The sequence below is a fragment of the Panulirus ornatus genome, chromosome 57, assembly GCF_036320965.1.
Source record: "Panulirus ornatus isolate Po-2019 chromosome 57, ASM3632096v1, whole genome shotgun sequence".
Classification (NCBI taxonomy): Eukaryota; Metazoa; Arthropoda; class Malacostraca; order Decapoda; family Palinuridae; genus Panulirus; species Panulirus ornatus.
Genome location: NC_092280.1, coordinates 30,099,985 through 30,172,073, shown reverse-complemented (window position 1 = coordinate 30,172,073; position 72,089 = coordinate 30,099,985). Strand labels below are relative to the sequence as shown.

Here is a 72,089-nt window from a genome sequence, read left to right as displayed (position 1 = left end):
CCTCCTCGCAAAGACTGGCCGTGGACTGGCTTCGCCTGCAGCTGATGCCTCACCCGGATCCCTCTACTACATGAAGATGATACGTCTTGCCGCTCACTTCCTTACTCTCCATCATAGGAATGCTGAGCGGGCTCAGAGTGTGACCATACAGCATTACAACTTTATGGTTGGCAAGCAAAACGTGATGTCTGCCCGTCTAATGTTAGGACACAGTCGTATGTGGCAGGTGGCTGAGGGAGATGTGCCTCAATACTCATGTAAACTGCAACACACCCAGTGCCAACAGTCTTCATTATTGCCTTGAACGTCCCACTGTTACAGACCTGTTACCATAAGGACTGTCCTTCCTTAATAGACATATGAGTACATACTAAGGGACAATCACTTAATTCTTATGAGACCCTCACTTTGGTGGGTGTTATGATGTACTGCATCTGTGTAATAGCGTGTTCGAGTCACGAATCACTTGTATACAACTATTCATATACTGTGCGTGGCCCTCATTGAGCGTAATAAATTGATAAAAAAAACCTTTCCCCTCCCTCTATCCCTTCTCTACGCCTCCAGCGTTATCAAGATAGTGTTGTGTGGTACTACCGATACGACCCACTCTCTAACCTAACCGGCCATTTATTGACGTTAGTCTTTTGTTAGTTTCGAAAACTGTCGTTAACCCTTTGTTGACGAGAGTTAACTTTAAAGGTCGATGATGTTAAACATCACAGCAGGGCTGCCATGTATCTATCGAATTGCTTCAGTTCCCATGCTTTTGTAATAAAACCACGAACACTACTTATCACCTGCATAATAACCTTTAGAAACGCTTTTGGACGGTCGGGTGCTGTTCATCATTTGAATTCGTTTAGAATTTTTACCCCATACTCGAAAGTAGCTATGTATGTGTGTATCTATTGAGGTACTTAATGATCCCAGGTTGTCATCCATATATCAGGACACATATGTCAGTTACTATTATTTTAGCTTTTATTTTGTATCTTTTTTCGTATGCCAGTAATAGTAAAATATGAAGAGTACAGGGATCTCATTGCATTTGCTGTAAATTTTCATTTAAGATCCTCAATAAGTGTCAACAACATGTGGAGGATCTCAGAATGTCGGTATTTTTAACGTTTCATTGATTGATGATCAGTCAGCTTATGTCTGGAAGATATTTCCCACTTTTCTCACTCAAAATAATTACAATCATCCTGTTATGAATATTTGTTTGGTCATTTAGTCACTGAGGACTAAACAGATTGATTACACAGTGTTTTTCAAACGTTTTTCTGTGAGAAAAGTATGCCATGAAAATGTCTTGAGACATTAAAGAGAGCGGATCATTGCCCGTCTAGGCTGCAGGAGATGTCACAAGGACATTAGAAGTATAAGATACGTGATAGGTAAGTAGAGCAAACTAACAATTTGATTCATATATTCAAGAATATACAACAATATGTTTCAGTACTCTTAAAGAGAATGTAATCCTCTTTTTGTTAGTCTTTTGTTTCATTACACCTGTCCGACAGTCCTCAGCCGGTAAAGTTTTCGTACTCTATACTGTAAACACCGAATGGAAGTAGCTTCTTCCGCCTTTTTCTAATATTCCAAAGGTAAGAAGTGACCTCCAGAGGTGGTGTTGAATCCTACACGGCTGTAAGAGCTTATGTGGATGCAGGTGGTCGGGATAGCAACCTAGTAAGGCCAAGAAAGTAAGGCAAGTCCCCGGGAGAATACGTATGTACGCACACACCGTCAGCCAGTGTTGCCGCGGGTGGGAATTGCAGATGTTGGCGATTGAATTGATTAAAGCTTCCAGGCCACTTGTATATCGTTTTACTCAGTATTCTGACGTAACTTTACTCCTTTTAGGCTTGTACATGCGAAGACTTAGGCTGATTGGTCCCTGTTGAACGTTTTGTTATCCAGGTGTAAATGATTTACAGTCCAGACATGATTGTAAATAGCGAGAGGTTGGACTTCGGGTACCAACTATTATATAACTATGATGATGACATGGGGTCACGGTGTAGCCTGACCTCTGACCCTGGGTTGACAAATAAGGCCACATTAAGTTGTAAGTGATGTTTAGATGTATACACTTGTACAAGTAATATTAATCCATTCTTCAGGTGGCATGAGCATTTTGATTTGATGGGTTGTTGATTTTATTTGTTTTCTATAATTTTTTTAAGTTCCTTCTGTGAAAATTACACGTGCTGTAACCTCTTATGGTTGATTTGGAGATTATGTACAGCATGCAGGACAGGAAGTACAAGGTGGTGAAAATATATTTGGATGATTCTGAATTAAGAGTTCATATGTATGGCAGTCTTAAAGAACAGAAAGTATATCGATTAAATGGCTAATGTTTCAGTACAGAGAAAATGTAAGTGTCTTCTCATAAGAAAAGTGAAATGATTATTTAACGACTTTTTACATGGTTACAAAGGTTAGGTTAACTTTTAAAACTAAATTTTTTACCATTTACCATCATATATATATATATATATATATATATATATATATATATATATATATATATATATATATATATATACCTGGCTACTTGGATCCTGATGGTTGTTTAACAACTTTAATTGAAGTGAAGAAATGTAATGAATATTTCAAAGATCTAGAGTACATCACTATGGTGACTGATTCCTAGCACTAATGCAGATGGTCTTTGGAATTTTTGCTTATTAGGGTTACAGCAGCAATCATGATGGTGGTTGATACAGAGTTAGTAGTTACATTAAACAACCTGTTATCAAATCTTCAGGTTCTGGTAAGCAACTCATTCAGTTACCTGAAATTTCTAATGTAGGTCAAGATCAGCTCATTTTTGGGTATTTGACCTTTGTAGTTCATGTGTTTGTCACCAGAGGACTAACTGTTGGTTACATTTGTTACTTATGGTTGATGATATATCAACCTGTAAAACCTTTTGTGGATACTATACTCATTAAATTCTTTTATGCTATATAGTGAGCCTTTGGTTCAGGCTCAAAGTGTGTTTATTGTAAATCAGCTCTCTTTGTAGTTAATTACTGATGGTAAATTTTAAGCCTATGTAAGATTAAGGTAATTATTTAATTATGGATGGAACTGTCATAGAGTGCATGATATAACTAAAAATGATTAGACATCTCTTGTGATACAAAACTTGCATTTTATTTGGTATGTCCTTGAAATATATGAATGATTTACATGATGTATCCACATTAACTGGCACAGATTCAGCAGAGTACAAGCCAACATAATTAACTTTTATAGTTGTGGTAGAACCATCTAGTGTACTGCACAAAACAGATGTCAGCTGTACCATATACCTTGAAGATTTCCTTTCAGAATATATTGGTGCATTTTTTTCCCCCAGTCAATATCATTTTGGGGTGCCATACTACTAAGATTTCTAGTTTGACAATGGGAGTAGCTGCAAGCATTTCAGAAGGAACAATAACATGCTAACACTGTTTGGTTATGTCATCAGATGTAACTTAGAATGTTCATAGAGGTAATCTTTTAGCTCATTTTGTTCACGGTGCTCAAGACATTATTTTATTAACCTGGTAATTCATTTTTACCCAATACAGTATACCCCACAGAGCCTTTGGCCCCTACCAAACATTTTTCAGATAGTTAGTGCTTGATGTTATTGAATTGCCTTCTGACCTTTCTGCAGTACTAACATAGTTGAAAGCAGGATCATCCACTAAATAGTGTTGATATGCAGGCTTAGGTTAGCTATGAATTTAAACATATAACTGTAAAGAAGGTTCTGCTTCCTGAAGTTTGCTTCTGCAGTTCATATGTAAAAAATTGCCTCTTTTCAAATCTTTCATTTTAATTCATGAAATGGTTTAGCTAACCTATGACTTCCTGTGATTTCTAGAAATGGAAATAACTGAAATTTTGCATTCTGGTGATGAAAGGTTAGAGTGAGGGGGTGGGGTAGCTTTGGGGTATCAGTGTTTGAACATTGTTAGCATTTGGAAAATAATTCATGTAGATACTCTTACTACTGTTCTTTCATGATATGTAATGATAAGCTTACTGTTGTTCTGTTATTATATGCATTGAAAACTGCTTTTTTGTTTTTCAGTGACATGTAATGATACTCTTATTGTTGTTCTTTCATAACATGTAATGATAACCTTACTGTTCTGTCATAATAAGTAGTGATAACCATACTGTTGCTCTTTCACAACATTTAGTGATAACCTTTCTCTTTTCTGTCATAATATGTGGTGGTAACCTTACTGTTGTTTTTTCATAACTTGTAATGATACTGTTGTTCATTCATAACATGTAATGATAACCTTACTTATGTTATGTCATAACATGTGAAACTAGTTTTATCATAACATGTAGTGATACTGTTGTTCTGTCATGTCATGTTGTAATACTTTTTTCCTGTCATAATATAGAGTATTACTCTTACTGGTCTGTCATATGGATATTTCATAAGTATATTTCATATATGGGTTTTTGATACAGTTGAATGTAAAATTTATTGAACTAATCACTCCTGGTTTAATATCATTTAGAATGTCCCTCTATGTCAAGTTTATTGAAGGAACTACTTTTCATATAAACTAAATTATTATACTTGATTTTACAACAGATAGCTAACTTTGTCATTTGTTTGTAAATGATGCATGTATTAGATCATTAGATTAGCAGTTCTTGTGGAATATGTTAAAAGATAAGACTTTTTTGTTTTAGCAAGGATTTTATGTCGCATCCTTACCAGATCAAATGTGAAAATGTGTCAGTCACATAGTAAGTGAATATGGCTCAGAAAAAGATTTACAGGAAATTCGTGATGTGGGACTTTTTGAAATTTTTATTGGTCTACAGACTACTGAAGTCATTTTCCTTATATTTTTCCATTCGTCTTTAGTTACAGAATTTTGTAGGGTTATAGAATCCCTGAGTAATATGAATACAAAGTTCAAGGTGATTAGAAGTAAAAGGTAAAGTGGATTAATTGCTAGAGTAAATAGCACTAATGATAATGATTTAGAAATTTATTTCTGATTAATCATGGTCAAAGTTATATCAGCATATGGTTTACTTTTAGGAACTTTAGTCTTGTAATGCAAAAAGTAAGTCATTATGGATTACCCTCATCTTCACTTTGAGGACAACCCATTTCTCTACTTTTCCTGCTTTTCCTTTTCTAATTGTATAGCTTCTTCCATTCAGGCTTTTTCCTTACCTTTCAATTTGTCCCTTAGAGCAAATTTTCTTACCTATAACTAACAACAACTTCCAAAGTAGTAACAGACACATAAACCACATAATCATGACACATAAAAAATCTTTGTGGTAAGCACTGTGTATTCAGAATCGATATGGATCAGTTACAGAAATACAGATCACTTGGCTTGCAATGAATTACTTATAGTCAGTGAGCTTGTTGCAGATATATTATACCTAATACAGTTTTAAGCATGAACATAATATGTGTTTTGGCAGAGCAGAAACTTAAACTGGTATTAATATCATGTGTTTTGATGGGACCTTTTTTTTTCTTTGAGCTTTGATTTGGATTTGTGTTATGAGAATTGGTCTTTCTACTCCCTCAACCTAATAGTGACATTATGACATCACTACAATAGATAGGACCCCATGCTTGTAAAACTCCATCCTTATACAGTACCAGTAGGTGATTACAATAGCCAGTGTAAAAGACTTTTTACAGAAGAAAAAATAATGAATGAATAAAAGAAAATTATATTGTTTATGAGGCCTGGAGAAAAATAATGGTAATCAAATAAAAGACTGACAAAATTTAGCCCGACTTGTGCTTACCTGGTTATAAGTTTTGAATTTTGAGTAGTATGAAGCTTGGACCTTGGCTATTCAGCCATATATGAGTAAACCATCCACCATTCAGAGGAAATTTTGCCATGAAATAAAACACTCAAGATCAAATCCATGCATTTTGAACCCATGAAAAACATTTGATCATCGAAATATTCATGATAAGATAAGGAACTTCATTATTGGTTAGTGAAAGTGTATGGGTATTTACAATTTACAGTAGTTGCGTTATGGCATTATTTTGTTTTTAGCATATGAAAACCCAGATCTAGACTTCTTGTTATAGTGCAAGCCATAGGGTACTTACACTTGCATAGATATCATCTCTTTTTAGATATGCTTAATATAACCCCTCCCCCGACTTTTATGTGTGTGTGTGTGTGTTTTAGATGTTTTATGAATTGCTTCGTAAGCAGTGATACAAAATACAAAACCATGGTATGAAAGAAACTGAAATTAGTCACAGAGCTCAAGAGTTCAGGCTATGGAAATATCCTGTTTGAGAGGAGCATGTGGTATGACTAGATGGAATGAAGAAAGAAATTGGCGGTGTATGAAAGATGTGATATTGCAGGGAATGCAAAGGGTTGAGTGGTTGAGTTGGTGAAAGGTAATGCTTTGAGGTGGTTTGGGTATGTGGTAAGTATGCAAGATGGGGTTTAGAAGGAGAATGGAGTGTATGATGGTACAACTAAAGGGGTTGATGTGAGTGGAAGACCACCTTGTGACATGGGGAAATTGAGTGGAAGAATACTGGAGGGAGAGAAGTGGTGGAAGAATGTGTGGAATGGTGTAATGAGGGAGGCATGTAAGGACAGTGATAAGAGGAGACTCCTATGCTATGGCCTCCCCCTTGATGGGAGTTCTTGGAGGGAAGAGGCATCAGAGATATAGATAGATAGATTGAAAGAAACTGACTGTTAAAAGGAAAGTAACATGATTTTGTAAGAGGGGATTTTCTTAATCAGAATTGTTACTTTATTGATAGATAGAAATTTGATTTTATAAGTTTCACTTACGAACTTTCTGTATCGATTTATATCAGCACTACATGTAGATTTAACTAAAACTATTTCTTTACTCTTTCAGGAGAGATGAGTTTGATTGTTAACTGAAGATGTATACAGGAGCAGAGACCAGTAAAGAAACACAGCACATTACCCCACACATTGCAGCTCACAAATCTTCATTGGCATCTACTTCATCTGTGTCTACATTATCATCTGTAGCACTTTCTGTGTCAGGTGGAGCCCAAGACCTGGCCCAGCCACACTTGTCTCACAAGAGTGGGCTAAGTGCTCACATCCCAACATATAGAGTGGGTTTACATGCACCACACCACTCTGTGGTGAAAGGCTTGGACCATGATGTACCATCACTGGCAGCTCGTCATCATATCCATGCTAGCCATTCCACCCAATTGTCCAAAAGTGCCCCGCAAGATTTATCTGCCCATGCCACTGCAGCTGCAGGAAAGACATTACCTCAAGAATTGACTCCCCATACCTCCACTCACCACAAACCACTGCCCCACATTCATACTGTTGTGAGTCAGGGTATGAATCATAGTCCAATTGGGACGCTCATACCAGCACATCAGGCTGACAGAGGCTCTCCCTATTTCCGTGTACCAGATTCAGTTATAAGTGTGCAAGGCCCCTCAGCTGTATTAGTATCCACTGTAGGGGAGGGGATAGCATCAACTCATCCCACCTCCCAGACCACTACCTTGGTGCATGCACAGTCCACATTGCCAGTGCAAAGCACTGCCACTAACTTGACTACAATGCCGACCACTTCTCTGGCAGCAAATGTATCTTTGCCAGGAGGTGTGAACCCAGCTGTTGCTACCACATTGTCACAAACTAACATGTTAACAGGTGAGTGCATTGCCACTCCTCATAATGTTTCATCAAACTGTGCAGTAGCTCAAACAAATCTCAGAAATGTTAAGAAAGAGAAAGCTGAACAGCTAGAAGGAATGGGTATGACTGCTGGGCAAGGAGGTAATGGAATCCAGCAAACAGAAGGGCCCCACCGCGACCTCGTGCGTCAAGCACTGCAAGCAGTTGTTACACATCCTCAACAGAAAACTGGTAATGACCAAGAAGTAATTGAATACAATTACACTGCTGGTGATATTGCAGGTAATTTTGGCATCACAGCTATGTTTTATGTTTTCATTTGGAACAAGTCACCTGTTTGCAGTTTGCCCTTCAGCTAATTTGCTATCCTGCATCTCCATAAACAAGCTGAAACCTACCCGTTTTTCACACAGACTTTTCATTGCCTGCTTTCTCAAACTTAAGTCTAAGTATATATCTCTATATCATTTAAGCTTTATTTCCTATCATATAAAGCAGTATGATATGTAAAGTTTTTGTTTAGTTTTCATACACATTTTCTGGCCTGAGGCTTTTATCTTAGAATTGCTTGTTGCTGACTATTGCATACCTTCAGCCATCAGACCCAGCAGCTATTCTTCGAAAACTTTACATTATTCTTCATGTTAGACAATATTATATAAGTAAAGTAAGCACCATAGGCTAGAATAGACAGATAGTAAGTTTAAAGATGATTATATGCATTCAGCCATGAGTTGTAGGTTTATTTTTGACTTGATGGGGTAGTACAAGCAGTTTATCAGCAGATTATGGTAGTATTTCAAAAGACATTGGTTAATCTAACTACTCCCACTCTGAAGATTGCTGCCTATGAAAGTAATGTATATATGCAATAGAAGGTAGTCATATAGAGCTGAAAAGAATTCACGTTGCCTCAGCGTTACAACATGGGAATATAATAGAATTGGTTAAGTATGAAATGACAGAGAAGCATTTAAATATAACTCTCAGGAAATGATAAAGACAGAAAAATGACAAAATTATAAACTTTGGAGGATAGTTAGAGGTTATAAATTGTGTGATGAGCATCCAGGTACTGTTGCAGTGTAAGGAAAGAAGGCAATCTCTAATTTTTATAATTTCATGATGAAGTGAAGCAAGTCTTATGTAATTACACTTGTTTGCATCCAACTAGTAAAGTAAGGTGAGAGGCAGTGTCTTTGACATTCTTCAGGTACTATTAATTTCCACCCATTGTTTGAGAACCAAATGTAGCTCAAGCCATTTGATGTTACTGCCTTCCATGACTTTTTTAGCTGGAATACAGTTGACACAGCTGTCTCCTGATGAAGAATAATGACTAAATCAGTTAGATTTAATAAGAAAGTTGAGGGTGGCTTCCCTCCACATGTGAGGTGAAATTGAGGTTGAAAGGAAATTGTGAAACAGAAAGACCTGATAAACAGCTGCACTTGTGTAGTGATGATCTTGATTTAATTGTTTGAGACCATGAAATGGGACTACAGTAATGATGGAAGTAATGAAAGGCACCCATTTATCTGTTGGCATATCAGAACCATAATCGTAGAATGATGAACTGATTTGTATATTACCATGATCAGTTTTCCAATTTGTCAAAATAGGACATCTGCTCATAATCAATTTCGGTTATTCAGTACCTGCAGTTTTTATTTTATGTTGCCTTCTCTAACAGGTGTATTTAGAAAGAGATATGTAGCAGCTTCCAGTGTACAGCTTATGTGCTAAGCTACATTTTTTCATGCTTGTGTATAACTGTTCCAGGATATTTGCATGATGACATCAACACTGCTTTTCTGAGCACACTAGTAGTCTCTTGCACTAATCACATTTTGCCAGTCATGTGTTTTTGTATTCATGTAGGCTTTTCTTCAGTTTTGATTTTAGTCTTTATGTAGAAAATCATGAAACAAATTTGGATTATTGTTCACTGGAATTATATAAAATTATTTGCTGCAATAGTTATTTACTATTTTTATTAATATGCTGTCATGACTAATTGCTCTTTTGTAAGATTCTTCTACCCAAGGAAGTGTTAGTGGCAAGAAAACTTGGAATTGGTAATATATGTTCCAAAAGAGCAATTATTCAGCTCACCAGCTCACACAGTCCTGCCCTATTTATACCATCAAGGCTTCCCAGAACAGGTCCCCCCTCACCTTAGCTTCGTGTTCCCTTTGCACTAGTTGGATAGTGTGAGTGATGGCTTTCTCATATTTGAGGTCAAATGAAACCCTTACTATAGAATGTAGACTAGATCATCAGCTTCAGGCTCTCAAGAGGGTCTTTCTCCATTTCATGTGGATTTCCCTGCAATCAAGGATAGTACTCATCTTCCTCCGATTATGTTTCTATTTTCAGATCTGTCAGCAGAGGCAGTGGATGTTTTGTTTCTAGACTGCAGTCAGCGGACATCAGATGGTCATACATCCATTTCCTATCTTGTCAGTAGTTACCTTAAAGATTCTTAACAGGAGAGGCAAAGAGATTCTGTAGTGTCATGCTTACTAGTTGGAGAGTGGTTTTTATTTGTTGTAAAGGGTCCAGCAGATTATTCAGAGTTTTCCCAGAGAATCTTTAGTCAGGTTGTATTGAACAATAAAAAGGCATAATTCTTATTAATGAGGTTTGCAGATTAACTAGACAGTGGAGTGTATCTTTTGAGATTTATAGGTTGTATGGTGAGTGCTTTCAGTATAATATAAATCCTCAGTGTGACTTAAGTGTGTTAAAGAATATCTAGTTGTTTGTGAAACAATTTGGAATTTTCACGTTTCTCTAGAATTTTGGTTAAACAGATTCCATTGCTGTACTGTGTAATTTCTGTCTTTCCTGCTGTCAGTTTTTTCAAGAGTAACTCACACCAGTGAATTACACGTTGGCTTTATGATACATTTTGAAATTAATCCTTGATTTGGAAACAACTATAAATCTTTTGGATTTATCTGTGAAGAGAAGTTGAATCAAAATGATTTGTGGGATAGCTTCATTTAATTCTCTGACCTTTCATTGCTATAGATAGAAAATTTCTCACCCAGAATTATCTTGTATCTAGAAATGCTCTACATCAAAAAGGCCGTTATAATGTCTTTTTATTTGGAGACAGTCAAAGGATGATGCTGAATATTTGTCCTAATGTAGTATGAAGTTATATACTCACATACTTGGTAAGTTATTGCTTTTTACGTAAGGGTATTTCAAGTGTATCTTTGCTTATGGAGTGTTGGAGAAAATTCCCATGAAATACTCTTTTCCATTAATATTATTTGCTGTGTGGTCTTGTCACTGAAAAGCTTTTGGAGACAAGATATGCTGTTGATCTATGTAGACTGGTATTAATCAGTTATATGATTAATTATATAGCTCCAGGGCTCTTACTAAATTCTGCCTGCTTGTGGTTATACAGCAAGTGAAACAACTTTTGTGAGGATTTATCACAAAGGAGAGTAGTCCCATCAAAGAACTTGCCTAAAAGCCATCCTATCCTAGCTGCTGAGTGTATGCCAGTCCTGGAACTGTAGGAGCCCCTGGATAGGGTGTCCTAGGGTTGTATGATAATAATAAGGTAACCCCAGGATCACTTTTATGTGGTTCCTGCGACTTCAAGGCTACAGTCAGTAGCAGGGAAATGATGGACTTAGTCAAAATCCTTCATTATCATCAGTTATAGATCAAATCCAAACTCAAAACAACATCATTACTAACATAGTCACTGGGAAACAAACAGTCCTATTTTAGACCTGATAAGCACAAAACTCTCAGCAATCAATGCTGGTGAAGAAGAAAGAAAATCCATACCTTCCACACTCCAGTCCCCAAACATGATTTACTTGTAACCCAAATATAAACATCCTTTTGCCTAAAGAATGTTTAAACATGGTCATAAAACATTTCTTAAAAGATGGCCACAAGCCAATCACACCTGAATGGAGAGCTATAAAAAACGAGCACAAAATCCAATTAGACACACCTGCTGATCCACCTTTCACTCTCAGTTATACTCGCATTGCAGTTTAGATCTTAATGAACTCCTCTGCAACAGGCCCTGACAGCACTGCAAACTTCCACTTAAAACACTTCAGCCTTATTGTGTTACAAGCTCCTACAGGTACAGACAAACCTCTGATTGCACTGGGGATGTGATCCTGGTAAAATCTTTCGTGAGTGCAAAAAGCCCTAAAGGAGTGTGTTATATTATGGCTCTAATGGAGATGTGTGCCAACAGCACCAATTCTCACTGCCTACCTGTAAGGGCTTCACTTGAGTATTGGTAATAGCATAAATGATGATTGTGTACTTTTGACAACTGTTTTGAATCAGTATGTTAAAAATTCCACTGATTTTTAGTGAGATATCAGTGAGAAAATATCATGAAACAGTTGGCATTGTTACAGTACTCACCAATGCAGTTGGTTGGAGCAGCTTGAGCATATGGTAGGGGCTGTTTAGGTAGGAGGAGCTACTGTGAAGATAGGCCAGGCTGTCTCATCCTCAAAATCTGCACTCTTCTTTTAAAAGAAGGTCTGTGATAGGCTGCCTTGCCTATAGTTTCATAGGCATAGCCAAACTCAAGCTGTGGCTGTCTGACATTAACCGGATACTCACCAGCCTTAGTGCACCTCATCGCTTACATTTTCATATCCAGACTGCTTGGTCTTCCTTGATTACTTGACAATATCATAATCAGTATCCCTTGCATACTTTTTTCCAGACATTATGGGTGTCTTGTGCTTATAAAAGTAGGCATAAAGACAGAAGATAAATCCACCATGCTGTGGTATATCAGACTTATGGGTGTTACAGTACTACCTGGAAGCCTCTTACACTCTTTATGTCAGGTTAGCTGTCATATTTTCATTGTTATCAAAACTAAGCTAGTGGGTTAGTTTTAACATTTCCCATTAGGCACCATATGCTTAATCTTTTTTCACCCCTTGATTTCAGTGTATTTCTTCCACCTTTCCCTTCTCAGTTTAGATCACTTTAAATATGGGCATGTTAGCCCAATCTTCTTGTTGCCCCAAAGTTCCCATGTGTTCAGGAGCAAAGAATCCCCTGGGGTTCATTCTTATACTGATGCTTACACAGTAGCTGCACTGGCCCTTCCTAATACCTGTACTTTTCAAGTAGTTACTTTTTTTCACGAACATTGATCAGCATCTTTCTGCAGGACTTTTTCTTGTTGAGCATCATCTAGATAGTATTTCTTGTACAATATTTTGCCCCTCTTGGAGACCTAACTGTCTAGTAATGTTTTCATCTGTTCTTTTCACTCCTTTCATTATAATTCACATATATGATTCCATGGATCTGAAATCTGCAAGTTTTTTATATCATTTGGCTTAAATTTATCTTAAACAGGATGATTGAACAAGCAGGACGTTGTGAGCACTACTTACTAGCCCTGCTTTTCTAGCAAAATCTCGTCATAGGTACTTGTATGTATGTACGTATTCAGTTACCACAATATTATGTTCTTTTTCACTTACAGATTTTTCCATTTTTATAAACATTACAAAATTTCATGCTCATCTAAATTCATGTGACAAGGTTGTAACATCCTCCCATCATCAGGCTGGATCCTATACACTGAGGATTTAACATACACTAGAAGGAATGTCTGAAGTCCTTTCACACAGATAATGTGGGGAAAGAGGGAAGGAGGGAGTTGGGTTGGACCTTTATTGTTTTTCATTTTGAATGATCTGGAGTGAATCTTCAACTACTTTACTCATTTTCTGGGTCATCATGACCACTTTTTCAATACTGGATTTATTTCTAACCTCTAATTTTTTGTGCTGGAGCTATATAATTTCATCCTTCATTGGCTCACCTGATCACACATTTATAAAGACATCTCTGTACTTGTTTACACCACCTCTTCCTTTTGAATGGTCACCTAAAAGTCCTGACCGTGACTGGGTTAACTTATGAAAGTTCTTTTCCGATTCTTTTTCAGGAAGTATGATGTCATTCCTTGAATGATGCTTTTTGTTTCTCGTGAACATGTAACAGAGGTTATTATAATGGGATTAGAGGCACAAATTGTATCTCGAATTTAGGGTATCCATCTTTCCAATCCATGGTTAATCGCCTCTGAGGCCAGTGGGTCAAGGCCCCTTGGGTATCAGAGTTGGGAAAACTCTTCCACATTTGAGTCTTGTTAACATCTTATCTCTGCCCAAAGCCTTTGCAACTGTTTTGTTGATCTAGTAAAGCACCCTCTTACCCAAAGAAAGTATAATAACTTTTCTTCTAATGATGAGTATCTTATCTTTGGCTTAAAGTATCTCTTATGATTTTTGTTTCAGCCTTCCTTTGGTTTTCCATGTGATTAGTACTATACCTCTTTTTCTTATTGATAAAATTTTGTGTTTATTCTTTTCTCTTTTAACTCTTATAATTTGTTTACTAACTGTGTGCTCCTTCTTACGATCTTTTTGAGTCAGTACACTAAACACTTTTCTCTGTAGACACACAAAATGTGTGGACCTTGTGGTTTCCCTCCTCATGTTTTGAATATATGTTCTCAGAACTTGCACCCTAGCTTGCATAATTTCCCTCGTAAAGATAATACAGAACATTCCTTCATCATAGCGACATGCATTGATACAGCTCATCCCATGGGAGGGTGATCATTGTAGCTTTTGTAGCCTTATGCTATTGCTGTAATTTCTAAATTTTTTAAAGTTTTGGAATCTTTTCTCACCTCATATTTCCCTGAGCATCTGGCATTGCACAGCCTCACACCTTTGCTTGTTTAGTGGTTTTCATCTGCTAAAAACTATAACTTTTCCCTCATTGGTATAGTCTTCCCAAGTAAGGATTATCATTTGAATCCTTTCATTTATCATCCAGTTGGTTAGAATTTGACTATTTTTGAAGTCTTTGAATCTTTCCACAACTCCCATTTCCTTTTGCATCTTGAATGTCACAGATTTTTTTTTTTTGCTTCTTAGTATAGGTTTAACCATTGATTTTGTTTCATGATAATGTTGTCTGGTTATGTTTACAGAAACTTTTAGGATTCCTGTGGTGTAGCTCTTCATATCTTGAAAGTAAGCTTTCAATAAATTGTAACATCAGGGTCTGATCTCCAAGCATATTCCTTGTAGGATTTATCTTGCACTTTTCTAATATCCAGCTTTCTGTCTGGTTGGTCCCTTTCCATAATTGTAAAAAGATCAAACTTATCTTCTTACGTCATCAGCAATGGTTTTACACAGGGATCTGTCATGTCTTCTGGCCTCCCCCCCTTTTATCAGACCTTAAAAAAAAAAAAAAAAAAAAAAGCTGATGGCTCAACTCTGCATTCTTCTGCTCTTTTTCACATTCACTTAATCTTTTCCTCCTTGATTAGCATCCTGCTCAAGTCATGCCCATTAATATTGACCCAGAATTAGATATGATATTTTTGTGTGGCAGATGTAACATATTTGATTTAGATAAATAAGTAGATGTAGCATATTTAAGTTAGACAACTCTAATATCAATTTACTGTCTGTAAAACTCATCACAATTCTGTTATTTTCTTTGATCAAAATCTTTGTTGGCTTTGTGATACTACCACTCATCAGTACTACCACTCATCAGTGAATGTATTAAGTATCACCATAATATTTAAAGATTTTGGACACTCCACATTACATAAATATCAAATTCTGGTAAAAAGAAAACAAATTTAGATGATTAAGACTTCTCTTCTGAGCACTTGGTATGATTTCACAGTGGATTGTGTAGTCCTAGTATGGAGTACTGCTTTCACTTTAGGAATGATTTTAGCAATTGAAATGTATTTAACAGAGTTGAACTTAAAACAGTCAGACATTTCATCTCTCCCATTCTAAGTGCAAAACTTGACCAACTTTCCATACACTGCCCTGGTAGTTCTCTTTTTTCTATAGATTTTAATTATCTGCTTGTGAAAGCTGGCTACTTGCATTCCTAAATGTAGACAACTTACTACTTGACAGGCTTCAGTGTTGTGCTTTGTACTGTAATCAATGTGCAGCTGCTGGGGAATCAAGGGTGGGCTGTTGTGATTTTCTGTTTCTTTGTATTGTTGAGCTTTGTTTTACTTTCTCATGTCATTCATAGGTGCTATAACCTGGCTCATTTTATAAGGCAACTTTTCCTACTCTTCAAAAACTTAATTATTTTGTTTTGTTTCCTTTTGTCCTGTATTTCTATTGCTCCTCTTTTATGTTTCATTCAAGGCTTGGCCTTGATAGATACTTCTGTCTGCAACTGGAGGCTTTGACATGAAAGAAATTAATAGGATGTTTAAAGAAAATGAGTTGGTGTTTAGCTTTAAAGAGGTAGAAGTCATGACCAACAACCCAAACAAGGAGGATGTAAGATAAGTCCAGGCATCACTTCAGTGATCATAGGTTAGGTGGTGGTATTGTAAAGCATTGGTAACCATAGTTCATCTTCTAGCTTAGATCAGTTTTGTGGTAAAGGGGCTTTTTTCTGTGCTTGATTAACTAATGAACCATGGATGAATATTGTTGCCAACTATGCAACTCTTTCTTTGCCGTATCAACCAATGAACCATAGACGAATATTGTTGGCAATTACATAACTGTTTAATTTGTCACAACAAGACAAAGTTAACTAAGAAGCTGGTTGATTTATTGTCTTCAGTCAGTGTTTGACATGATAGATGTCTTCAAATCAGCTTGATGCACAGTTGATCATGTCTCTGTGGCTGATGGTTGAGGAAGGGATTATCAGTGTTAGTTTTGATTTTCTGCTTTATAGGATTTGTTTTGCCCTTTATAAACAAGTCCCCAGTGGTTAGAAGTTATTAAAGCACAGAAACAAGTGTCTGTACTAGGAGAATCATTTTCTTGCTTTACATGCTCTCTTGATTTTTGAAGAGGAAGTACAGAACTTTGGCTCAGTGGAAGCTGCATAAGTGCATCCAATAAGGTTAGTGTTTGAAATTGATTTCAGTACTCTTTTTGCTAACCTTCTGATGTGATTTTTTTTTTATTTTAACCCATCTTGTAGAGCTAGGTCCTTACAAAATTAATCTCATGTTTTGTAAGATCTTAGATTTCATTCTGTTGAGCTCTTGAAAACAGTGGGTGAATTCTCCCTCCTATTTATCTATCTTCCTACTGTCATACATATACACTATTTTTGTGTATGTACATTTTTGTATATATCTATGGGTGATGTGCAGGATCCTTCTAAGAATTGATTCTTCTTTCCTTATGCTTGTTTGAAATGTTTAAACCTAATGCATGGTCATTAGATGACAGTGTTTTGCATACTTTTGGAGATTTTTATATAATGATCCCAGGAGTGGTTAAAGAGGTAACTATTTTACATATTGAAAGTCAGTTGAAATTATTTTGATACTTTGCCTCTGCATTACACTGCTGTATCTCTCTTGTTTTATAGAACTGTGAGTTCTTTTTCTTGACTTGCAGTGACACATTATGTTACTGCCTGTGTACCAGGATAGGAAGATGGAAGGTTCTTTGGCTTGCTTGAAAATCAAAATCAAAATTTGATTTTGGAGAACATGGTTTCCTTCTTTCACAATTCTTAATTACAGTGCATTGTTTCTGTATGCCCTTATTCATCCCCATATTCTTCTTGGTGGCCCCTAATTCCATGATGGATCAAGAGTTCAGTCACCATAAGACAGTTTACTCCTGACAGAATGATAATATCCTTTTCATTTTCTTATGTCTTTTTGTATTTCCAATTTACTCAGTTTCCAATCCTGTGTAGAATTTTTATGATCAAAAGTTCAGGTAGCATCAGTCATGAGGTAAGTATCTTAATTTTGTTTCTTGCATTAAGATCAGAGTGTTTACAGCTTGTAGCAAGTTTTATGCAAGCCTTTTAGGACTTTGTATTCTTTTTTTCCCCTTCTCCAAACTTAACATTCAGAGTATGGGTAGCTAGTCATAACAGCATATTATGTCAGGAGAAAACCTCCTTTTAATCAATGAAAGAATTATAATACCCTGACAAGATATGATGTCGTTACTAAGAAATCTCTCCCTTCCCCTTCATTTTCTTGTTTTTCAGATTCTTTGACACTAGATCACACACCCGAGGTGAGGCGTGATGGTGTTCTTGTTGGAGCCTTGATGGAATTCCTACACGGTGGGACAACATAAATGAATGAGCTGGAGTAGTGATCAGCTCAGGGCTTGAATCATCTATGCCAAAATTTTAATGCTTTTTTTACACCAATGTGCCAAGAACTTTAAATATGAAAGGATAGTTAGGTATGACAGCATATCTTATCAGGAGAAATAGCCCTTTTATTGACTTAGGAGGTTTTATGTAATTATGTTATTTGATTTAGATTTTACCTCCATCCACAGAATTGCTAATGATGAACATTCAAGTAAATGCATCACTCCAGGCAATGAACAAGAGTACTGTTCCACCAGAGACGGGATCTGGGCAAGTGGTTGTTCTTCAGCCAGCAGCTGTTGATGAAACCAATAGTCTTCAACCACAACTACAAACTCCAAAGCGCCGCCGCCCAAAGATGTCAGAAGATGCTCAAGTTGAACGTAGAACTAGAATTGCCCTGCGCATGAGGGAGAAACGAGCTGGAGAGTCGGAAGAACAGAAGAGATTACGCAGAATCAGAGAAGCAGAGCGTATGCGACGTAAAAGAGCAACTGAGGACGAGATTCAAAAGTTAAGAAGACGACAGGAAGCAGCAGCTCGAGCAAGGAATCGACGAGCTTCTATGTCACCAGAGGAACGAATTATTGATAGGCAGAAAGCTGCAGATCGAATGAGATTACGACGTGCTACTGAAAGTGATGAAGCAAAGGCCATACGTCGCTTGAAGGCGGCAGAACGAATGAGGAAAAGAAGAGCAAGTGAAACTCCAGAGCAGCGTGCAATGCGCCGACAAAACATTGCTCTTAGAATGAAAGTTCGACGTAAACGCAAAATTGAAGAGGACTTAGAGGATATCCAGCCATCAGAAATTATAACACGTAATATGGCTAGTAAAGCACTAAAAAGTGAAAATAATAGGAACAATGCAGTGCATCAGGGAAATTCAGGAACAGTTACAAATATGAATAGTAACCAGTCATCAAATATTTCCAATTCTCAGCTTGTTACACCCACGTCTCATATTCTTGTACCTTCAAGTATTGGTGTAGGTGCAAGTATTGCTGTACCGGTACTGGAAGTGGATCCAACCTTACCTGCAATTTCGTTAGGGAATTCATCAGGACTCTCAACTGTTGATATGACCCAGCTGTCTCAGCCCCTATCCTTACATAAATCTGTCAGTACAACTCAAGAGCAGGTGAGTCATATGATTATGGTTATCGTCAGATTGCCTTGTAATTGTTTAGCAATATCTTTTTTTATCAGAAAGCAGTAATTTGGAGTTTGTCTAAGTCTCTTTTTAGTTGATGCAATCCCCATCATTCTTTACTTCCCTTGTGTTTGTGTGCATTTAATTTCAGGAGTTTGCTAATTCTTTGCTTATCCCAATCAATGTTTTTCATTGCTTGCATCCTAGGTAATATAGTTCAGCCCTTCCAATGTCATGTGGACCAGAACCAGGGGAGGATGGTGTATATGGTGATGGGTTAGGGAAGAGTGCTTATAGGGTAGAAGCTGGATGACAGTTCTGTCTGGCCTTTCAGACCACATTTAGGTTAGTTTACATGGCGAAACTAGTTTACATAGCGAAACTCTTGTAGGTACTTAGTTGAAGATAAATGCCAAAGATGGTTTTTGAAAAGAGGGAGAAGGAAGTGGTAGACATTTCAATGTCAGACAAAATTTATAGTAGTGATCTGGGAATGCAGAGTTACAATGTTTTTTTTTTTTTTTTTTTTTCAAAGGAAGGAACAGAGAAGGGGCCGGGTGAGTATGTTTCCTCAGAGGCCCAGTCCTCTGTTCTTAACGCTACCTCACTGACGCGGGAAATGGTAAATAGTATGAAAGAAAGAATATATATATATATATATATATATATATATATATATATATATATATATATATATATATATTTTTTGTTTTGTCGCTGTCTCCCGCGTTTGCGAGGTAGCGCAAGGAACAGACGAAAGAAATGGCCCAACCCACCCCCATACACACACACACACAAATATACATACCTACACAGCTTTCCATGGTTTACCCCAGACGCTTCACATGCCCTGATTCAATCCACTGACAGCACGTCAACCCCGGTATACCACATCGATCCAATTCACTCTATTCCTTGCCCTCCTTTCACCCTCCTGCATGTTCAGGCCCCGATCACACAAAATCTTTTTCACTCCATCTTTCCACCTCCAATTTGGTCTCCCACTTCTCCTCGTTCCCTCCACCTCCGACACATATATCCTCGTGGTCAACCTTTCCTCACTCAATCTCTCCATGTGCCCAAACCATTTCAAAACACCCTATTCTGCTCTCTCAACCACGCTTTTTTTATTTCCACACATCTCTCTTACCCTTACGTTACTTACTCGATCACACCACCTCACACCACACATTGTCCTCAAACATCTCATTTCCAGCACATCCATCCTCCTGCGCACAACTCTATCCATAGCCCACGCCTCGCAACCATACAACATTGTTGGAACCACTATTCCTTCAAACAGGTAGCGTTAAGAACAGAGGACTGGGCCTTTGAGGGAACATCCTCACCTGGCCCCCTTCTCTGTTCCTTCTTTTGGAAAATTAAAAAAAAACGAGAGGGGAGTATTTCCAGCCCCCTGCTCCCTTCCCTTTTAGTCGCCTTCTACGACATGCAGGGAATACATGGGAAGTATTCTTTCTCCCCTATCCCCAGGGATATATATATATTATTTTTTTTTTATTATACTTTGTCGCTGTCTCCCGCGTTTGCGAGGTAGCGCAAGGAAACAGATGAAAGAAATGGCCCAACCCCCCCCCCCCATACACATGTATATACATACGTCCACACACGCAAATATACATACCTACACAGCTTTCCATGGTTTACCCCAGATGCTTCACATGCCCTGCTTCAATCCACTGACAGCACGTCAACCCCGGTATACCACATTGCTCCAATTCACTCTATTCCTTGCCCTCCTTTCACCCTCCTGCATGTTCAGGCCCCGATCACACAAAATCTTTTTCACTCCATCTTTCCACCTCCAATTTGGTCTCCCTCTTCTCCTTGTTCCCTCCACCTCCGACACATATATCCTCTTGGTCAATCTTTCCTCACTCATCCTCTCCATGTGCCCAAACCACTTCAAAACACCCTCTTCTGCTCTCTCAACCACGCTCTTTTTATTTCCACACATCTCTCTTACCCTTACGTTACTCACTCGATCAAACCACCTCACACCACACATTGTCCTCAAACATCTCATTTCCAGCACATCCATCCTCCTGCGCACAACTCTATCCATAGCCCACGCCTCGCAACCATACAACATTGTTGGAACCACTATTCCTTCAAACATACCCATTTTTGCTTTCCGAGATAATGTTCTCGACTTCCACACATTCTTCAAGGCCCCCAGAATTTTCGCCCCCTCCCCCACCCTATGATCCACTTCTGCTTCCATGGTTCCATCCGCTGCCAGATCCACTCCCAGATATCTAAAACACTTCACTTCCTCCAGTTTTTCTCCATTCAAACTCACCTCCCAATTGACTTGACCCTCAACCCTACTGTACCTAATAACCTTGCTCTTATTCACATTTACTCTTAACTTTCTTCTTCCACACACTTTACCAAACTCAGTCACCAGCTTCTGCAGTTTCTCACATGAATCAGCCACCAGCGCTGTATCATCAGCGAACAACAACTGACTCACTTCCCAAGCTCTCTCATCCCCAACAGACTTCATACTTGCCCCTCTTTCCAAAACTCTTGCAGTCACCTCCCTAACAACCCCATCCATAAACAAATTAAACAACCATGGAGACATCACACACCCCTGCCGCAAACCTACATTCACATATATATATATATATATATATATATATATATATATATATATATATATATATATATATATATATATATATATATATTTATTCCCTGGGGATAGGGGAGAAAGAATACTTCCCACGTATTCCCTGCGTGTCGTAGAAGGCGACTAAAAGGGAAGGGAGCGGGGGGCTGGAAATCCTCCCCTCTCGTTTTTTTTTTTTTCCAAAAGAAGGAACAGAGGAGAGGTCCAGGTGAGGATATTCCCTCAAAGGCCCAGTCCTCTGTTCTTAACGCTACCTCGCTATTGCGGGAAATAGCGAATAGTATGAAAAAAAAAAAAAAAAAAAAAAAAAAAATATATATATATATATATATATATATATATATATATATATATATATCACATTCATTATACTTTGTCGCTGTCTCCCGCATTAGCGAGGTAGTGCAAGGAAACAGGCGAAAGAATGGCCCAACCCACCCACATACACATGTATATACATAAACACCCACAGACGCATATATACATACCTATCAATTTCAACGTATACATACATATACATACACAGACATATACATATATACACATGTACATATTCATACATGCTGTCTCCATCCATTCCTGCCACCACACATGAAACAGCACCCCTCCCCCCGAGTGCGTGGAAGGTAGTGCTAGGAAAAGACAACAAAGGCCACATTTGTTCACACTCAGTCTCTAGCTGTCATGTGTAATGCATTGAAACCACATCTCCCTTTCCACATCCAGGCCCCACAAAACTTTCCATGGTTTACCCAAGATGCTTCACATGCCCTGGTTCAATCCATTGACAGCATGTCAACCCTGGTATACCACATCGTTCCAATTCACTCCATTCCTGGCACGCCTTTCACCCTCCTGTATGTTCAGGCCCCGATCGCTCAAAATATATATATATATATATATATATATATATATATATATATATATATATATATATATATATATATTCTTTCAAACTATTCGCCATTTCCCGTGTTAGCAAGGTAGCGTTAAGAACAGAGGACTGGGCCTCTGAGGGAATATCCTCACCAGGCCCCCTTCTCTGTTCATATATATATATATATATATATATATATATATATATATATATATATATATATATATATATATATATATATTCTTTTCTTTCAAACTATTCGCCATTTCCCGCATTAGCGAGGTAGCGCTAAGAACAGAGGACTGGGCCTTTGAGGGAATACCCTTACCTGGCCCAATTCTCTGTTCCTTCTTTTGGAAAATTAAAAAAAAAAACCGAGAGGGGAGGATTTCCAGCCCCCCGCTCCCTCCCCTTTTAGTCGCCTTCTACGACACGCAGGGAATACGTGGGAAGTACTCTTAATCCCCTATCCCCAGGGATAATATGTATATATATATATATATATATATATATATATATATATATATATATATATATATATATACATATATATATACATATATATATATGGGCCAGATTGAAGGAAATATAAAGTTTTGGTAATGAGGGACTTTGTTTGGGACAGGGGTCAGGAGAATGTTAGGGAGGGATGGAGCATGTTTGTATAGGGTAGCCTCGAGTCTTTTCAGCCATAGTCACCTTCCTAGCAGAATGTAGCATCAGAAGTATAGATAAATAGATAACTAGTATAGATTATTCATTAGTAAATTATGTCACTGTAGAAACAATGATGCTTTTGTTTAATAAGTGGGCTTTATTACCCTAAGACAATTTTGATGCTGATAATATGTTATCTGTTTTCAGGAAAGACGACTGCCACTTTCTCTTCATAAACATGTGGCAGTCAGCCAAGAATCCTCCCCTAGTGCCACCTCAGCACCAGTGGCCACTCTACTGTCAAGTATGAATACCAGCTCTCATAGTCATATGGAACCTATTCCACTTCACAAAACCACAAATTACCACCATCATTTACCTCATCTTCTCCATTATCACCAGCACCATACTAGTTCTCAGCATCACCATCAACATCATCATCAGCATCTGCAGCAGCGCCATCCTCATCAGTAAGTGGTCCATTGTATACGAGAGGCATTAACAGGTCTCTGGAATTTTAGGCATTGACAGATACTGTGAACCTGATGCATTGACAGGTATCTTATGAGTTTAAGGAATTGACTGCTCTCTTTTGAACCTGAAGCATAAATGTCTCTTGAAAGTGAGACACAGACAAGTACGATGTGAATGTGTGGCATTAATAGTACATAATGATTGACAGACCTCTTGTGAACCTGATGCATTATGTCATATGTGAACATGAGGGGTTAATGCCTTGTGACTTAGATGCAATGACAGATCATGAGTGATCCAGGAGGCATTTGTAACAAATTGAGCTGTTGACAGCTGGTGAGTCTTTGTGATAATTCTTCAGAATCGAGCCACTGAGAAAGCAAAACAAGGATGCATTATATTGCAAAGTATTGATAAAGATTACTAGATATGATGCAACGTTTGGGATGTTACTATACACATATATAGAAGTGAATTGCTGCCAGGTTTCAAAAAGTGGCAAGAAAATTTTGGAGTGATTAGAAAAATAAAGTGTAATTCATTTGAATTTTTTAATAGAATTGGGAGTCAGAATGTGAAGTCTAGTTGCATTAACTGAAGTTGAGGTATCTGGAGATTTGAATATGGACAGTACTTTGAGCAAGGATGGTTGAAAGAAAGTGAATATATCAAAAACCAGGCAGATTATACATATTTTTTGGAGATTAACCAAAGGAAAAATGTGTGCCTCTGGTGTAGGAGGACTTGATAAAAGCTGTTTTAGAACCCAAACTGTTGTAAGCTATCGAACCTTTTGTTCTGTGACAGTTGATTGGAAAACAGAATGTACATTTATCAGATTAACAAAGTGGAAATGGAATTGCTAAAATGACTAGATCACATGTACGATTTTATTACCACATTGTGAATGAACTAATTGATAAGATGTGAGATGAACTTCTGAGGTAGTACAGTCATGTGGAATGATTTACTATATACGTACATAAGTGAAGCAAGAGACAAGTGGAAAGAAGTGCGGTGAGTAATGATGGTAGGATCCAGTAATGTTGTGAAAAAGTTGATTAGTACATTAGTAAGAGGGGTTATTGATAAAGTTGTCTGTACAAATAATGAATTATTTTCATATATGGATGAAGTTAAGTATAAACCTCATAACAATACAGTGGGAGATGACAGTTATGTATTTTATGATTGTTTCTAACTCCAGGAATCTTTTTATGGGACTTCTGTAGCTTCAAGACTGTGTTTCAAATGGCAGCAGGGTACAGTGGACTCTTTTAGGGCAGGAAAGTCCTTGACAAAGTGTATATCCCCTGCACACTGCTGATGACACAACCTTTTCGAAGGTGATTTTGTACTTGCAATGACCCCATTGGCAGAAGCCTAGGGACACACATACACACACACACACATATATATATATATATATATATATATATATATATATATATATATATATATATATTTATATATTATTGATTTATTCATAAATTTATAAATTTATTTATTATATATGTATATATATTTTTTTTTTTACATTTTTTTTATTTATTATACTTTGTCGCTGTCTCCCGCATTAGCGAGGTAGCACAAGGAAACAGATGAAAGAATGGCCCAACCCACCCACATACAAATGTATATACATACACATCCACACATGCACATATACATACCTATACATTCAACATATACATATATATATATATATATATATATACATACAAAGACATATACATATATACACATGTACATAATTCATACTTGCGGCCCTTATTCATTCCCGTCGCCACCCCACCACACATGAAGTGACAACCCCCTCCCCCTGCACGCACGCAAGGTAGTGCTAGGAAAAGACAACAAAGGCCACATTCTCCTCATTCCCTCCACCTCTGACACATATATCCTCTTTGTCAATCTTTCCTCACTCATTCTCTCCATGTGACCAAACCATTTCAAAACACCCTCTTCTGCTCTCTCAACCTCACACTTTTTATTACCACACATCTCTCTTACCCTTTCATTACTTGCTTGATCAAACCACATCACACCACATGTCCTCAAACATCTCATTTCCAACACATCCACCCTCCTCTGTGTAACCCTATCTATAGCCCATGCCTTGCAACCATATAACATTGCTGGAACCACTGTGTGATGACCCCATGGTTTTTTAATTTGTTTATGGATGGGGTGGTTATGGAGGTAAATGCAAGAGTTTTGGAGAGAGGGGCAAGTTTGCAGTCTGTTGGGGATGAGAGGGCCATAGAAGCGAGTCAGCTGTTGTTCGCCGATGATACAGCTCTAGTGGCTGATTCGAGTGAGAAACTGCAGAAGTTGGTGAATGAGTTTGGAAAAGTGTGAAAGGAGAATGTTGAGGGTAAATGTTAATAAGAGCAAGATTATTAGGTTCAGTAGGGTTGAGGGACAGGTTAATTGGGATTTAAGTTTGAATGGAGAAAAAGTACTTGCCTTCATCCATTCCTGGCTCTACCCTGCCCCACAGGAAACAGCATTGCTACCCCCTGCTTCAGGGAGGGAGTGCCAGGAAAACAGACAAAAAAGGCCACATTTGTTCACAGTCTCTAGCTGTCATGCATAATGCACTGAAACCACAGTTCCCTATCCACATCCAGGTCTCAAAAGACCTTTCCATGGTTTACCCCAGACATTTCACATTCTCTGGTTCAGTCCATTGATAGCATGTTGACCCCAGTATACCACATCGTTCCAATTCACTTTATTCCTTGCACGCCTCTCACCCTCCTGTATGTTCAGGCCCTGAATGCTCAAAATCTTTTTCATGTTATCCTTTCACCTCTAACTTGGTCTCCCGCTTCTCCTTGTTCCTTCCACTTCTAACACATATATCCTCTTTGTCAATCTTTCCTCACTCATTCTCTCCATATGTCCAAATCATTTCGACACACCCTCTTCTGCTCACTGAACCACAGTGGAAGGTATTAAGAATATATGGTGTGGGAGGCAAGTTGTTAGAAGCAGTGAAAAGTTTTTATCGAGGATGTAAGGCATGTGTACGTGTAGGAAGAGAGGAAAGTGATTGGTTCTCAGTGAATGTAGGTTTGCGGCAGGGGTGTGTGATGTCTCCATGGTTGTTTAATTTGTTTTTGGATGGGGTTGTTAGAGAGGTGAATGCAAGAGTTTTGGAAAGAGGGGCAAGTATGAAGTCTGTTGGGGATGAGAGAGCTTGGGAAGTGAGTCAGTTGTTGTTCGCTGATGATAGAGCGCTGGTGGCTGATTCATGTGAGAAACTGCAGAAGCTGGTGACTGAGTTTGGTAAAGTGTGTGAAAGAAGAAAGTTAAGAGTAAATGTGAATAAGAACAAGGTTATTAGGTACAGTAGGGTTGAGGGTCAAGTCAATTGGGAGGTAAGTTTGAATGGAGAAAAACTGGAGGAAGTAAAGTGTTTTAGATATCTGGGAGTGGATCTGGCAGTGGATGGAACCATGGAAGCGGAAGTGGATCATAGGGTGGGGGGAGGGGGCGAAAATCCTGGGAGCCTTGAAGAATGTGTGGAAGTCGAGAACATTATCTCAGAAGCAAAAATGGGTATGTTTGAAGGAATAGTGGTTCCAACAATGTTGTATGGTTGCGAGGCGTGGGCTGTGGATAGAGTTGTGCGCAGGAGGATGGATGTGCTGGAAATGAGATGTTTGAGGACAATGTGTGGTGTGAGGTGGTTTGATCGAGTAAGTAACGTAAGGGTAAGAGAGATGTGTGGAAATAAAAAGAGCATGGTTGAGAGAGCAGAAGAGGGTGTTTTGAAATGGTTTGGGCACATGGAGAGAATGAGTGAGGAAAGATTGACCAAGAGGATATACGTGTCGGAGGTGGAGGGAACGAGGAGAAGTGGGAGACCAAATTGGAGGTGGAAAGATGGAGTGAAAAAGATTTTGTGTGATCAGGGCCTGAACATGCAGGAGGGTGAAAGGAGAGCAAGGAATAGAGTGAACTGGATCGATGTGGTATACCGGGGTTGACGTGCTGTCAGTGGATTGAATCAGGGCATGTGAAGCGTCTGGGGTAAACCATGGAAAGCTGTGTAGGTATGTATATTTGCGTGTAAGGACGTATGTATATACATGTGTATGGGGGTGGGTTGGGCCATTTCTTTCGTCTGTTTCCTTGCGCTACCTTGCAAACACAGGAGACAGCGACAAAAAAAAAAAAAAAAAAATATATATATATATATATATATATATATATATATATATATATATATATATCCCTGGGGATAGGGGAGAAAGAATACTGCCCATATTCCCTATGTGTCATAGAAGGTGGGAATGGGTCACTGGAAATCCTCCCTTCCTGTATTACTTTCCAAAAGAAGGAACAGAACGAGGAGCCAAGTGATGAGTTTTCCTTCTAAAGCTCCATCATCTGTTCTTGATGCTACCTCACTCATGTGGGAAATGGTGAGCATGTATGAAAAAATATATATATATATATATAGAATCCTTACCATACCTTTGTACCTTTCTACCCCAGGAATCCCTTTTAACCTTTTGAGCCTCCTGCAGCACTCGGCTTGCCACATTCACCATCTGGTACCATAGGTCATAAATTTTGTGGTGTGTATGCCTTTATGCAGAAAGTTCAGGGCAGTTGAGAAGTGCTCAGTTTCTCCTTTATGGTAGTTGCATCATGGGCATGAAAGGTCTTAGGAATGTTGAGATGGTGTGTGTGGTGTTGTAGTGATGGATGATGGCCAGAGAGTAAATGGGAGAGTATGACTTGTGTTTGTCTGGGAGTATGGTTTCGGGTGGGTTGGAGTTTAAGATTGAGTTGGGAAGTTGTTGGATTGGTGATTTGCCAGGTGTTTTCAGTGTCTTTTTTTTTTTTTGAGGGGTGGGGGTATCTGTGAGTAGAGGGCATTGATGTGTGAAGTAGGGATAAGCTTTTCCTTTCCACTTGGGGGTTTGCAGTCAAAAGTGGTTAGGGTGGGAAGGGTATTGTGCTGTTGCATAGAATTAAATGCATCTTTCAATATCTCTGATGCCTGTTACCACTGGAACTCTCTGAAGGGAGTGACCACGGCAATAGTCTCCATAACTAGTGAACTCCAGTGATGCTCCTTAGCCTTTAGTACCTCACCTGTAATGGGCCACTAGCAGAGGCAACTCTAGTGAAGTGTTTGCCTAATTGTTCCTATCAACTATGTCCATCTGTTGCTGCTACTATTTTGTCAAAAGGCAAGGCTTAGCACATGGTGCTTACCGCAGGAAAATCTAGAGTTATGAAGATTGAGTTGTGCGAGTTAAGTGTTGTCAAGTGTTATGTATGACCAGGAGAGATTGTATCTTTGTGGACAGAATACCAGTAATCCACGTGTGGGTGAGATAGGAAGAAAAGACAGATACCTGGGGCAGAGGAGTGCAGATTGACAACCACTAGAGTGCTGGCTCACTACGTAGCTGTTACTAACCTTTCCAACACCCAGGCGGGTAGTAATGGTAACATACCTTCCTGGTTGTTGGCTATCTGTGAACTACTATATATATATATATATATATATATATATATATATATATATATATCTCTGGGGATAGGGGAGAAAGAATACTTCCCACGTATTCCCTGCGTGTCGTAGAAGGCGACTAAAAGGGGAGGGAGCGGGGGGCTGGAAATCCTCCCCTCTTAATTTTTTTTAATTTTCCAAAAGAAGGAACAGAGAAGGGGGCCAGGTGAGGATATTCCCTCAGTGGCCCAGTTCTCTGTTCTTAACGCTACCTCGCTAACGCGGGAAATGGCGAATAGTTTGAAAAAATATATATATATATATATATATATATATATATATATATATATATATATATATATATAGGGTGGGGGAGAGGCGAAAATCCTGGGAGCCTTGAAGGATGTGTGGAAGTCAAGAACATTATCTCGGAAAGCAAAAATGGGTATGTTTGAAGGAATAGTGGTTCCAACAATGTTGTATGGTTGCGAGGCGTGGGCTATGGATAGAGTTGTGCGCAGGAGGGTGGATGTGCTGGAAATGAGATGTTTGAGGACAATGTGTGGTGTGAGGTGGTTTGATCGAGTAAGTAATGTAAGGGTAAGAGAGATGTGTGGAAATAAAAGAGCGTGGTTGAGAGAGCAGAAGAGGGTGTTTTGAAATGGTTTGGGCACATGGAGAGAATGAGTGAGGAAAGATTGACCAAGAGGATATATGTGTCGGAGGTGCAGGGAATGAGGAGAAGTGGGAGACCAAATTGGAGGTGGAAAGATGGAGTGAAAAAGATTTTGAGTGATTGGGGTCTGAACATGCAGGAGGGTGAAAGGCGGGCAAGGAATAGGGTGAATTGGATCAATGTGGTATACTGGGGTTGACATGCTGTCAGTGGATTGAATCAGGGCATGTGAAGTGTCTGGGGTAAACCATGGAAAGTTGTGTGGGGCCTGGATGTGGAAAGGGAGCTGTGATTTTGGGCATTATTGCATGACAGCTAGAGACTGAGTGTGAACGAATGGGGCCTTTGTTGTCTTTTCCTAGCGCTACCTCGCACACATGAGGGGGGAGGGGGATGGTATTCCATGTGTGGCGAGGTGGCGATGGGAATGAATAAAGGCAGACAGTGTGAATTGTGTGCATGGGTATATATGCTGTCAGTGGATTGAATCAGGGCATGTGAAGCGTCTGGGGTAAACCATGGAAAGCTGTGTAGGTATGTATATTTGCGTGTGTGGACGTATGTATATACATGTGTATGGGGGTGGGTTGGGCCATTTCTTTCGTCTGTTTCCTTGCGCTACCTCGCAAACGCGGGAGACAGCGACAAAGCAAAAAAAAAAAAAAAAAAAACATTGAGATGTATAGGTATGTATATTTGCGTGTGTGGATGTGTATGTATATACATGTGTATGGGGGTGGGTTGGGCAATTTCTTTCGTCTGTTTCCTTGCGCTACCTCGCAAATGCGGGAGACAGCGACAAAGCAAATATATATATATATATATATATATATATATATATATATATATATATATATATATATATATATATATCCCTTATTCCTGGGGATAGGGGAGAAAGAATACTTCCCACGTATTCCCTGCGTGTCGTAGAAGGCGACTAAAAGGGGAGGGAGCGGGTGGCTGGAAATCCTCCCCTCTCTTTTTTTTTTTTTTTAATTTTCCAAAGGAAGGAACAGAGAGGGGGGCCAGGTGAGGATATTCCCTCTAAGGCCCAGTCCTCTGTTGATAACGCTACCTCGCTAATGCGGGAAATGGCGAATAGTACAAAAGAAAGAAAAAGAAAAATATATATCCCTGGGGATAGGGGAGAAAGAATACTTCCCATGTATTCCCTGCATGTCGTAGAAGGCGACTTAAAGGGAAGGGAGCGGGGGGCTGGAAATCCTCCCCTCTTGTTTTTTTTTTTTTCCCAAAGAAGGAACAGAGAAGGGGGCCAGATGAGGATATTCCCTCAAAGGCCCAGTCCTCTGTTCTTAACGCTACCTTGCTAATGCGGGAAATGGCGAATAGTATGAAAGAAAGAAAGAATATATATATATATATATATATATATATATGTATATATATTTTTTTTTCTTTTGCCGCTGTCTCCCGCGTTTGCGAGGTAGCGCAAGGAAACAGACGAAAGAAATGGCCCAACCCACCCCCATACACATGTATATACATACGTCCACACACGCAAATATACATACCTACACAGCTTTCCATGGTTTACCCCAGACGCTTCACATGCCTTGATTCAATCCACTGACAGCACGTCAACCCCGGTATACCACATCGCTCCAATTCACTCTATTCCTTGCCCTCCTTTCACCCTCCTGCATGTTCAGGCCCCGATCACACAAAATCTTTTTCACTCCATCTTTCCACCTCCAATTTGGTCTCCCTCATCTCCTCGTTCCCTCCACCTCCGACACATATATTCTCTTGGTCAATCTTTCCTCACTCATTCTCTCCATGTGCCCGAACCATTTCAAAACACCCTCTTCTGCTCTCTCAACCACGCTCTTTTTATTTCCACACATCTCTCTTACCCTTACGTTACTTACTCGATCAAACCACCTCACACCACATACTGTCCTCAAACATCTCATTTCCAGCACATCCATCCTCCTGCGCACAACTCTATCCATAGCCCACGTCTCGCAGCCATACAACATTGTTGGAACCACTATTCCTTCAAACATACCCATTTTTGCTTTCCGAGATAATGTTCTCGACTTCCACACATTCTTCAAGGCTCCCAGAATTTTTGCCCCCTCCCCCACCCTATGATCCACTTCCGCTTCCATGGTTCCATCCGCTGCTAGATCCACTCCCAGATATCTAAAACACTTCACTTCCTCCAGTTTTTCTCCATTCAAACTCACCTCCCAATTGACTTGACCCTCAACCCTGCTGTACCTAATAACCTTGCTCTTATTCACATTTACTCTTAACTTTCTTGTTTCACACACTTTACCAAACTCAGTCACCAGCTTCTGCAGTTTCTCACATGAATCAGCCACCAGTGCTGTATCATCAGCGAACAACAACTGACTCACTTCCCAAGCTCTCTCATCCCCAACAGACTTCATACTTGCCCCTCTTTCCAAAACTCTTGCATTCACCTCCCTAACAACCCCACCCATAAACAAATTAAACAACCATGGAGACATCACACACCCCTGCCGCAAACCTACATTCATTGAGAACCAATCACTTTCCTCTCTTCCTACACGTACACATGCCTTACATCCTCGATAAAAACTTTTCACTGCTTCTAACAACTTGCCTCCCACACCATATATTCTTAATACCTTCCACAGAGCATCTCTATCAACTCTATCATATGCCTTCTCCAGATCCATAAATGCTACATACAAATCCATTTGCTTTTCTAAGTATTTCTCACATACATTCTTCAAAGCAAACACCTGATCCACACATCCTCTACCACTTCTGAAACCACACTGCTCTTCCCCAATCTGATGCTCTGTACATGCCTTCACCCTCTCAATCAATACCCTCCCATATAATTTACCAGGAATACTCAACAAACTTATACCTCTGTAATTTGAGCACTCACTCTTATCCCCTTTGCCTTTGTACAATGGCACTATGCACGCATTCCGCCAATCCTCAGGCACCTCACCATGAGTCATACATACATTAAATAACCTTACCAACCAGTCAACAATAGAGTCACCCCCTTTTTTAATAAATTCCACTGCAATACCATCCAAACCTGCTGCCTTGCCGGCTTTCATCTTCCGCAAAGCTTTTACTACCTCTTCTCTGTTTACCAAATCATCTTCCCTAACCCTCTCACTTTGCACACCACCTCGACCAAAACACCCTATATCTGCCACTCTATCATCAAACACATTCAACAAACCTTCAAAATACTCACTCCATCTCCTTCTCACATCACCACTACTTGTTATCACCTCCCCATTTGCGCCCTTCACTGAAGTTCCCATTTGCTCCCTTGTCTTACGCACTTTATTTACCTCCTTCCAGAACATCTTTTTATTCTCCCTAAAATTTAATGATACTCTCTCACCCCAACTCTCATTTGCCCTTTTTTTCACCTCTTGCACCTTTCTCTTGACCTCCTGTCTCTTTCTTTTATACATCTCCCACTCAATTTCATACATCTCCCACTCAATTTCATTTTTTCCCTGCAAAAATCGTCCAAATGCCTCTCTCTTCTCTTTCACTAATACTCTTACTTCTTCATCCCACCACTCACTACCCTTTCTAATCAACCCACCTCCCACATACATACATACACACACACCTGCCCAGGATCCCTGTTATAGGGCTCAAAGCAGTGTCCTGAAAGCCAGTCATCTTCAATGGCCAGAAATGCCGGTCAAGTGCAGTGATGTGTTTGATTGGTGTGGGGAGTACAGGGCAGTTGAGAGGTAGGTGTTCAGTGTCCAGTCTGGAAGTTACATAAGGATAAATGTCTTGTCAATCAAACTATTAGCCTGATATCTTGAAATTGTTCTTCCACCTTGGTATTTTCAGAATTCTTGTCAACACTTTATCTAATGCACCTCATCTTGTTTGAAAGTAAGGACACATAAAGGTTTGGCTGTCACAGTGGTGAAGTATAAACTAATTGCTTGTATGTATGTTATAAATTAGGAACTGGAAAACAAGTGTTACCTCAGATGAAATCTGCATGTATACTCTTAATGACTGTCTTACTTTGTGGATATCACTGTGGTGACAGTTTAGTCACTGGAGATATTCTTAGATCTTGCAGGAAGCTAACGTCACTGTGGTGACAGTTTAGTCACTGGAGATATTCTTAGATCTTGCAGGAAGCTAACGTCCTTGATGTCATAGCCGACACCAATATTTAAGATGTCATTATTATTCATCCATAGGTGGAAGAAATTACGTCCTTGATAGGTTTACTTCAAGGTATTTGGATGAAACAGTAGGCCCAACATAAAATTTGTAATTTTGAAACTTCTTTGTTGGCCTTAGCCTTTGTATTGGGTTTGAAAGTTTGCAGTATTGTACAGTATCATATTTTGTAAAGTATGGTAATGCTATGCAATGTTTCATACATGTGGAAGGTGATTTTTTTCCAATTTGTTTTCCCATCAGATTCTCTGCAAGTTTAAACTGTTAAGTGTCACAAACATGCAAGCAGATATCAGAGGTGATATTTTTTACTGTACTAAATTTTCTTTAATTTTATGATGGTAAGTCAGTGATCTTTAAAAAGTTCCCATGGAAATACTGGACTGTTAAATGAGAAAGTTTTTCAGTGAACTCAGAGTATTATGATATTTCAAACTTTCCATTCTTGGTGATGATTATAGTGTATGAAACAACATATTTTTTTGACAATGTATTGCAAGCTGGTTATGTTGTATTTATGGGAGCAAACTATCTTGGAAATCATAGTAATGAAGAGACTTTTTTGGAAAGAATAGTTGAAGCTAAAGAAGTACATACTTTTATCTTTGGTCAGAAAATACATAGAAGTACACAAATAGCAGTCACATTTAGTAATGTCAGGTAGTGTGTATTATCATATATGACAAAATATGTGCAATGCTCTGGCACTATCTTTGTAATATTAAGATATCACATTATTTATTGCAATTTTGCTTTGAGACTGTATACAAATTGACAGCTTGGAAAATGTACAGCAGTATAGCTAAAGTATTATTTTGGACTGAAAAGCATACCTTTGGTATGAAGTGAGCACTGATTCAGGCATATTTGAGATTATAAGAATTATTACTCCTGGAATCTCCCGAATGAGTGTTTGGGTACAGTACTAGCCTAGATGCTTCCTATGTTTGGGGGTAATCAATATGGCTTGTAATTGCAGGTAGCTAAAGACTGTATAAAGTATACATTAATTCTCTTGCATTTATTTTCATTTTATCTATAGAGCTTTTAAATGTACAATGAAAGATTTGATCTTTCAAGTTCATATTGTAGATATGTAAATAATTTTATATTTTTACATTATGTATAATTGACAAATATGAGATGATACTATTCCCTTAATGTATAGCTTTTATTGAAAAATGAATATTGATTTGTCATAAATAAACAAAAATATACAATTTCATTAACCTTGGCAGCACAAGTGCTGTTACTTCACGTTAAGTAACTTGAGTCTATAACACAAAACTAAAATATGGATACACAAGATATGAATGTACCAGTATTTTACCTGTAATGGTTATCTGTGAAAAGACATTAGTACTATTGTAGATTTTATGTCATGTTATACTACTAAAAAATGCTGAGTTTACCAGCACTGAACAAAATTGGCAGGAAATTTTTTTATACTGTATGTTGAGACTAATTTTACTCACAAAAATAAGGAATCACTTTCTAGGAAGCAGTATAATTGGATGTTAGCCACCAAGAATCTTTTTTATACCCTATTCAATATGTGTTGTTTGTATCGATGCTTATATTTGTGTGTTCATCTATATATCAAAATTTTTCAGGTAAGTTCAATCTCATTTACCATGTCACATCAATTCTCTGCTATTTACTTTGTTTTTTATAAGTGTATTTTCAAATTACTGTATGTATTTAAACTATTATCTCTGAGGTTGAAACCTCCCTCCCAAACCTTGAGTAATCTTTTCCTCATACTTGATCGCTGTTTCCCATGTAAGTGAGGTAGCTCAAGGAATAGAAAAAGAAAGGCCGCATCTGCTCACATCCATTCTATAGCTGTCATGTGTAATGCACTGAAACTACAGCTCCCTATCCACAATCAGGCCCTACAGACCTTTCCATGATTTACCCCAGAAGCTTCAAATGCCCTGACTCTGTCCATTAACAGCACATCGACCCTTGTACCACATCATTCCAGTTCACTCTATCCTGTACATGCCTTTCACCCTCCAGCATATTCAGGCCACAATCACTCAAAATCTTTTTCACGCCATCCTTCCATCTCCAATGAGGTCTCTCCATTCTCCTTGTTCCCTCCACCTCTGACACCTACATCCTCTTTGTCAACTTTTCCTCAACCATTCTCTCTGTATGTCCAAGCAATTTCAGCAAATCCTCTTCAACTCTCTTAACCACACTTTTTATTACCCCACATCTCTCTCTTATAGCCCTCTCATCACTTACTTGATCAAATCACCTCACACCATATACTGTCCTCAAGCACTTCATATTCAACACACCCACCCTTCTCTGCATAGTTTTATCTGTAGCCCATGCCTCTCATCCATATTGTTGAGACTACATACCCATTTTTGCCCTCCTGGATATCGATCTTTCTTTCCACACATTGCTCCCACAACCTTTGCTCTCTCACACATCCTATGATTTCCTTCCATGGTTCCATTCACTGCCAAGACCACTCCCAGGTATCTAAAACATTTTAATTCCTTCAATTTTTCTCCATTCAGACTTACATTCCAACTAACCTGTCCCTCAATTCTGCTAAACCTAATAACCTTGCCTTTATTCACATTTACTCCTAACTTACTCCTTTCACACACCTTTCCAAACTTAGCACCAACTTTTGCAGTTTCACACTCAAACAAATTAAACATTCATAACAACCATGGTCGCAACACATACCCCTGCTGCTGACCCGCCTTCACTTGGAACCATTCACTCGACTCTATTCCTACTTGTACACATTCCTACTTGTACACATGATGAAAATTCCTCACCGCTTGCAGTGACTTTCCTCCTACACTGTATGTTCTTAAGACCTTCCACAAGGCATCTCTATCAACCCTAACATATGCTTTCTCCAGATTCATAAATGCTACAAACAGATCCATCTGTTTCAGTATTTCTCACATTTTTACTACAAGCACCTGATCCACACACCCTCTACCACTTCTGAAACTACATTGTTCCTCCCATGCCTGATGCTTTGTACATGCCTTCACCCTCTCAATTACTACTCTCCTAAATAACTCACCAGGTACACTCAACAAACATACCTCTGTAAATGCCTTCACCCTCTAAATCACTACTCACCCATACAATGTACAAGGTACACTCAACCTATACCCCTGTAGTTTGAACACTTACCTTTATGCCCCTCACCATGATCCAAACATACACTGAAAATACTTACTAGCCAATCAATAAAACAGGCACCCCCTTTCTTAATACATTTGACAGCAATACCATCCACTCAGCTGCCTTGCAATTTTCATCCTTTGTAAGACTTTCACCTCTTCTTTCTTCACTAAATCACTCTCCATGACTCTCACTTCACTTAACACCCCAACACAAGCACCCTATCATCAAACACAATCAACAGTCCTTCAAAATGCCCACTCCACCTCCTTGTTGCTTCATCACTGCCTGTTACAAATTTCCCCTTTTACCCCCTTCAATGATGTTCCTATCTGTTCTCCTTTTTTCACACATTAACCTTCCAAGAACATCAATTTCTGCCTAATGTTTACTGATGCTTGCTCACCCCAGCTCTCATTTCCCCCCTTTTTCAACCCTTGCACCATCCTCTTGACCTCATGCCACTTTCATATATTCCCCATTCATTTGCACTCCTTCCGTGTTAAGTAACACTCAAACACCTCCCTTTTCTCTTTCACTAGCAAATTTACTTCATCCCACCACTCACTACCTGATCTAATCTGCCTACCTTTCACATGCTACATGCATCTCTTGCACATGCCAGCACTGCTTCCGTTAAGTACCTCTCATTCCTTACTCAATTTCCTTTATTCATTTATTTTTACCTTTTGCCATTCTACATTCAATCTCTCCTGGTATTTTTCACACATCTCGTTTCTAAGCTAACTTACTTTCATCGATCTTTTCTCATAGATATTGCTACGAATCTTCAACCTTGCCTCCACAAGATAGTGACCAGACATCCAATCAGCTGCTCCTCTCAGCACATTTACATCCAAAAGTCTCTCTTTTATATGACTAACGATTAATATGTGATCCTATAATTCCTGCTTACCCTCTTTCCTACTCCACATGTATACTTGGTATGTCCCTTATTCTAAACCAAGTATTCCCAATCACCAGTCCTATTTCAGCACACAGCTCTATGACTTGTTCATTTTCATTCATAATACTGATTACCCCATGCCCCCCAATTATACCCTAAAATGCCACATCACTCATCGCATTCAAGTCATCCATCACTAATACCCGGTCTCTTGCATCAAAACTGTTGAAACACTCGCTCAGCTGCTGGCAAAACAAATGCCTCTCTTATTTATAAATTTTCATCAGTCATTTCCCTAGATGACTAGCTTTATCGTCATACCACCCTTGAATGCTTCACTTTCTTTGGGAAGTGTAGCCATTCCCTTAAATCCTAAACTTTTCTCATTTTCCTTTGTTGTGCATACACCAGCAAATTTTTAATAGTCCTCAGCTTTCATCTGGTATAGTCCTCTCTAGTACATCCATCTGATGTCATGCAGTTATTCATTGTTACTTTGTCAACTTTGTCAAAATGACAGACAGGACTCACTGCAAAGTTATGCATGTACACATATTACCTTTTACACAGATATTCTCATTTGAATCTATCATTTAACTTTTTTTTTTATTTATCATACTTTGTCACTGTCTCCTGCATTAGCGAGGTAGCACAAGGAAGCAGATGAAAGAATGGCCCAACCCACCAACATACACGTCCACACATGCACATATACATACCTATACATCTCAATGTATACATATATATATACACACACAGACATATACATATATACACATGTACATAATTCATGCTGTCTGCCCTTATTCACTCTTGTCGCCACCCCGCCACACATGAAATAACAACCCTCTCCCCCCGCATGTGTGCAAGGTAGTGCTAGGAAAAGACTACAAAGGCCACATTCGTTCACACTGTCTCTAGCTGTCATGTATAATGCACCGAAACCACAGCTCCCTTTCCACATCCAGGCCCTACAAAACTTTCCATGGTTTACCCCAGACACTTCACATGCCCTAGTTCAATCCATTGACAGCACATCGACCCCGGTATACCACATCGTTCCAATTCACTCTATTCCTTGCACACCTTTTACCCTCCTGCATGTTCAGGCCCCGATCACTCAAAATCTTTTTCACTCCATCTTTCCACCTCCAATTTGGTCTCCCACTTCTCGTTCCCTCCACCTCTGACACATATATCCTCTTTGTCAATCTTTCCTCACTCATTCTCTCCAGGTGACCAAACCATTTCAAAACACCCTCTTCTGCTCTCTCAACCACACTCTTTTTATTACCACACATCTCTCTTACCCTTTCATTACTTACTCGATCAAACCACCTCACACCACGTGTTGTCCTCAAACATCTCATTTCCAGCACATCCACCCGCCTCCGCACATTTCTATCTATAGCCCATGCCTTGCAACCATATAACATTGTTGGAACCACATTTAATAAATTCAATAATTTAAATTTGGCTCACACATCATTGCACATATATTTTACATCTACCTACTAACACTTAAGTCTTTCCATACTGAGTGGATCAAGTACATCTAGGATGCATCTTTGGCAAAAATCACTTCTGCAGAATGGGATTTCCAGCCCTATGGGCTGACAAAGGTAAAGAGCATTTACTTACCTTTGGTACCCTTGCTACCATGTATATATTCTTTCAGCAGACAGGTAATACATATTGGTCAATATCAAACTTCAAGCACAAAATTCCTGAGCCTAAATGTAATTCTTAACCATAAAATTGAATCAAACATCAATAGACATCCCTAGCTGACTGCAGTGTACATCAAGACAATTTTTTCCAGTTTTATATGAACTAGCCATGGTTAAAACATCATTCATATCATTCATCCAAAATGTCATAGAATGTATGTATATCACCTTAGCGAGATGCCAGATTTACATGCCTGCCCACTATTGTAGTAAATTTTGAAATAAAAACAATTTCTGTAGAATAAGTGTTTATATTTTTGATGGCGTTGGGATAATTTGTTGTTTATCATGTAAGGGTTTGCCTGCGTAATTGATTTGCATATACATATGTATAATATAAAAGTTATGTATGTATATGGAAATAAGTAATTGATATGCATGTGTAGAGTGGAAAACACCAGGAAAAATACGAGGCAATAGTGTGTAGTGATTAACATTAATTATGAAGAATGAAATCATGTCAGGAAAAAACTATTATAGTATATTTAAACAGATAAGAAGCACCCATGCTGTCGACCCAAGCACTCCCCTTTCTACTCAACAGCTTCCCACACAAACACAGAGGAAAGTATACGATTTTTTTGGGTAGTTTAATAATGTAAAAAAAAAAAATATTTTGAGTGAGGGTAATTGTGCAGTTAATGAGTTATTCTTGTTCAGTAGTATGACTGAGAGTATTATGATGAAATACCAAACATGGTTTTGCAGTGGAATTTATTAAGAAAAGGGGGTGACTGTATTATTGACTGGTTGGTAAGGTTATTTAATGTATGTATGACTCATGGTGAGGTGCCTGAGGATTGGCGGAATGCGTGCATAGTGCCATTGTACAAAGGCAAAGGGGATAAGAGTGAGTGCTCAAATTACAGAGGTATAAGTTTGTTGAGTATTCCTGGTAAATTATATGGGAGGGTATTGATTGAGAGGGTGAAGGCATGTACAGAGCATCAGATTGGGGAAGAGCAGTGTGGTTTCAGAAGTGGTAGAGGATGTGTGGATCAGGTGTTTGCTTTGAAGAATGTATGTGAGAAATACTTAGAAAAGCAAATGGATTTGTATGTAGCATTTATGGATCTGGAGAAGGCATATGATAGAGTTGATAGAGATGCTCTGTGGAAGGTATTAAGAATATATGGTGTGGGAGGCAAGTTGTTAGAAGCAGTGAAAAGTTTTTATCGAGGATGTAAGGCATGTGTACGTGTAGGAAGAGGAAAGTGATTGGTTCTCAGTGAATGTAGGTTTGCGGCAGGGGTGTGTGATGTCTCCATGGTTGTTTAATTTGTTTATGGATGGGGTTGTTAGGGAGGTGAATGCAAGAGTTTTGGAAAGAGGGGCAAGTATGAAGTCTGTTGGGGATGAGAGAGCTTGGGAAGTGAGTCAGTTGTTGTTCGCTGATGATACAGCGCTGGTGGCTGATTCATGTGAGAAACTGCAGAAGCTGGTGACTGAGTTTGGTAAAGTGTGTGAAAGAAGAAAGTTAAGAGTAAATGTGAATAAGAGCAAGGTTATTAGGTACAGTTGGGTTGAGGGTCAAGTCAATTGGGAGGTAAGTTTGAATGGAGAAAAACTGGAGGAAGTAAAGTGTTTTAGATATCTGGGAGTGGATCTGGCAGCGGATGGAACCATGGAAGCGGAAGTGGATCATAAGGTGGGGGAGGGGGCGAAAATCCTGGGAGCCTTGAAGAATGTGTGGAAGTCGAGAACATTATCTCGGAAAGCAAAAATGGTATGTTTGAAGGAATAGTGGTTCCAACAATGTTGTATGGTTGCGAGGCGTGGGCTATGGATAGAGTTGTGCGCAGGAGGATGGATGTGCTGGAAATGAGATGTTTGAGGACAATGTGTGGTGTGAGGTGGTTTGATCGAGTAAGTAACGTAAGGGTAAGAGAGATGTGTGGAAATAAAAAGAGCGTGGTTGAGAGAGCAGAAGAGGGTGTTTTGAAATGGTTTGGGCACATGGAGAGAATGAGTGAGGAAAGATTGACCAAGAGGATATATGTGTCGGAGGTGGAGGGAACGAGGAGAAGTGGGAGACCAAATTGGAGGTGGAAAGACGGAGTGAAAAACATTTTGTGTGATCGGGGCCTGAACATGCAGGAGGGTGAAAGGAGGGCAAGGAATAGAGTGAATTGGATTGATGTGGTATACCGAGGTTGACGTGCTGTCAGTGGATTGAATCAGGGCATGTGAAGCGTCTGGGGTAAACCATGGAAAGCTGTGTAGGTATGTATATTTGCGTGTGTGGACATATGTATATACATGTGTATGGGGGTGGGTTGGGCCATTTCTTTCGTCTGTTTCCTTGCGCTACCTCGCAAACGCGGGAGACCGAAAAAAAAAAAAAAAAAAATTGTATTTATTGGTTTAGTTCTCATCTGCAACTGCATATATAAAAAGAGAACTAGCTTTAAAGAATGAATAATAAATAAGTACATGACTCCTACTGTGCTGTACCAAAGAATGCATAGTTATCCATTATCTAGAAAAAAAAAAAGATTATTCATTTTGTCTTTTTAAGGCCGCCAAAAGCATCTATGGTAGCTTTAGTTCCTGATGGTACTGATGTGAGGGCTGGAGGAGCAACCATGGGCTTGATAACATTGTTGGATGGGCCTCCCTGATCAAATCTTGATTTGCGTTTTTTGGCTTCTTCTTCTACTGGCTTCTTGGTACCAGATATTATATCCACCTGTAAGTGATATTAGATGACAATTATGTTAAAGACTATAGTCATCTCATAGGAAATTCAAATTATACATCTTGTTTCTCAAGGGACATTACACAGTTTCTCATTCATGACTTGCTATTCTATCAGGTAATCTTCAGGTTGAACTCACTTGTGCATCATCTATCACACACACAGAATCTGGTAAGGCAGCAGTGATAAACCAACCAGTCTATCACCAGCTAGCAGACAAATTTTGTCTCAGCACTAAATGAGGCAAGTCTCTCTCTCTCCCCCCCCCCCAATAATTTTTCATGATACTTCCATTTATATAAGATAAATATTTCTTTAAATTTTTTGATAAACCCCTCTAATGGGGACCCACTAAATTTAGGGGGTTCCCCTATCTATGGGTTAACAAATAAATAATCCAATAATTTTCTTGCACTTACCTTTGTCTTATCTTTTCGTTCCTTTTCTCTCTTATCCATTTCTTCTTTCTGTACTCGAGCCAAGTCATCATAATATGATTCCTTGCCCCAAGAATGTGGATCAAACATATCCTGAAACAAGGAATGGAGATCAGCATAATTTACATATGTGAACTGTGAATTCTTCATACATACATTTATTTCTGTTCTATTTCATGAATGATACATCCTTCTGTCAAAGAAGGAATGAAAATACTCAACTTTCCCAATTACCTTGTCAATCTCTATGCACTGAAAAGAGCATGATTGTATAGAACTGCTCAAAATATCTAGAAATTATATAAAATGATTATCATACATGTGATGGAACTGCTGACACATAAAAAATTCAGCCACCCTGCTTTGAAAGGGATAAAAGATGAATTAATATATACACTACCAGCAGTAAAAAAACATATAGAAGGCACAGGCTTGGAATATGAAAGCAAGACAAAGGAAAGGAAGCACGGAAAGTAATGGAAAAAAAATCAGAAAATAATGAGGATTTAGACAAGGTAGATCAGACTATTAAATTATGAAAGCATAAGACGAGAAAAAAAAAAATCCCAGAGGGAAAGGCAATCCTCATCTTCATCGCAAGAACACCTTCTGATGCAATTCCTAAAGTGAAGTCTAAGATAACTGTGAACCCAATAATGAAGTCTGATGACTACTTTTCTTGTGGATCTATAACTCTTGCACTCTACAAACTTTCTCTGTTAGAAGCATGATAATTCATGAATAATTGATATACTATCTAAGTTTTTTCCAAAAGAAGGAACGGAGAAGGGGGCCAGGTGAGGATATTCCCTCAAAGGCCCAGTCCTCTGTTCTTAACGCTACCTCGCTAATGCGGGAAATGGCGAATAGTATGAAAGAAAGATCTAAGTTTGTTGAGTATTCCTGGAAAATTATATGAGAGGGTATTGATTGAGAGGGTGAAGGCATGTACAGAGCATCAGATTGGGGAAGAACAGTGTGGATTCAGAAGTGGTAGAGGATGTGTGGATCAGGTGTTTGCTTTGAAGAATGTATGTGAGATAGAAAAACAAATGGATTTGTATGTAGCATTTATGGATCTGGAGAAGGCATATGACAGAGTTGATAAAGATGCTCTGTGGAAGGTATTAAGAATATATGGTGTGGGAGGCAAGTTGTTAGAAGCAGTGAAAAGTTTTTATCGAGGATGTAGGGCATGTGTACGTGTAGGAAGAGAGGAAAGTGATTGGTTCTCAGTGAATGTAGGTTTGCGGCAGGGGTGTGTGATGTCTCCATGGTTATTTAATTTGTTTATGGATGGGGTTGTTAGGGAGGTGAATGCAAGGGTTTTGGAAAGAGGGGTAAGTATGCAGTCTGTTGTGGACATACAACCTAGCTTAATTCTTATATTCAAGTATATTTTTTCAGTCGCATGTACGGATGGTTGTAAGTTGCATAGGTCATAAGCAGGGGATAGACAGTATATACATTCCTCTATTCAACACAGCCATGACACAACAAAAAAATCTTCCAAGTATTATCCAACAATAGAAAGCCTCTCTTAAGTTAATATGCTTATCTGTAATACAAACAGGCTTAACTGAAAAGCTGGCTGATTTACTGTTAAAAGCTAGCATGTTCTACTGTGTTCACTGCTGAAGATTACTAAACCAAGCAAATGTGCAGATTAATTGTTAAATTTAAGTCAAACTGTCCTGTGTTTAGCAAGTACCTCCCAGCTACTGGCTTTGGAAAAATAATTGTTATGCTCTGTAACTTAATTTAGAATTCATTAAGATCTCTGTTGATCTCACAAAAGTAAGTCAATGGCATGATCTCTAATTCTGTCAAGTAAAGATACTTTAACTTACAAAGATGTATCTTTTTTTCATACATGACTGCCATTTCTCATGCTAGAAAGGTAGCACCAGAAACAGATTCACTCAGATCCATCCTCTAGCTATCATGTGTAGTGCTCTGACAGCAAAGCTCTCTATAGTTCTAAAACATACAAAATGAGTACATAATATTCTCACCAGAGGGTAGTTTGTTCCCATCTCATCTAACTGTAAGAGGTCAATTAGTTTCTCATAAATGCCAGGGTTACGAAATTCTTTGTTATTCTGAATCATGGCGTTGTAGTCCTTGTTGCCCCGTCGTACCTCATTCAAACATCGAATCACCTTATCCTGGGTAAGAGAAGGGAAGAACTGAGTCAAACAGGTCACATCAATCTACTGTTCCTTATGGGAACTAAAATATACCATATGGCCAATAATTCAACCACAGTGATTTTACTATAGACAGTTTTATCCTTCCTCTAATATTTCCAATGTTCATATGGCATGATTTCCTAATGTTATAACAGCCTTATTTCAAATCTCTCCCCATGCACTGTTTTACAAAAATGCCTTGCCCTTCACCCCAAACTCGGGATTTTTATGAGATTTATTAATTTTACGGAACAACAACTGACTCACTTCCCAAGCCCTCTCATCCACAACAGACTACTTGCCCCTCTCTCCAAAACTCTTGCATTCACTTCCCTAACAACCACATCCATAAACAAATTAAACAACCATAAGACATCACGCACCCCTGCCGCAAACCAACATTCACTGAGAACCAATTACTTTCCTCTCTTCCTACTCGTACACATGACGTACATCCTCGATAAAAACTTTTCACTGCTTCTGAGAACCTGCCTTCCACACCATATATTCTTGATACCTTCCACAGAGCATCTCTATCAACTCTATCATATGCCTTCTCCAGATCCATAAATGCTACATACAAATGCATTTGCTTTTCTAAGTATTTCTCACATACATTCTTCAAAGCAAACACCTGATCCTCACATCCTCTACCACTTCCGAAACCACACTGCTCTTCCCCAATCTGATGCTCTGTACATGCCTTCACCCTCTCAATCAATACCCTCCCGTATAATTTCCCAGGAATACTCAACAAACTTATACCTCTGTAATTTGAGCACTCATCTTTATCCCCTTTGCCTTTGTACAATGGCATTATGCATGCATTCCGCCAATCCTCAGGCACCTCACCATGAGTCAGATTTATTCATCATTTATTCATTATACTTTGTTGCTGTCTCCTGCGTTAGCGAGGTAGCACAAGGAAACAGATGAAAGAATGGCCCAACCCACCCACATACACATGTATATACATACATGTCTACACACACACATATACATACCTATACATGTCAATGTATACATATATATATATATATATATATACACACAAAGACATATACATATATACACATGTACATAATTTATACTGTCTGCCCTTATTCATTCCCGTCGCCACCCCGCCACACATGAAATGACAACCCCCTTCCCCCCGCATGTGCATAAGGTAGCGCTAGGAAAAGACAACAAAGGCCACATTCGTTCACACTCAGTCTCTAGCTGTCACGTATAATGCACCGAAACCACAGCTCTCTTTTCCCATCCAGGCCCTACAAAACTCTCCATGGTTTACCCTAGACACTTCACATGCCCTGGTTCTATCCATCGACAGCACATCGACCCCGGTATACCACATCGTTCCAATTCACTATTCCTTGCATGCCTTTCACCCTCCTGCATGTTCAGGCCCCGATCACTCAAAATCTTTTTCATTCCATCTTTCCACCTCCAACTTGGTCTCCCACTTCTCCTCGTTCCCTCCACCTCTGACACACATATCCTCTTGGTCAATCTTTCCTCACTCATTCTCTCCATGTGACCAAAACCATTTCAAAACAACCTCTTCTGCTCTCTCAACCACACTCTTTTTATTACCACACATCTCTCTAACCCTTTCATTACCTACTCGATCAAACCACCTGACACCACATATTGTCCTCAAACATCTCATTTCCAGCACATCCACCCTCCTCCGCACAACTCTATCTATAGCCCATGCCTCACAACCATACAACATTGTTGGAACCACTATTCCTTCAAACATACCCATTTTTGCTTTCCAAGATAACGTTTTCGGCTTCCACACATTTTCAGCGCTCTCAGAACTTTTGCCCCCTCCCTCACCCTATGATTCACTTCCGCTTCCATGGTTTCATCTGTTGCCAAATCCACTCCCAGATATCTAAAACACTTTACTTCCTCCAGTTTTTCTCCATTCAAACTTACCTCCCAATTGGCTTGCCCCTCAACCCTAGTGTACCTATAACCTTGCTCTTATTCACATTTACTCTCAGCTATCTTCTCTCACACACTTTACCAAACTCAGTCACCAGCTTCTGCAGTTTCTCACCGGAATCAGCCACCAGCGCTGTATCATCAGTGAACAACAACTGACTCACTTCCCAAGCTCTCTCATCCACAACAGACTGCATACTTGCCCCTCTTTCTAAAACCCTTGCATTCACCTCCCTAACAACCCCATCCATAAACAAATTAAACAACCACGGAGACATCACGCACCCCTGCTGGAAACCAACATTCACTGAGAACCAATCACTTTCCTCTCTTCCTACTCATACACATGCCTTACATCCTCGATAAAAACTATTCACTGCTTCTAACAACTTGCCTCCCACACCATATATTCTTAATACCTTCCACAGAGCATCTCTATCAACTCTATCATATGCCTTCTCCAGATCGATAAATGCTACATACGAATCCATTTGCTTTTCTAAGTACTTCTCACATACATTCTTCAAAGTAAACACCTGATCCACACATCCTCTACCATTTCTGAAACCACACTGCTCTTCCCCAATCTGATGCTCTGTACATGCCTTAACCCTTTCAATCAATACCCTCCCATATAATTTCCCAGGAATACTCAAACTTATACCTCCGTAATTTGAGCACTCACTTTTATCCCCTTTGCCTTTGTACAATGGCACTATGCAAGCATTCCGCCAATCCTCAGGCACCTCATCATGAGTCATACATATATTAAATATCCTTACCAACAACACAGTCACCCCCTTTTTTAATAAATTCCACTGCAATACCATCCAAACCTGCTGCCTTGCTGGCTTTCATCTTCCACAAAGCTTTCACTACCTGTTGTGGATGAGAGGGCTTGGGAAGTGAGTTGGTTGTTGTTCACTGCTGATACAGCACTGGTGGCTGATTCCAGGGAGAAACTGCAGAAGCTGGTGACTGAGTTTGATAAAGTGTGTGAACGAAGAAAGCCTGAGAGTAAATGTGAATTAGAGCAAGGTTATTATGAGTTTGGTAAAGTGTGTGAAAGAAGAAAGCTGAGAGTAAATGTGAATAAGAGCAAGGTTATTAGGAACAGTAGGGGTGAGGGACAAGTCAACTGGGAGGTAAGTTTGACTGGAGAAAAACTGGAGGAAGTGAAGTGTTTTACATAACTGGGAGTGGATTTGGCAGTGGATGGAACCATGGAAACAGAAGTGAGTTGCCGGTTGGGGGAGGGGGCGAAAGTTCTGGAAGCGTTGAAAAATGTGTGGAAGGTGAGAATATTAATTCGGAAAGCAAAAATGGGTAAGTTTGAAGGAATAGTGGTTCCAACAATGTTATATGGTTGTGAGGCGTGGGCTATAGATAGAGTTGTGCGGAGGAGGGTGGATGTGCTGGAAATGAGATGTTTGAGGACAATACGTGGTGTGAGGTGGTTTGATCGAGTAAGTAATTAAAAGGTAAGAGAGATGTGTGGTAATAAAAAGTGTGGTTGAGAGAGCAGAAGAGGGTGTTTTGAAATGGTTTGGCCACATGGAGAGAACGAGTGAGGAAAGATTGACAAAGAGGATATATGTGTCTGAGGTGGAGGGAATGAGAAGAAGTGGGAGACCAAACTGGAGGTGGAAAGATGGAGTGAAAAAGATTTTGAGCGATCGGGGCCTGAACATCAGGAGGGTGAAAAGCATGCAAGGAATAGAGTGAATTGGAACGATGTGGTATACTGGAGTCGACATGCTGTCAATGGATTGAACCAGGGGATGTGAAGTGTCTGGGATAAACCATGGAAAGTTTTGTGGGGCCTAGATGTGGAAAGGAAGCTGTGGTTTCGGTGCATCATACATGACAGCTAGAGACTGAGTGTGAACGAATGTGGCCTTTGTTGTCTTTTCCTAGCACTACTTCTCGCGCATGCGGGGTGAGGGGTTTGTCATTTCATGTGTGGCAGGGTGGCGATGGGAACGAGTGGAGGCAGCGAGTATGAATTATGTGCATGTGTATATATGTATATGTCTGTGAATGTATATATATGTAAACGTTGAAATGTTTAGGTATGTATATGTGCGTGTGTGGATGTGTATGTATATACATGTGTATGTGGGTGGGTTGGGCCATTCTCTCGTCTGTTTCCTTTGCTATCTCGCTAATGCGGGAGACAGTGACAAAGTTATTATTTTTTTATTATACTTTGTCGCTGTCTCCCGCGTTTGCGAGGTAGCGCAAGGAAACAGACGAAAGAAATGGCCCAACCCACCCCCATACACATGTATATACATACGTCCACACAGGCAAATATACACACCTACACAGCTTTCCATGGTTTACCCCAGACGCTTCACATGCCTTGATTCAATCCACTGACAGCACGTCAACCCCGGTATACCACATCGCTCCAATTCACTCTATTCCTTGCCCTCCTTTCACCCTCCTGCATGTTCAGGCCCCGATCACACAAAATCTTTTTCACTCCATCTTTCCACCTCCAATTTGGTCTCCCTCTTCTCCTCGTTCCCTCCACCTCCGACACATATATCCTCTTGGTCAATCTTTCCTCACTCATTCTCTCCATGTGCCCAAACCACTTCAAAACACCCTCTTCAGCTCTCTCAACCACGCTCTTTTTATTTCCACACATCTCTCTTACCCTTACGTTACTCACTCGATCAAACCACCTCACACCACACATTGTCCTCAAACATCTCATTTCCAGCACATCCATCCTCCTGCGCACTACTCTATCCATAGCCCACGCCTCGCACCCATACAACATTGTTGGAACCACTATTCCTTCAAACATACCCATTTTTGCTTTCCGAGATAATGTTCTCGACTTCCACACATTCTTCAAGGCCCCCAGAATTTTTGCCCCCTCCCCCACCCTATGATCCACTTCCGCTTCCATGGTTCCATCCGCTGCCAGATCCACTCCCAGATATCTAAAACACTTCACTTCCTCCAGTTTTTCTCCATTCAAACTCACCTCCCAATTGACTTGACCCTCAACCCTACTGTACCTAATAACCTTGCTCTTATTCACATTTACTCTTAACTTTCTTCTTCCACACACTTTACCAAACTCAGTCACCAGCTTCTGCAGTTTCTCACATGAATCAGCCACCAGCGCTGTATCATCAGCGAACAACAACTGACTCACTTCCCAAGCTCTCTCATCCCCAACAGACTTCATACTTGCCCCTCTTTCCAAAACTCTTGCATTTACCTCCCTAACAACCCCATCCATAAACAAATCAAACAACCATGGAGACATCACACACCCCTGCCGCAAACCTACATTCACTGAGAACCAATCACTTTCCTCTCTTCCTACACGTACACATGCCTTACATCCTCGATAAAAACTTTTCACTGCTTCTAACAACTTTCCTCCCACACCATATATTCTTAATACCTTCCACAGAGCATCTCTATCAACTCTATCATATGCCTTCTCCAGATCCATAAATGCTACATACAAATCCATTTGCTTTTCTAAGTATTTCTCACATACATTCTTCAAAGCAAACACCTGATCCACACATCCTCTATCACTTCTGAAACCACACTGCTCTTCCCCAATCTGATGCTCTGTACATGCCTTCACCCTCTCAATCAATACCCTCCCATATACTTTACCAGGAATACTCAACAAACTTATACCTCTGTAATTTGAGCACTCACTCTTATCCCCTTTGCCTTTGTACAATGGCACTATGCACGCATTCCGCCAATCCTCAGGCACCTCACCATGAGTCATACATACATTAAATAACCTTACCAACCAGTCAACAATACAGTCACCCCCTTTTTTAATAAATTCCACTGCAATACCATCCAAACCTGCTGCCTTGCCGGCTTTCATCTTCCGCAAAACTTTCACTACCTCTTCTCTGTTTACCAAATCATTTTCCCTAACCCTCTCACTTTGCACACCACCTCGACCAAAACATCCTATATCTGCCACTCTATCATCAAACACATTCAACAAACCTTCAAAATACTCACTCCATCTCCTTCTCACATCACCACTACTTGTTATCACCTCCCCATTTGCGCCCTTCACTGAAGTTCCCATTTGCTCCCTTGTCTTACACACTTTATTTACCTCCTTCCAGAACATCTTTTTATTCTCCCTAAAATTTAATGGTACTCTCTCACCCCAACTCTCATTTGCCCTTTTTTTCACCTCTTGCACCTTTCTCTTGACCTCCTGTCTCTTTCTTTTATACATCTCCCACTCAATTGCATTTTTTCCCTGCAAAAATCGTCCAAATGCCTCTCTCTTCTCTTTCACTAATACTCTTACTTCTTCATCCCACCACTCACTACCCTTTCTAATCAACCCACCTCCCACTCTTCTCATGCCACAAGCATCTTTTGCGCAATCCATCACTGATTCCCTAAATACATCCCATTCCTCCCCCACTCCCCTTACTTCCATTGTTCTCACCTTTTTCCATTCTGTACTCAGTCTCTCCTGGTACTTCCTCACACAGGTCTCCTTCCCAAGCTCACTTACTCTCACCACCCTCTTCACCCCAACATTCACTCTTCTTTTCTGAAAACCCATACAAATCCTCACCTTTGCCTCCACAAGATAATGATCAGACATCCCTCCAGTTGCACCTCTCAGCACATTAACATCCAAAAGTCTCTCTTTCGCATGCCTGTCAATTAATACGTAATCCAATAACGCTCTCTGGCCATCTCTCCTACTTACATAAGTACACTTATGTATATCTCGCTTTTTAAACCAGGTATTCCCAATCATCAGTCCTTTTTCAGCACATAAATCTACAAGCTCTTCACCATTTCCATTTACAACACTGAACACCCCATGTATACCAATTATTCCCTCAACTGCCACATTACTCACCTTTGCATTCAAATCACCCATCACTATAACCCGGTCTCGTGCATCAAAACCACTAACACACTTATTTAGCTGCTCCCAAAACACTTGCCTCTCATGATCTTTCTTCTCATGCCCAGGTGCATATGCACCAATAATCACCCACCTCTCTCCATCAACTTTCAGTTTTACCCATATTAATCTAGAATTTACTTTCTTACATTCTATCACATACTCCCACAACTCCTGTTTCAGGAGTATTGCTACTCCTTCCCTTGCTCTTGTCCTCTCACTAACCCCTGACTTTACTCCCCAGACATTCCCAAACCACTCTTCCCCTTTACCCTTGAGCTTCGTTTCACTCAGAGCCAAAACATCCAGGTTCCTTTCCTCAAACATACTACCTATCTCTCCTTTTTTCACATCTTGGTTACATCCACACACATTTAGGCACCCCACTCTGAGCCTTCGAGGAGGATGAGCACTCCCCGCGTGACTCCTTCTTCTGTTTCCCATTTTAGAAAGTTAATACAAGGAGGGGAGGATTTCCGGACCCCCGCTCCCGTCCCCTCTAGTCGCTTTCTACGACACGCGAGGAATACGTGGGAAGTATTCTTTCACCCCTATCCCCAGGGATAATATACATATATATATACATATACACATACACACACATACACACACACATATACACACATACACACATACATATATATACATATGAAAAATGTAAGAAACAATTTAGAAAACTGAAACTTCTAGCTTGAAATGAATGAAAAAATGAATGTCACATAATGGTTCAACCTCTGGCTATGGAAAAAGGAAATGTATAATTTATTTACACAAACGTCAATAGTAGTTCTCATCAATTTAACCACTGTATCAATAAGCTTCAATGTCTAAGCTACATTTTTTCTCCAATTTCACTATTTTCTTGTCAAAACACCATGTATGAAAACTATCACTCCAGTAACACAACTATAAACATTTACTTCCCCTTTAAAAAAAGTTCTGGGGAAGTCTGAATTAGAATTATTATAAAGAAGAAATAAAGTAAGGTAGGTCGAGTAGTACGAGGCAGACTTGGCAGAGGTCCTGTGATGCTGATGATGATAAGCGTCAGATGAAGAATTACAAAGTATAATAAAGAATTAATTCTATGGAGATTTTTCATCAACTGCACGTGTTTCTTATACCATGAAGCTTGGTGAACAAAAACACAGACTGAGCAAAATCTCTACTTGTAAGATGGTTCTGCAACTTCATATCTCTAAGCCTCCACTGTATATTGTTCAACTGGTATCAATGATGTTATAAAGATTGTTGTTTTATGTCTTACAAATGATGGAACTGATGAAAATCTCTTCTACTGTCTTTGGTCTGGTACTCTAATACCATGCAAAATGACAAGAGAAATAGAAATCTCATCTTCATGGAGATAACCCTTCAAGATGTCACCTTCAAGATGCCTTCAGCACTCAACAGTACAAGTCTCCATGCACTTCATGAACACAAAAGAGACAGGAAAGGTCAAATAAGAAAAATAAGTAATATATAGTAAGCACATTTGGTGTACTGAAAACAACATTCATTTTGGTTGAAGTACCTTACAGGCCCAATGAATCAGAGATTTACAGATAATTGTTTATAGATGGCAGCTTGTGTTATCTTGCACGAAATGAAAATTTTAACAAATCAAATCAGTGACTTTGAGATGAGCTAGTAAAATCCCTAGAAAAAAAGCATTTACATTTTCATTAGCTAAAGAAGAATATTCTGATTACATTTTCTATACTATACTAGGCATCATACAACTGACAACGAATAGATGAATGGTAAATTTTTGGGCTTTTCACTCCTGCTTGTAAGTGAGAGGTGTGACTCACTTGTAAATGAGGTGCACATTTTCCGGGTGGTGCTGCGGGTAACTTGAACCCTAAGGACTTGACCTTCACTTTGTCATCCTCACCCTCATCTGTCCCAGTATCCATTGGCTCTGGGTTTAACACTGAAACAAAAGAGGTACTGCTACATTCTGAGAGGATGGTTTCAGTCATAAACAGTACATAACATGAGAAAGCTATGTGACTGCTTATAATTTAGGTATCCTTACTCTGCTGATAATTTACTTTATTTAGCTACGTCCACATAAAAGGTGGAATCTGTTCTATAATGTGGGACTGTCAAGGCCTCCATGTAGTACACTGCACTGGTAAAACACCTATGGAATGGCATGTGAACAAAGAGGAGAACACCTTGAGAGATATGATATAATGTACAATGCAGCAAGATAATCAAATAAAGTACTGAGTATGGTAGTGGTAAGTAAGCTTTATTGATTTCCTCAGTGTAGATGTGAAAACTTTAAGATTTCACTGTGTAGCAGTTTACCAAAAAAGATCACGTTATGGAAAAAAAAGATTAAGATATCTGTTAACACTGATGGTCAAAAGAGCTGGCACACAGAACACTGGGTAATATATGGTGCTGGTAAGTATAAGTATGGTGCTAATAAGTATTCTTTCTTCCCTATCCTTAGGGATAGGGGAGAAAGAATACTTCCCACACACTCCTCACGTGTTGTAGAAGGCGACTAAAGGGGACGGGAGTGGGGGGCTAGAAACCCTCCCCTCCTTGTGTTTTGACTTTCTAAAAGGGGAAACAGAAGAAGGTGTCACGCGGGGAGTGCTCATCCTCCTCGAAGGCTCAGATTGGGGTGTCTAAATGTATGTGGATGTAGCCAAGATGAGAAAAAAGGAGATATAGGTAGTATGTTTGAGGAAAGGAACCTGGGTGTTTTGGCTCTGAGTGAAACAAAGCTCAGGGGTAAAGGGGAAGAGTGGTTTGGGAATGTCTTGGGAGTAAAGTCAGGGGTAAGTGAGAGGACAAGAGCAAGAGAAGGAGTAGCACTACTCCTGAAACAAGAGTGGTGGGAGTATGTGATAGAGTGTAAGAAAGTAAACTCTAGATTGATATGGGTAAAACTGAAAGTGGATGGAGAGAGATGGGTGATTATTGGTGCATATGCACCTGGGCATGAGAAGAAAGATCATGAGAGGCAAGTGTTTTGGGAGCAGCTGAGTGAGTGTGTTAGTAGTTATGATACACGAGACCGGGTTATAGTGATGGGTGATTTGAATGCAAAGGTGAGTAGTTGAGGGAATAATTGGTGCACATGGGGTGTTCAGTGTTGTAAATGGAAATGGTGAAGAGCTTGTAGATTTATGTGCTAAAAAAGGACTGGTGATTGGGAATACCTGGTTTAAGAAGAGATATATACATAAGTATACGTATGTAAGTAGGAGAGATGGCCAGAGAGCGTTATTGGATTACGTGTTAATTGATAGGCACGCGAAAGAGAGACTTTTGAATGTTAATGTGCTGAGAGGTGCAACTGGAGGGATGTCTGATCATTATCTTGTGGAGGCGAAGGTGAAGATTTGTAGAGGTTTTCAGAAAAGAAGAGAGAATGTTGGGGTGAAGAGGGTGGTGAGAGTAAGTGAGCTTTGGAAGGAGACTTGTGTGAGGAAGTACCAGGAGAGACTGAGTACAGAATGAAAAAAGGTGAGAACAAAGGACGTAAGGGGAGTGGGGGAGGAATGGGATGTATTTAAGAAAACAGTGATGGCTTGCGCAAAAGATGCTTGTGGCATGAGAAGCATGGGAGGTGGGCAGATTAGAAAGGGTAGTGAGTGATGGGATGACGAAGTAAGATTATTAGTGAAAGAGAAGAGAGAGGCATTTGGACGATTTTTGCAGGGAAATAATGCAAATGACTGGGAGATGTATAAAAGAAAGAGGCAGGAGGTCAAGAGAAAGGTGCAAGAGGTGAAAAAGAGGGCAAATGAGAGTTGGGGTGAGAGAGTATCGTTAAATTTTAGAGGGAATAAAAAGATGTTTTGGAAGGAGGTAAACAAAGTGCACAAGACAAGGGAACAAATGGGAACTTCAGTAAAGGGGGCTAATGGGGAGGTGATAACAAGTAGTGGTGATGTGAGGAGATGGAGTGAATATTTTGAAGGTTTGTTGAATGTGTTTGATGAGAGAGTGGGAGATATAGGGTGTTTTGGTCGAGGTGGTGTGCAAAGTGAGAGGGTTAGGGAGAATGGTTTGGTAAACAGAGAAGAGGTAGTAAAAGCTTTGCGGAAGATGAAAGCCGGCAAGGCAGTGGGTTTGGATGGTATTGCAGTGGAATTTATTAAAAAAGGGGTGACTGTACTGTTGACTGGTTGGTAGGGTTATTTAATGGGGAAGAGCAGTGTGGTTTCAGAAGTGGTAGAGGATGTGTGGATCAGGTGTTTGCTTTGAAGAATGTATGTGAGAAATACTTAGAAAAGCAAATGGATTTGTATGTAGCATTTATGGATCTGGCAGAAGGCATATGATAGAGTTGATAGAGATGCTCTGTGGAAGGTATTAAGAATATATGGTGTGGGAGGCAAGTTGTTAGAAGCAGTGAAAAGTTTTTATCGAGGATGTAAGGCATGTGTACGTGTAGGAAGAGAGGAAAGTGATTGGTTCTCAGTGAATGTAGGTTTGCGGCAGGGGTGTGTGATGTCTCCATGGTTGTTTAATTTGTTTATGGATGGGGTTGTTAGGGAGGTGAATGCAAGAGTTTTGGAAAGAGGGGCAACTATGAAGTCTGTTGGGGATGAGTGAGCTTGGGAAGTGAGTCAGTTGTTGTTCGCTGATGATACAGCGCTGGTGGCTGATTCATGTGAGAAACTGCAGAAGCTGGTGACTGAGTTTGGTAAAGTGTGTGAAAGAAGAAAGTTACGAGTAAATGTGAATAAGAGCAAGGTTATTAGGTACAGTAGGGTTGAGGGTCAAGTCAATTGGGAGGTAAGTTTGAATGGAGAAAAACTGGAGGAAGTGAAGTGTTTTAGATATCTGGGAGTGGATCTGGCAGCGGATGGAACCATGGAAGCGGAAGTGGATCATAGGGTGGGGGAGGGGGCGAAAATTCTGGGAGCCTTGAAGAATGTGTGGAAGTCGAGAACATTATCTCCGAAAGCAAAAATGGGTATGTTTGAAGGAATAGTGGTTCCAACAATGTTGTATGGTTGCGAGACGTGGACTATGGATAGAGTTGTGCGCAGGAGGATGGATGTGCTGGAAATGAGATGTTTGAGGACAATGTGTGGTGTGAGGTGGTTTGATCGAGTAAGTAACGTAAGGGTAAGAGAGATGTGTGGAAATAAAAAGAGCGTGGTTGAGAGAGCAGAAGAGGGTGTTTTGAAATGGTTTGGTCACATGGAGAGAATGAGTGAGGAAAGATTGACCAAGAGGATATACGTGTCGGAGGTGGAGGGAATGAGGAGAAGAGGGAGACTAAATTGGAGGTGGAAAGATGGAGTGAAAAAGATTTTGTGTGATCGGGGCCTGAACATGCAGGAGGGTGAAAGGAGGGCAAGGAATAGAGTGAATTGGAGCGATGTGGTATACCGGGGTTGACGTGCTGTCAGTGGATTGAATCAAGGCATGTGAAGCGTCTGGGGTAAACCATGGAAAGCTGTGTAGGTATGTTTATTTGCGTGTGTGGACGTATGTATATACATGTGTATGGGGGTGGGTTGGGCCATTTCTTTCGTCTGTTTCCTTGCGCTACCTCGCAAACGCGGGAGACCGACAAAAAAAAAAAAAAAAAAAAAAAAAAAAAAAAAAAATTCTCATGGTGAGGTTCCTGAGGATTGGCAGAATGCTTGTATAGTGCCATTGTACAAAGGCAAAGGGGATAAAAGTGAGCGCGCAAATTACGGAGGTATAAGCTTGTTGTGTGGAAGAAGAAAGTTAAGAGTAAATGTGAATAAGAGCAAGGTTATTAGGTACAGTAGGGTTGAGGGTCAAGTCAATTGGGAGGTGAGTTTGAATGGAGAAAAACTGGAGGAAGTGAAGTGTTTTAGATATCTGGGAGTGGATCTGGCAGCGGATGGAACCATGGAAGCGGAAGTGGATCATAGGGTGGGGGAGGGGGCGAAAATTCTGGGAGCCTTGAAGAATGTGTGGAAGTCGAGAACATTATCTCGGAAAGCAAAAATGGGTATGTTTGAAGGAATAGTGGTTCCAACAATGTTGTATGGTTGCGAGGCGTGGACTATGGATAGAGTTGTGCGCAGGAGGATGGATGTGCTGGAAATGAGATGTTTGAGGACAATGTGTGGTGTGAGGTGGTTTGATCGAGTGAGTAACGTAACGGTAAGAGAGATGTGTGGAAATAAAAAGAGCGTGGTTGAGAGAGCAGAAGAGGGTGTTTTGAAGTGGTTTGGGCACATGGATAGGATGAGTGAGGAAAGATTGACCAAGAGGATATATGTGTCGGAGGTGGAGGGAACAAGGAGAAGAGGGAGACCAAATTGGAGGTGGAAAGATGGAGTGAAAAAGATTTTGTGTGATCGGGGCCTGAACATGCAGGAGGGTGAAAGGAGGGCAAGGAATAGAGTGAATTGGAGCGATGTGGTATACCGGGGTTGACGTGCTGTCAGTGGATTGAAGCAAGGCATGTGAAGCGTCTGGGGTAAACCATGGAAAGCTGTGTAGGTATGTATATTTGCGTGTGTGGACGTATGTATATACATGTGTATGGGGGGGGGGGTTGGGCCATTTCTTTCGTCTGTTTCCTTGCGCTACCTCGCAAACGCGGGAGACAGCGACAAAGTATAATAAAAAAAAATAAATAAGTTTGTTGAGTATTCCTGGAAAATTATATGGGAGGGTATTGACTGAGAGGGTGAAGGCATGTACAGAGCATCAGATTGGGGAGGAGCAGTGTGGTTTCAGAAGTGGTAGAGGATGTGTGGATCAGGTGTTTGCTTTGAAGAATGTATGTGAGAAATACTTAGAAAAGCAAATGCATTTGTATGTAGCATTTATGGATCTGGAGAAGGCATATGATAGAGTTGATACAGATGCTCTGTAGGAGGTATTAAGAATATATGGGGTGGGAAGCAAGTTGTTAGAAGCAGTGAAGAGTTTCTATCGAGGATGTAAGGCATGTGTATGTGTAGGAAGAGAGGAAAGTGACTGGTTCACAGTGAATGTTGGTCTGCGGCAGGGGCGTGTGATGTCTCCATGGTTGTTTAATTTGTTTATGGATGGGGTTGTTAGAGAGGTGAATGTAAGAGTTTTAGAAAGAGGGGCAAGTATGCTGTCTGTTTTGGACGAGAGAGCTTGGGAAGTGAGTCAGTTGTTGTTCGCTGATGATACATCACTGGCGGTTGATTCCGGTGAGAAACTGCAGAAGCTGATGACTGAGTTTGGTAAAGTGTGTGAGAGAAGAAAGCTGAGAGTAAATGCAAATAAGAGCAAGGTTATTAGGTACAGTAGGGTAGAGGGGCAAGTCAACTGGGAGGTAAGTTTAAATGGAGAAAAATTGGAGGAAGTGAAATGTTTTGGATATCTGGGAGTGGATTTGGCAGCGGATGGAACTATGGAAGCGGAAGTGAATCATAGGGTGGGGGAGGGGGCGGAAATTCTGGGAGCATTGAAGAATGTGTGGAAGTCGAGAACATCATCTTGGAAAGCAAAAATGGGTATGTTTGAAGGAATAGTGGTTCCAACAATGTTATATGGTTGTGAGGCATGGGCTATAGATAAAGTTGTGTGGAGGAGGGTGGATGTGCTGGAAATGAGATGTTTGAGGACAATATGTGGTGTGAGGTGGTCTGATCGAATAAGTAATAATAGGGTAAGCGAGTAAGAGAGATGTGTGGTAATAAAAAAGAGAGTGGTTGAGAGAGCAGAAGAGGCTGTTTTGAAATGGTTTGGTCACAAGGAGAGAATGAGTGAGGAAATATTGACCAAGAGGATATATGTGTCAGAGGTGGAGGGAACGAGGAGAAGTGGGAAACCAAATTGGAGGTGGAAAGATGGAGTGAAAAAGATTTTGAGTGATCGGGGCCTGAACATGCAGGAGGGTCAAAGGCGTGCAAGGAATAGAGTGAATTAGAACGATGTGGTATACCGGTGTCGACATGCTGTCAATGTATTGAACCAGGGCATGTGAAGTGTCTGGGGTAAACCATGGAAAGTTCTGTGGGGCCTGGATGTGGAAAGGGAGGTGTGGTTTCGGTGTATTATTGCATGACAGCTAGAGACTGAGTGTGAATGAATGTGGCCTTTGTTGTCTTTTCCTAGTGCTACCTCGTGCACATGCGGGGGGAGGGGGTTGTTATTTCATGTGTGGCGGGGTGGCGATGGGAATGAATAAAGGCAGACAATAAGAATTATGTACATGTGTATATATGTATATGTCTGAGTGTGTATATATATATGTATATGCTGAGATGTATAGGTATGTATATTTGCATGTGTGGACGTGTATGTATATACGTGGGTATGTAGGTGGATTGGGCCATTCTTTTGTCTGTTTCCTTGCGCTACCTCGCTAACCTGGGAGACAGCAACAAAGAAAAATAAATAAATAAATATAATAAGTAAACTTCCAATATAATGAATGAGATGTAAAAATTTTGCAATTTCACTGTGTAACAGTCCAAGAAAAACGATTCAAATTAAGGGAAGGAGCGATTAAGATTTTTGTTAAGGAAATGCTAGAAAGGCAAAGTCAAAAGGGCTGGGACACAGAATATTAGGCAATGTTCCTGCCTAATGTTCCAGCTTACTGCTACTATCTAATGCTCCCATCTATGTTCCTACCTACTATTTCAACCTAATGTTTCCACCTAATGCTCCTCCCTAATGTTCCAACCTACACTTTTACTTACTGCTCCTACCATTTTGCCAAAAGGCAGGGCTAGTGCATGGTGCTCACGGCAGGAAAATTGTTACGAAGTATGAGTTAACGTTGTCAAGTGACTAAATAAAGATTGTCTGTATGTGGACAAAATATCAGCAGTTCTTAATTGGTTAAGGCAAAAAGAAAAGACAGCAACCTGGGTGACAGGAGTACAACGTGACAACCACGGAAGTGTTGGCTTACTAAGCAGCAGTCCCTAACCCTCTAGATACCCAGTAAGTGGTATTGGTAATATACCTCCCCGATTGGTGGCTGCCTACGAACCACAACCTAAAAATAATTAGTTACCTACATAATCAAATTAACGAAACTTAAACTTCCACTTCTCTAAAAATCTCTTGGCTACGGTGAAAATGTAAAATTCCCTATTCTTGTGTGGTATAACTCAAAGTCACAGGCCTAAATCATAACGTTAATGCAGCTCTCACTAATATTCGAAGCCAAGATTGACTTACACTCTCAACATAAGTATGAAGATAAATCAATAACAAAGCATAGAAAATTGGCACATTGTAGATGCATGAGATGTATATATATCAAAAATGAGGTGCATAAAGGTACAAAAGAGTTATCACATGCCTTTAATATGAAGACTTACAAAGTACAGTACTTACTTTCATCTGGTTCGTCTTCTTCTCTGTCCCTATCCAAGTCTTCTCCTTCTTCTTCATCCTCTTCATTTGCATATGAAACTAATCTGTTGAGCTGTGAAAAGTAAAAGATGGGATGAGATATCTAAGTTGAATATTAAAAAACAAGATTTCCTTATATGCCAGCTTATAAGTGATCTGGCAACTGTATCACATCTTGCATTAAATCATTAATTCATTTAAAACTCATCAAAGAGTAGTTTGTCTTACAATCTGGGAACTAAAAAGATATTTGAACACTGACCTCTATTAATTACTCTAATGCTCATAGAATTTTGCCATGATGATGTGTGTAAAAAAGGCTGGGCACAAACTCAAAACTTATAATAAGGCAAGGAAACACCAAATAAGTGATGCCATCTATCACCACTTTTGACTGATATTTCTGCAATATCTTTACATGTTTAATAACTGGAATACATACAAAGACTGATCAAATGACTAAACTTTGGCAGTCAATGTACTTTCTTCAAATTTTGATAATCATTTCATCAATGACATTTAACCATGTGACAAGTTTTGCTCTGCTAGTTTCATTGCTCACTTATCTAAAAGAGTAAAATAAAACTGTAATTTTCTAATATCTAACTTGACCTCATATAAAAAAAATCCAATAAAGCAATTACGGTTGCACACAAACCTTTTTCTGAGGAGTGTTTCCCCCTGAGTCTAGTGATCCAACACTGATTGGAGTCCCTCGATGGCTGCCCTCATCACGCAAATCTGATCTTCTGATTCTCCTCAAAGGAGATCTCTGTGGGGTATCATCGCTCAAGTTGTCATCATCTTCACCCTCAGAGTCAGTGTAGTTTGCAGTCAGCTGGTCTAAAGACATGATGCTTTGTGATCTGCAATTGAAAATGCAATTAATCTTCTGTTCACAACAAAATGATACAAATGAAGACTGGTGATGCAGGCAAGTGCACTGAGTAGTTTTTTGTTTACATGATGTAAAAGATCATGAAAATATAGCACTATACATACACTGTTAGTGTAATATCTAACACACTGATAGCCTTTTACACCATCTTTATTGTTTTTAAAGTAATGATTTTATGATGAATGCTCTACAAAATGTGGTAAAGTTCTGCTGGTTAATGATACTGTCATCTCTCTAACATTTAAAGATCATCAAAAAAAAAAAATGAAACTGGTGGCTCAGCGCTGTAAGTTGGGTCATCCAACTTTAGTCTTGATGCCACAAGCATCAGAGTTTTGGTACTAAAATAAATGTTTCTCAAGTCAGTACTGCATCTGAAAATCAAAATATGAGGAACCTCAGGGCTTGTTTACCTGAAACATAAGCAGTTTAAGGAGACTTATCAAAACCCAAATGACATATCACAATACATGTGATTCTTGAGAATGCATAATCCATAACTCAATTCCTTTTCATATCACATTTTAATCCTTGTGCTTGTCTCGTTTTTCAAACTGCCACAAAACATCATTCTTCAGTTCTTTCCTCTTTCCTCCCCCCTACATACTTTCTCAGGTCAACTGAATCTTAATGGTTAATGCTTTAATTGCTCTAATCATCAATTGATGATGTATTAGAAAAAAAAAGATGCTTGTTTCCTGCATTCCTAAGGAAGATAATAAATGGCCTCATTTACTAACCTTCTTTCTCTGTCTTGTCATCGAAACCAGAGGTTCCTATCCACAGCCAGGCCCCACAAACATTTACATGGTTCCCCTGACTGCTTATCATCATTATTCTTTTTTAATGATCTGTATTGGCAATAATATACAATAAGCATACAATAATCCAACAAACAATAAGATTTCTGCATTCTGACAATTAATGGTACCCTGTATGTGAGGTATAAAAAATATTACAATAAAATCTGATCTGCCTTATATAAAGATACATACTACCATGGTGGTCATGGAATATATTGACATGCTCAAGAGTCGTCCCAGTGTGGTCAAGCACTGTAACGTGTTCAGGGGTTGTACCATCACGTTCAAAAGTTGTACCATTATGTTCAAAGGATGTATCTTCAAGTTCAAGGTTTGCAGCGACTTGCTCAAGAGACGTACCACTGTGTTCATGGGTTGTAGTCATGTTCAAGGGTTATACCTTCGTGTTCAAGTGCTGTAATGTGTTCAAGGATTGTACCGTCGTGTTCCTGCAATGCAACGTGTTCAAGTGTTGTACTGTCGGGTTCAAGGGTCAGACCGTCGTGTTCATGGGTCAGACCGTCGTGTTCAAGGGTCAGACCGTCGTGTTCAAGGGTCAGATCGTCGTGTTCATGGGTCAGACCGTCGTGTTCAAGGGCCAGACCGTCGTGTTCATGGGTCAGACCGTCGTGTTCATGGGTCAGACCGTCGTGTTCATGGGTCAGACCGTCGTGTTCATGGGTCAGACCGTCGTGTTCAAGGGTCAGATCGTCGTGTTCATGGGTCAGACCGTCGTGTTCAAGGGCAAGACCGTCGTGTTCATGGGTCAGACCGTCGTGTTCATGGGTCAGACCGTCGTGTTCAAGGGCCAGACCGTCGTGTTCATGGGTCGGACCGTCGTGTTCAAGGGTCGGGCAGTCGTGTTCAAGGGAAGTTAATATTTGTTCCAGTCAGGCAGGTCTGGCTTGTGGGGGGCCTATTTCACCTCTATACCAAGCTATACAATTCCCTCATTTCTTTCTGTTTCCAATTTGCATAAACATTTGATCTTAATTACACTATATCGTCTTTCACCTACGCCAACATCTAAACAAATAAAGATTTTCAACAAATACACTTACGTGTTTGTGTATAACCTCGCTTTCCAGTTCGGAATTACACCTTGTCTTGAGGGTTAATTTATCCTTCTTCTTCACCTGGTCAGTTCACAGTGTTCTTCAGATACTTGAGAAGAATTACCAGGCAACGAAGGAGGAAGAAATCTATCTTACCGACGAAAATTGCACAAAAACAAATTGTCAAGAGCCTCCTTGCTGGATCAACGTTCACGAATCAAAACAAACATGACTGATGGCAACACTGGCCGCAGGTACACCACACTACATACAACTGTCATGCCGTAAATATATATATGTTATGTATCCTTTCCTCCTGAGAAAGAAATAGCATTACTATTCTCTTTTTTTAACGATGAGATATGCAATAATGAAGTATTCGTGATAATCACTACTTATTTTGGAAATCGGCGTCCACGCAAAATGAAGGCACACGTAACTTATCTACACATACTAAGTATGGGTCATTTTAAAATCATCTTCATTCCTTGTGTTAATTAATGTGGAAACATTCATGTATAAAAACTTATATATCGAGAATCTCTTCTCAAGAAATTATCACAGAAAACTATATATGTAAGGGGGGTAACTATATTATTATGACATCCCCCTAGCATAGACACCATATACTAAATTTGTAAAGTAATTTACCAAACTTCATTTTGATGTGTAATAAGTTTTCCTATTTTTTCATCACTGTTGGTATTAATATCAATGAGAATATAAAATATATTCGACTGAGTTTACATTATCTTTTTTAATATACATCAAAATTATCTTACAATTATGGTGTTGAATAATCCTGCGATTGGTGGCTATAACTTAACGATGATGTCTTTAATGACAGGCAATCGATAAGTATAAAGCATAGATAACCAATCAATCAACTGATATCATATAAGTTTAATTCTTAAAGTTTCTCTCTTGAAGGCATCCATGATATTCAACTTTTTTTCCTTCTATAAATACACGGTTCTAGTCGTGGAAAGAAGTCTAATTGTAGCACAGTCTGGTTTACTTTAACTTCATTTTTCTTTGTCCCACCATCGTTTCTGATCTTTATCTCCCTCCTTGTCTAACCTTTCCTTTTCAATGTCCATATTTTTCTCGTGTACCATTTTCACCAAAGTTCGTCTCCTTTTCATGTTCTCTCTCGCTATCGCTTTCTTCTTTCATTCAATTTTCTTCTTTCCATCACCTTTTCACTACATCATGCTCTTCATCTTAATCCTCTTCCTCGTCATCTGCTCAGTTTAGGAGTTTTTCCGTTTTCATTAACTATTCATACATGTATAGAGTTGTCTACAGTTTTGATATTTCGTTATTTTCCTATTGTATATTTGCATGAGAATGTCTTTGGAAAGTTACATAACTGCCAACAGATGACAGACGAGTTGAGTACGCTTGAGTACCATGTGGATCTCTCAGTAATGAAATACACACGATCTCGTTTAGTATCAAATTACTAACATTAAATGTCATTCATAACGTACATTTCTGTTGCTAATCTGACGTTTATGGTCTAGCTAACTCATCAGGTCGTAGCAATGTTATAGTTAAAGTTGGGGAGCCAAGCAGGTAAACCTAACTTGTAACTGCCTGACTTCCTGTGACAGTGATAGGCTACATGGAACATAACGAGGACAGACTACGTGGAACACGATGACAATCTACATATGTGGAGGAGAATGATAGGCTTTTATTGGTGTAGTAATTGGTAGGATAAGTTAGTACATAACAACCAACTCGATGTCGATGAAAATGATCGGAAAAAGTAATACAAACGTTACTAATAAAAAGTAAATAAAATACTGGACATGATTAAGAACAGTTATTTACATTGCCATGAAATACTAAAGTTGACCAAAAGTAGGGCAGGTATAGTGACTTCATACATGACCCATAACCTAACCATATATTACATAAGATTATCTGGGTTTACAGAGTGATGTACACATCAAGCTACAGGATAATAAGTCGGGAATAATGCTACAGGGATCATGAAAATGCCATACTTAATGATCATCCAAGGCGTAATTATTCGTGACCGCTTGACACCGTATTTTCCGTTTCCTTGATGTTTTACTTGCATTATATGCTATGTACACTCCTTGCTTCATGTTCTTAGGTCTCAGGTGAGTTGACGAGTCGGCGGCACAAGTTTCTTCAGGAGGAAGAGGAGGGAGAAGCCAGTCATGGTGCCAGCGATCCCTCCTAAGTCACTGAGAAACTGAGAGAGGGTATGGCGGTCCTCCTCCCTCACCAGTACCTTCTCCTTCTGGTACAGCCGCACCACCACCGTCGGGAATGAATCCCACACACTCTTCACAGAGATGACGTAGAAGGTGCGTTGTAGGTGGCGACATTCCGAGTAACACTTTTCGTGCAGATCGATGACATTTTGGGATACATTCCCACGTTTATCTAATTTCTTCCAGTCTCGTCCGATTCCTTCCAGGCCTTTGAAAAACCTGGGGATTGTGAGGTATTGCTTATGGTCACAGAAGGCCAACTCTGGCCGCCAGGACATGTAAGGCAAGCGGCAGTGAAGAGAGGCCACAGCGGCCTCAGAGAGACACCTGTGTACGCAGGAGTTATAAGTGACAGCTAAGTGCTTCCCTACCTGTCGCTGGCGCAGACGTTCGTAGCTAGCGACGTGGTGCGTGGCTATGATCCTCCGATAAACGGTCTTGGGCACCATGTCAGCCAACAGTGGCGGCTCAGTGGCAGGGTTGACCGTAAAGTAGATCTGTGGCCTGTTGCCCAAGATGTTCTTCTTCTCTAGGTACTGTGGGAAGACCAGAGTGACTTCGGTGATGTCGGAATGATTGTGTGTCACATTGAGAGAGAAACACCTGTTGAGCGGTGTCATGACGGGGGTCCAGAGCTTCTGGCAGATGGAGGAACTGCTGCAGACACCAGTGAGGGACGGTCCATCCCTCTGAACGGCCGAGAAACCTTCCACGATGTCCGAGATGTTCCAGGCCGCGCGTGCCCACACCAAATCCAGCGACGTCCAGTTTCCAGGCAGGGTCTCCAGTATCCTTAAGACTTCTGGTAACCTCTTCTCTTTAGGGAGCTCCAAGAGCAGTTCCTCAGAGACGTTGAGTCCAAGTTCAGGGGCAGCGTGAGGCAGGCTGAGTGGTGGCCAGCGGCACACTGTGAGTGCCAGACGCTGATCCCGCGAGGAGCCGCTAGTCTTGTCGATGGAGGAAGACATCTTGTGGTGCAGGAGGAACGTGTGTAGCTGCCACAGAGCCATAGTTATGACAAACAGCACGATGCCTGCTTTTATGATTCGGTGAATTGTTGACATTCGGTCTTTGGTTAGACCCACTGATGCCAGAGGATTTTGTGCCTTCATGAGAGAACGACTCAGGTCAAGCATGTAGAAAAGGGACCACCCTAGGTACAGGCCAACTATTCCTCCTATGTTACACATCAGCTGTTGAAGACTGAATGAATAATGGTTGTGGTCAACATTCATTCTGACGGCGTGGGTCTGCTGCGTGGTGTTGGTGCGCTGCAGTTGGCTACAGACCCTCTCACACCAGGACATCCTCTGCTCTTGTGTGGTCATCAGCAGCATTTCGGGAGGCACTTCGTAAACAACAGCTGGGAGAGTCAGAGGGGCGTCCCTACAGGGAGGCAAACCATCCAGCCTGATGAAGGGCGTCACGCTGGGCATCTCAGCAGCTGTTCCCTCCAGTAAACACTGCACTCGACATTCTTCACTGAACGTCTCCTGCGGTCGACAGTCAAGGGCTCGAGTAGCCAGACGTCGAGCGGCGGTCGTGAGGAGGTCGTCAGGAGCTGCAGGTGTCATCCTCTTGAGGGAGACTGATGTTAACCTCGGCTGAGACAGGAAGGACCGCACCACCTCCAGGCAGTGGGCACCAAATGCTACACAGAGAACTAGTGTCCCCGAGTACTGCGTCAGAGCCAGGATGTGCCGCCGCCTCTGATCACCGTCCGTCGTACCTGGCGTGGCCCCGAGTAAATGCCTGACTGCTTTCAGCAAAGACTGCCAGACGGTGAGGACGGACACGCCAAGAAACAACCCCAGACTTCCGCCGGTGTCTGAGAACAGCTGAGCCAGAGGGTATGTCTCCAACTCCTCCTCCCGTCTCACGTCCGTCGAGGAAGCGACTATGCTGACGGAAAAGTCATTGTCGTAAGCTTCGGTGATGTCATGAACCCACATCCTTCGGTGACATGTGTGGGGACAGGAAAACTGGCTACTGAGTTCCATATGGAACAACTTCCACATGAGTCTTGGTGAGCGGCAAGCGTCCTCGGAAGGTTTTCTGAAGTTGGAGGAGTACACAGGGTGGCAACCCAGCTCCTCTAATGCTTTCTGCGTGTGCAGGTGGCGGAAGCACCGCGCCGGGTTGTACGAGACATCGGAGTTGCAAGAACTCTTCACCAAGGATGACTCTATCAGCTGTGGACGAGACTTTAGGTTTGGCGATCGAGTTAATTCTTTTAAAATGTAATTCCCATCAAACAATTGCTCAGAATATTTCAGCATGTCCCCTTCTGTTGATGATTCTTTATCAGCGTATACTGGTCTTTGATGAAAGTAAACATGTATCTTCTCGAAGTTGACAATTCTTAGGTATATCAAGTCTTCCAGACCACACGAAGAGTTACACTGGCGCTCTACCATGTCACACTGCTCAGGGATCCCCCTGTACGTGTCCAGCTCCCCGAATTCATTATAAAACTGACAGGGAGGGACATGGGGAACGGCCTGCATGGAGACTGTCACCTCTGTCTTGCCTGGGGGGGTATTCAGTGTGAGGCAAGGCCCCAGGGGGGAGTGAGAGAGCCGCCACTCGGAGGGGAGCGGGTCACCAGCCTCGTAGATGGTCCAGCCCTCGCCTTCCTTGTGCATGTATTTGATGACCTGGCTGAACTCCCAGCGTGCTTCCTGCCACAACCGCGCCACCGGCAGGTTACCAGGTACCCCTGCAAGGGTCAGGTAGCTCTCCTGAGTCTGGTGGTAGTCGCCGGAGAGGTTGAGACCCAGGGGGCGGAGCCTGGTGGGTTCGAAGGGCGGGAAGGGACAGACGGAGAGTGGCGGGAGGCGGTAGGTTGGGTTAGGTTTGAGGTAAACCAAGAAGACCGTCGGGTGCGCCAAGTACATCCTCAGGTTGAAGTTCACTTGGAAGACTAGCAGCAGTGTGGCCACCACCGTCAGCAGCACCTCCCAAGCCTTGCTCAGCACGTCATGGCGTCCATAATGTCTCAGCCACGCCTGTTTCACCTTCCTGGAAAGACGGAAGACTTGACAGAAAACTACAAGAGGTGATGACACTAGTACACTTCCTGAACCACATCTTGTGTGACAGCACTTGACCCAGCTCCTGTGCCATGACATCCACTGGAGTGATGAACACTACGAACATTACGTTATGTCTGGAAGCGACGTGACAAACAAACGAGAGTCCAGGAGCCAGTCTGTAGCCAAGAGCTCAGTAGAGGACAGCAGGACGAAGCCCGTCCTCACTGTAAAACATGTCAAGATACGTATTTATGGCAAGGGTGATCAGTTATCTCCGTCCGGTGGGTCTTTCTCGCGAGTGAGGTCACCTTTAGCGAGGGTGTATCACCGTCACTGCAGAAGCAAGAATACAGCAGTATCGTTCAACTTCTAAATCTCAAATAACGATCATACGACCTGGTGAGGGTTATTCTACCTGCGCTCTTACCTCCAGCGGACAGGCTGCGGTACATAATCCCACATCCTGTGGGTTGGAAAATGTAAAATTAACGGCATATAGCAAGCTCACCTGGCGAGGGGCATGGTAAGTGACGTGGTCCGCTGAGCCACCAGCCACTGACTACTCGCCACCAACCCTGCGCTCCGCCCTCCTCCTGCCATGACCCGCCTCCCGCCCACACACGCCTCCCGCAACTACCAATAATGACTTGTCTGTATCCGAAGTGTCGCCTTTGTGCCGCGGCCACATCTCATCCATGTTGCAAGCCAATGTTGGTTGTGAGTGACGGGAATCATTATGTGGTACAATATATTTTCCTTATGAGGCCAATTTATGTTAGCCAGGGACACCTGTGAGGTGGAGATGTACATTGAGACTCTACCAAGCTGCCTTGTTAAACACACAACCTGGAGGTCAAGTGAGGTGTGTGATATGTGAAATTATCTATACTACACACACACACACACACACACACACACACACACACACACACACATATATATATATATATATATATATATATATATATATATATATATATATATATATATATATACGCACTGTGCATTGTATAAAGACTTTTGTCGAACCTATGAGCAAGAGTGAGTATTATGCTGAATGATTGAGTATGAACGAAATTCAATGTCCTTCTGTACACCGGATCTATAACGCCCCATCCATCACTATGTCAACCCTCACACAAACCATAATGACAAACGTATATATATATATATATATATATATATATATATATATATATATATATATATATATATATATATATATATATATATATATATGCAGAACCTTCACTTCACCATGAAGAGATATATTCAACAATCACCACTGGAAAGAAAAGAAAATCGGTGAGGACTTTCGTGTATTACATCGTCAGACAATCAGTCTGTCTGAGGATGTAATAAACAAGTATATATGAAATTCTGTCGTTATTCGTTTCATATATAAACTCTTATTGATGACATGATAATCATTTGACCCAGACCAAAGTCCTATGTTGGAAATTTTAAAGATTTATGTGGATCCTCAACGAAGGTGGAAAAATCATATTCATTCACATGGCATTAACTGGGTATAGAACTACATACAGAATAAACCAGCTTCCTAAGAACGACGATACATACCAATATGTTCAATATATCGACCATAACGAGAACGCAAGGCACTTTGTGTCATCATTAACAATAAATGTCTGGGCCTCAGTGCAAAGAGATTCCTTATACCCCGAATGTATCCACTGAATATAATTCTCATAATTTCTTGACAAGATGGTAATCCTTTTTCCATTATCGTAATGAAAGACACACTAAATTGAACGCATTTTTCGACGTCCTTTTTACGTCATCACTTGACTACCTAAGCTAACCTCACGTCACCTCACTCTTCTCATGAAAGCACAAAGAACCTCCATACTGATACATAGACTCTGGATCTTCACTTTCTTTCTCTCTTTTCAGTACATGTTAAGAACAACCTGAATCTGGCATCCAAAATGTTTGCTTTTCTTATGAATCATCAGAATTAAGCTTCTGAGAGGCTCAGCTGACTCTTCCCCAGGACCTCGAAAACACAAGAGCCAGCCACCTCTGCAGGTGCCTTCTCTGAACTCTTGACAGCCTGCAACTGTGTGTTGTACTGCAGGACGTGACGCAGCAGGTCATGTACTGGTGCAGCGTCACACTGTACTGGCTCGTGACCCTGCCAGGTGTACACACAGCCAAGGTGAACACTGTCAAGGCTGACTCGCTCCTTGATTGAGTCGCTGGTTCTGGGGTGGCTGGTTAGCAGGACGTGATCTAGACACCGCCAATTTTGCTGTCAGTTTCCGTTTCAGTCGCACGTCTGGCTGGAAGTCTGAGTTATAATGCACGTAAATTGTATATAACTCTACCACATTTGCATCAAATAATTAACTTAACATATGTCCTTGATATACACATTTATTGTTTAAGTATTAGGAGGAAACCTTATTAGCGATGTTTACCCTTGAATAACTATTTTCTTCAAATAACATAAGACAATTTTATGATAAAATCTATAACAGAACATTTCTAGAGTAAAATGAATAATATAGTTCAATTCATACATTATCATCATATAAGCGTACACTGTCAACGCAAATTAAGCCATCTCGCAAAACTAAGGTTTATATGCATATTTTTGACTTTTTGAATTAACATTTTATAT

At 40.2% G+C, this 72,089-nt stretch overlaps 2 protein-coding genes across 5 annotated transcripts; one reads left to right on the top strand and one right to left on the bottom strand.

Moving 5' to 3' along the window:
* Positions 1-1,536: 1,536 nt before the first annotated feature.
* LOC139766393 (uncharacterized) lies at positions 1,537-25,894 on the top strand. Of its 4 annotated transcripts, none has more exons than XM_071694969.1 (4): positions 1,537-1,610; positions 6,919-7,709; positions 18,065-19,017; positions 23,430-25,894. In XM_071694969.1, the coding sequence occupies exons 2-4, from the start codon at positions 6,947-6,949 to the stop codon at positions 23,694-23,696; spliced, it is 1,983 nt and encodes a 660-aa protein (XP_071551070.1). In that variant the 5' UTR covers positions 1,537-1,610; positions 6,919-6,946; the 3' UTR covers positions 23,697-25,894. The 4 variants fall into 4 exon arrangements, with proteins under 4 accessions (XP_071551070.1, XP_071551069.1, XP_071551066.1 ...); XM_071694968.1 differs by having other exon boundaries at positions 6,919-7,925; XM_071694965.1 differs by having other exon boundaries at positions 6,919-7,976.
* A 15,861-nt stretch (positions 25,895-41,755) lies between these two features.
* Positions 41,756-64,400, bottom strand: LOC139766392 (uncharacterized). The gene is made up of 7 exons (XM_071694964.1): positions 64,165-64,400; positions 62,061-62,268; positions 61,385-61,475; positions 53,902-54,023; positions 45,013-45,165; positions 42,980-43,090; positions 41,756-42,551 (listed from the first exon to the last, which is right to left on the bottom strand). The coding sequence occupies exons 2-7, from the start codon at positions 62,253-62,255 to the stop codon at positions 42,363-42,365; spliced, it is 861 nt and encodes a 286-aa protein (XP_071551065.1). The 5' UTR covers positions 62,256-62,268; positions 64,165-64,400; the 3' UTR covers positions 41,756-42,362.
* Positions 64,401-72,089: the final 7,689 nt, after the last annotated feature.

What these genes read in the sequence shown, in the direction of transcription:
- LOC139766392 (XM_071694964.1), bottom strand. Translation starts at nt 62,255, where the DNA reads ATGTCTTTAGACCAGCTGACTGCAAACTACACTGACTCTGAGGGTGAA. An exon ending in GAAACACTCCTCAGAAAAAG is followed by an intron (nt 61,476 to 62,060) that starts GTTTGTGTGCAA and finishes TACTTTTCACAG; the next exon opens with CTCAACAGATTAGTTTCATA. An exon ending in AGAAGACGAACCAGATGAAA is followed by an intron (nt 54,024 to 61,384) that starts GTAAGTACTGTA and finishes CTTTTGTTTCAG; the next exon opens with TGTTAAACCCAGAGCCAATG.
- LOC139766393 (XM_071694965.1), top strand. Translation starts at nt 6,947, where the DNA reads ATGTATACAGGAGCAGAGACCAGTAAAGAAACACAGCACATTACCCCA. An exon ending in CACTGCTGGTGATATTGCAG is followed by an intron (nt 7,977 to 18,064) that starts GTAATTTTGGCA and finishes CTCCATCCACAG; the next exon opens with AATTGCTAATGATGAACATT. An exon ending in TCAGTACAACTCAAGAGCAG is followed by an intron (nt 19,018 to 23,429) that starts GTGAGTCATATG and finishes ATCTGTTTTCAG; the next exon opens with GAAAGACGACTGCCACTTTC.